Source organism: Miscanthus floridulus, chromosome 11 (genome assembly GCF_019320115.1).
Source record: "Miscanthus floridulus cultivar M001 chromosome 11, ASM1932011v1, whole genome shotgun sequence".
Taxonomy (NCBI): Eukaryota; Viridiplantae; Streptophyta; class Magnoliopsida; order Poales; family Poaceae; genus Miscanthus; species Miscanthus floridulus.
The window spans coordinates 418436-490524 of NC_089590.1; the positions used below are offsets into that span (position 1 = coordinate 418436).

A 72089-nucleotide genomic window follows, 5' to 3' on the forward strand; every position below is an offset into this window, starting at 1 on the left:
GGCCTGGTGGCTTGGATTTTTCCCGTCGGTGGGTTAGAATTTTTCCTGTTGACGCCAGTACCAACAGGGAAAATAGTGTACCGATGGTCGACCGACAGGAAAATTATATTTTTTCTGTCACTTAATTTCTGTCGGTGTTTTTTGTCGCTACACCGACAGAAAAATTAGAAAAAATTAATTTGCTATAATCCTGTCGTTTTTTCTCCGACAGGAAAATTCGAGTCTCCAATAGTGAGAGAGCCAATTTTTTTAGAGAACTTCTAAATCTTTGTTTCTGGAAATTTGTCTTACACAGTCTCTTGGAGATGCTCTTATAGACCCAACTAGTATTTGGGCTCGAGTGGTACGTTGCCGCTGCGGTTGGCCTGGTCCATAGCTCTGCTCGTAAGGATATTGCGGGGGCTGCTAGGGTCCGGTCAATCGGACCGGTACTCCGCGCCGGCCGACGCAGCACGCACGTGGGAAATTCTGGCGCACGCGCGGGAGGTTCTGTATGCCTGTTGGTTTGCGTAGGGTCCACCTCTCATGTATGACTTTCGATCAACTAAAAAAAGTCATAACTGTTAAACCAAACATCCAAATTAAGTTCTCATTACACCATCAAGTTTCTTGTAATAAATCCTTCAAAACAAGACCCTACATGGATATATTTGGATAAATTTGTATTAACGAGCATTTATCTTATGAAGATAGAACACTTTTTCTTTTATTGAGCAGAGACATGTTCTAGGTTTAGAGAACAATGTTCCGTCTTCGTAAGAACAATGTTCCCGGTTTAGAAGAACACTATTCTAATTTTAGGTTCATGATATTGATATTATAATATACATAAAAATAAATAAATAAATAATAAAAACATATCGTAAATAAAAAATAATAAAATCTAGAGATAAAAACACATAAGAGAGATTTTTTTTTAAATAACATCACATGGATACTTTTCAAACGTCCTAAAATTATACTATAGAATATTACATTATACTAAGTGAACATCACTATATACATTATAGAACATCACTAAATATATTATTGAACATCGCATATATATTATGTGAACATCACAAAAAACATCATAGAACATCACATGTATACTACGCGAACATCGCAGAAAACATCATAGAATATCACATGTATACCGCGTCAACATAAAAAACATCAGAACATCACATATATAACACGTGAACATAAAAAAACATAGAACATCATATGTATACTACAAAGAATTGAAAGCATCTAGGCCCCTAGTTGGGTTTCGGTGATTAATGACAATACATGATTACTATGACTAACGTATGTTTTACAGAAGCAATTAAGTTAGATCATGGTAATGGCAATTGATTGGGCAATCATGGTTGTCATGCTCCTACGATGGAAATCATTTTGGTTTTCAAAGGATGGACGACAAGGTTAAGGATGGACCAGTTCTAAGTGTCGTTTGGTGTTGAAGAGACACTTAGAGTAGTTTAGGACTTTATTTTTCCTTTGGTCGTACTATTAGTAGTTTAGGACTTTATTTTTCCTTTGGCCATACTATTAAGGGGGTATGGACAGGTAGCTTGACCTAGGTGAGTCTAGTGAGTTAGATGTGGTGCACACTTATCAAATCTAGCACTAGGTAGCTCCTAAATAGTTCTAAGATCAATTGGAGCAAACTTCATTCACATATGATTGCGAATTGGAAGTGAATGGAGGGTCAAATATTGACCGGATGCTGGTCCCGGTGTGACCGGACACTGGCGAAGAGTCCGGTCAGTTCATTTGATCAAGGTGAAGTCATCTGGTGCGACCGAACGCTGGGTGCCAGCGTCCGATCAACTCCAGTAAGATTCCAGAGAGCGGTTTTTGTGACCGGACGCTGGTTAGTGTTCGGTCACTGCATAACTGCTTGATTTCAGGGAGAACTGACTGGAGCGTCCGGTCACCTTGACCGGAGCATCCGGTCACCCCATAGAGGCACATCACGGTTTATTTTGAATGAGGGGTTATAAATACTTCCTCTATTCACTCAAGGAATCACTTTTGTTCATTCCAACTACTGAGAAACACCCTTAAGAGTGCCAAGAAGAGCAAGATCCTAGAGGCCTCATTAGTGAAAGCAAGAGTAGCAAAGTGTGCATCCACCCTTCTCATTAGGCTTGTCGTGGTCAAGTGAGAGTTCATGCTTGTTACTCTTGGTGATCGCCATCACCTAGACACCTTGGTGGTGATTGTGAGCTTGGTGATCATCCAGTGGAGCTTGTAGATGACCCAACTCAAGTTGTGAGTGGTTGTGGGTGATTCACCGTGACGGAGTGTCGAAGAATCAACCCGTAGAGAGCACTTGATCCTTGCATGGATCAAGGGGGAGCTACACCCTTGCGCGGGTGCTCCAACGAGGACTAGTGGGGAGTGACGACTCTCCGATACCTCGGCAAAACATCGTCGCGTTCCTCCTTCCCTCTTTACTTTAAGCATTTACTTTGAGCAATTCAATTCTTATCTTTACATTCATAGAATTGTCATGCTAGAGTAAGATTGGAACATAGGTTGCTAAACTTTTATGCGGTAGAACAATAGAAACACTTTCTAGGCACAAGGGGTGAAGTGGGCTAACCGTAGGGTTTAATTATTGCAAAAAAAATAGAATTAGCCCAATTCACCCCCTCTTGGGCATCTTAATTCTTTCAAGAACATAAAAAATACATCATAGAACATGACATTATATATCACGTAAACATCACAAAATAAATCATAGAACATCACATCTATAGTGTATGAATATAGCATCACAAGTAATATAGAAAATAAAAATTAAACATGAAAAAAAATAATTAAGTAAGGTAAAATACAAAAATAGAAAATCTATAGAAAACATAAAGAGAAAAAGAAAAAAAGAAAAAATACAAAAAAAGAATAAAATAATTAAATAAAATAACATAAACCAAACATAATGATTAATTATAATAATAGCAAAAAATAAATACAACAAATAAAAATATAAAAACTAAAAAGAATAATGAAAAATCACATGAAACAAAAAATAAAAAAATGAAGAAAGGAAATAAAAAATAATAAGAAAAGATAAGACACAAAGGAAACATAAAAATGAATTAAAAACAAAAATAAAAAATAAAAAGAGAAAAGAAACGAAAAGAAAAGAAAGAAAATAAAAATAAAAAGAAAAGAAAAAAAAGAAAATTAAAGAAAAAATGAGAAGAATAATAAAAAAAGAAAAAAAGAAAACGTACCTGGTGCTTCAGTTGAAAACAGAAAAGAAACAAAAAGAAAAGAAAGTAAAGTAAAAAAAGAAAAGAAATGAGAAGAAAATAAGAAAACAATAAAAGGAAACGTATTTGCTTTTGTTGTCGTGCGCTCTCGCGCCTCCCACGCACGCTCCGGCCCTTCCCACGCTTCCCACGTACGGCCCTTACCACGCGCGTCGTTAGGCCGAGTCATCATGTCGGGTATCGATATTAGGGATACCCAAAGCAAGGAAGTTAGCGCCCACGCTGACTTCCCCGGATGGCTCGAGACGTCTTAAAAGGTCTCGCCTGACCCCAAGGCCGTGGGCTCTGTCTCACCTGATCTCGAGGCCGTGGGCTACGTCTTGCCCGACCTTGAGGCCACAGACTCTATCTCGCCCGACCCCTTGGGTGCGAGCTCTATCACGCCTGACACCAAGGTCGCGGGCTCCGTCTCGCCTGACCTCGAGAACGTGGGTTCCATCTCGTCCGACGTCAACCACTTTAGGTCTAAGCGTATAGGCCTAGATCAAAACTCTAACGCTAGGGAAGAGACTGGCATGCCTCGATGTAACCCGTGGCCATGACGGCCATACCTGAGGATTCACATCAAGACAATGTCAGGCGTACTGGTGCTGTTCTACCTAATCCTCGTACGAACGCTAATGGACGCGTCAGTTCACCACGATGTCCGTCGTAACAGAGTGGAACATCATGACCGGCAGATGACGCCTGCGCATGGCGCCAGTGACGAACAGGGCCGTGACATGGAGCCATCTCTGTTGACATCTACATGATCGGTGGGACCCGCATGAAGGAGAAAAAGGACCTGGCAACCCTAGAAGCCTTCTTCTCTATCTTGTTCTTCTCCTTTTCCTCCTCTATAACCCGTGCTTTCCATTCGCCTATAAAAGGGGAAGCAGGGTGCCCCATGAAAGGAGGATCTGGACATAAGAGCACGACATGAGCACATGACTGAGCGGCAAGCGAGCTCTCAGCACCCGTTCACTCCTTCCACTAGAGACTTGGGATCCTCTCCCTCTCTCACCTGTTTGTTACCCTTACTACAAACTAAGTGCCGGTAACACGAGCAGCAGCAAACTGGATGTAGGGATGTTCTGCCCAAACCAGTATAAACCCTTGTGTCCCCCGAGCACACCATCCGAGCCAGACGTGCAAATATAAATTTACTCATTGGTGGTCCGAAAACACCAACAGTTGGCGTGCCTGGTAGGGGCTTTTTGCATGTGTCGATGTCCACATCGGGCCTCGGATGGCTAGTCACAGCGTCAGCTAGGTCCCAGGAGCGCACGTGCGCTTTGGGAACCTAGACTTCATCGTTACAATAGAGGGAGAGTTGGCACAGGTTCTCGCCACCGTCTAGCCTCTCCACTCCGCTGGCCTCGATGCGATCATCGAGACGCTTGAGGAGCTGCAGCTGCACACACCAGAGGCCTGTGCCCTTGGGAGCAACTAGCTCCTTGACTTTGATTATTGGAGGCTAGAGCGCCAGTTCGGCGCCTTCCTAGGACCCCTACCGTTCTGGGAGGACCTACGCCGCCTCACCTTCTCGTTCACCAATGTCATGATGCAGCTTGCTGGAGGAGAGCCGCTCTCCCCAAAATACCTCATCCGGAGCACCCCAACAGAGCTCCTGTTCGGTCTACATAATGCTGTAGAGACTGTTGACCACCTTGTGGTGCAGCGCACGCCCCCATCCCATACGAACAATGAGTTCATGGGGATGACCGAATATGTCATGGAATCTTTCCATGACTTTCTCGCGGGAGAATCAGAGTCGCCCTCTGACTCTGACTCCAGTAGGGGGAGCCATCACCCCTTGCGAGAATGTTTCATGGCAGGTACCCCCAAGGGATACATCGAAAGCATCCATGAGGGAGGGGCTACCCCAACAGACGACCTCGACGATGAGGTCGAGGGGGATGCAGGGGCCCCGCCTCGCCTGCGGGTAGAGCAACTAAGGACGTGACACAAAGAGCTTGAAGAAGCATGACTCTAGCTTTAGCAGGAATGCGGGGAGCTCGAGTGAGAGATCAAGCGCCACAGAGACGTTGGGCATGCGCATGCCGTGGCCTGCAACATGAACCGGAGGATCATCGAGGACGACGAAGCCCTCCCACACTTCACTCGGGCAAGCCACAACATCGCTGCTATGGCAGCCCACGACACCCAAGGATCGTCGAGCCCATCGTGAGATTCGCACGCTACTTGAGCGTGTGGCGGCACAGTAGGCCAAGAGCTCGCTGTCCCAACAATGCAAGCTCGATGCCAGCTAGCGCCCACCCTCAGAGTGACCTGATAGGGACATGTTAGTCCACCAAGCGCAGTGAGGTGGTAGGTCACATGTCGTGGCCCCGGTGCATGAGCATCTCGGCCTCCACCATGATGTGCGCAACACCCTCTATGCCCGTAGGCATGCCCACGGCGATGAGAGGGAGGAGGCTAGCCATGGCTACCACCCTTGTCATGGTGGATGGTATGACAACGGTGAGGACCGAAGCCTGAGCCCTAACTTACCAAGACCTCAGGCCTTTGGCCGACACATCCTCAACGCCGTCTTCCCACCATGGTACCGACCACCAACCAACATCCTAGAATAATCTAGGGAAACAAACCGTGGACTGTGGCTCAAGGATTATTGGCTTGCTTGCCAAGCCAGTGGAGCAGATAGTGACAATTTCATTATCTACAACTTTCCATTGTTCCTGGCCAATTCAGCATGAACGTGGTCGAAACACCTTCTGCCCAACCAAATCTAAAGTTGGGAGGACCTAAAATATATCTTTGTGGGAAACTTCTAGGGCACATATGCGCATCCTAGGAACCCATGGGATCTCAAAAACTACCAACATAAATCTAGGGAAACTTTTTGTGGGTACATCCGGTGCTTCTCCCGATAGTGCAACGAGCTGCCCGACGTCGCCGACGCCGATGTCATAGGAGCTTTCCTGTCCGGGACCACCTGCAAGTCCCTAGTTCACAAGCTAGGACATAAGGGCCCATGAACCACCAAGGAGCTCCTCAACATCGCCACCAGCTATGCCTCGGGCGAGGAGGTGGTTGGGGCGATTTTAGACCGCCCCAAGGGCAAGGCAAAGCAGGACAAGGACACCGGCAAAGGCGCCTCCAACCGCCCCAACAAGAAGAAGAACAAGCAGCGGCACGAGGGCTCGCTCATGGCCACTAGCGACTGCAAGGGGGGTCGGAAGCCCACCGAGGGTACCCTAGACCACTTCAAGAAGCTGCTCGAAGGGCCATGCCCGAACCATGCTTTCCCCATCAAGCACGTATATAAGGACTACATCCTCATAAAGTGGTTCTTGTCTAGAGGCTCCAACAAGGGGGCATAGGAAGGAGCCCAAGCCAGCCACAGACAATGCCGAGGGGAAGGATGGCGGATTTCTGATGCTAGATGGCTGCCTCATGATCTTTGGAGGGTCGGTAGCCTACGACTCCAAGCGCTTCTAGAAGCTTGCGCGCCATGAGGTCTATACGGCCAAGCCAGCCGCGCCTTCCTTCCTTCGATGGTTGGAGTCCGTCATAACCTTTGATTGGACTGACCACCCGGAAAGCGTCCCATAGCCGAGAAGATACCCACTCATGGTTGACCCGATCATTGGCCTAAAGCGGCTCACCAAGGTGCTGATGGATGGAGACAGCGGCCTCAACATCATATACGCTGAAATGCTCGACACCATGGGCATCGACTGATCGCGCATCTGGCCAACCAGGGCGCCTTTCTATGATATCATGCCTATAAAGCAGGCCGTGCCACTTGGGCAGATCGATCTGCCCGTCACCTTCGGGAATCCAACCAACTATAGGACGGAGACCCTTACCTTCGAGATGGTTGGGTTCTATGGGACCTACCATGCCATCCTAGGGCGTCCATGCTACGCGAAGTTCAAGGCCAACTACACCTATCTGAAGTTAAAGATGCTAGGTCCAAGTGGGGTCATCGCCATTGGCACCTCCTTCCAACACGCCTATGAGTGCGAGGTCAAGTGTTGTAAACACGCCGCGACAATTATCGCCTCCAAAGAGCTTGCAGCCATCAAGGAGGAGGTCGTTGAAGAAGCACCCGACCCCAAGCGGCCGGCCGAGTCTTTTGAGCCTATAGAGGGTGCCAAGGAGGTCCTCATAGACCCTAGCGGCTCTGAGGGCAAAGTGGTATGCATCGGCACCACACTTTCCTCTAAATAGGAAAGCACGCTCGCCGACTGCCTCCACGCCAATAGAGACATCTTTGTGTGGAGCCCCTCAGACATGCGAGGCATTCCAAGAGAAGTCATCGATCATGCCTTGAAGATCATGCCAGGCTCCAAGCTAGTGAAGCAGCGCCTATGTCGCTTTGATGAGGAGAAACGTAGGGCCATCAGCGAGGAGATTACGAAGCTTTTGGCGGTCGGGGTTCATGAAGGAAGTATACCACCTCGAGTGGTTAGCCAATCTCATTCTTATACGAAAAAAGAGTGGGAAATGGAGAATATGTGTTGACTACATGGGTCTCAACAAAGCATGTCCAAAGTCTCCGTTTCCTTTCCCACGAATAGACCAAGTAGTCGACTCGACCTCAGGATGTGAAACCTTTTGCTTCCTTGATGCGTACTCCGGGTACCATCAAATCATGATGAAAGAGTCCGACCAGCTCGTGACATCTTTCATCACCCCATTCAGATCATTTTGCTACATCATAATGTCATTTGGCCTGAAGAACGTGGGGGCTACGTACCAACGCTGCATGCTCAAGTGTTTCAGGGATCTCATCGAGTAGACCGTCGAGGCCTACATCGACAACATCGTGGTCAAATCCAAACCAACTGACCAGGTCATAGCCAACCTAGAGCAGACCTTCACAAAACTTGGAGCAAACGGTATCAAACTCAACCCCGAGAAGTGCATTTTTGGGGTCCCAAGGGGTATGCTGCTGTGTTTTATCGTCTCCAAGCGCGGCATCGAAACCAACCTAGAGAAGATCTCGGCCATCACAAGGATTTTGTTGCATTTCATATGCCCCTCGGATGTCCATCAAGTCCCAAGTGCTGGCTGATTTTGTTGCAGAGTGGACTGAGATCCAAATGCCGCCAGCAGTCATCGACCAAGAGTACTGGACGATGTGCTTCGATGGATCGCTGATGAAGAAAGGTGCCGGCATGGGGCTAGTCTTTGTTTCGCCCCTCAGGGTACGCATGAGGTACATGGTTCTGTTGATGCAAAAGTGGATCTGCAAACACAAAGGGCTAATACCCGAATCGATATCCAAAGCGTGCCAGTCGATTTGACCTGCTAATCGACAAGGATGAAGGTACGAACACTTTGGTCCTGACAACAGCGATGCGCCCGGAAGTCACGGCCAAGAGGTGTTCATGTGGAACTCAAGAATCGCCGAAGGTCGCACTGAAACGATGCAGCTCGCCGAATCAATGAGAACTCGTAAAAAAGGAAAAAATATGCGAATTGACGAAGTCGCCGAAAAATAAGTAGATGCAAATAAGAGTAAAAATTGGTTTTGATATTGATTGATGTTCTCTATTACATTGCCCCTTACTCCATATTTATACCCTGATCTAAAGAGACACAACCAAACACAACTAGGATACCAATCCCATATCTAAGGAACACGTGACTCTTACATGAATCATACCCTAACAAATATAGAAAAGGAAATCAACTCCTATCTATTTCCCTGTCCGCCTCAATTACGATGGAAACCTCACCGTCCTCTTTTCCATCGGCATACTCCCTATTTCATCGGTAGTAGTCTTCAAGTCTTCCTTCATCGGCATACTCCCTATTTCATCGGCAGTAGTCTTCAAGCCTCCCTTCATCGGCATACTCGATGTTTCATCGGCAATAGTCCTCAAGCCTCCCTTCATCGGCATCGACAATAATACCTCCAACCTCATCGGCAACGCCCGAGTCCAAATCAACCTTTCCATCGACCATCACCAGCTATCGGCAACCATCTTTTCAAACTGGCTTTCATCAGCTATCAAAGTATTCAATAACTTTCCCCTTGCCGATTAGTCCACTCCGATTATTTTGACACGTGCAAAAAACGGTGTCAACACATGCCCCCCAATTTCGGAGTATAAAACCATTAATGCTCCGAAATTTACTCCAGATAACGCTTGCCTTTGCCCGATTACCGTAACTCATTCTCCAAGCCAAAACTTGATTTGTTATCAAATCCAATCAAATCTAATCTTAATTCACGCACTTCAGTAAATATCGCACAATCGCCAACCACTCTTGCCTTGATTATGGTTAAGATACCAAAACAATAACCCATCGGCAAGATCTTAACATGATAATGCTGCCATTTTCAGAATTAAAATATCATGTATCGATATCCCTTCCAAGTCATGATTACTTGTTATCAACTCATTTGTACAATCCCCTGATTATCGCGCGAACAGTTACCATATCCCTCTGAACTGCCTTGACCTATATGCGCGCGACATAGAGATAAGTCCAAAATACCCTTATTCTGGGCGGCTTATAAATAGATTTCTCCGGAACCCTCATTTTCTATCTTCAGCCTCCAATCCTTGGCATTCTCTCTCTCCGGCGGCGACTCCGACGAACAACCGCGCGACCTCAACCAACAAGAACCCTTCTCCGGCGCTAACTTCAAGTTTCCGGCTCATACCTCCACCTTCCTCAAGACAATGGCCATCAACTTCGACGTCCCCGCGGTTTGCTCCACTTCCATTACCTTTTACTTTGATCTTTCTGCAAATTCATTCAGTTGGTGATTTTTCCTTTCTTCTGTCTTCTGGATTCCATAACCTTAGGAACTGCGCAACAAATTAATTATCCCAACCGATCAGCCGCACGTCCAATGCCTTGGACCAATGGGCAACCCAGATCCAACCGATCTGATCAATGCAGAGGTTAACAGAATCCCCTTTAGAGCCCAAAATTTCTCTCTGAACTTGTGGAAAGACACATTCCGATCTTGGCCCAAAACCACCAAAGGGTGGAAAGATTGGTACTTGAGGGTTAATAGATCGATGCAAGTATACTGGGCAGAACAAAGGCTAGACCAATGCATCAGGCTCTCTATTGCCGATATGCAGAAAAATGAATCAATGATAATTGCAGCTGCTTATTTCTGGTCAGACACGACCAATACTTTTATGTTTGGACATGGCCCAGCTACTCCTACTCTTGCCGATGTCCACATGCTTACTGGCTTGGACATCTCAACTGCCGATGAAGGCTCCATCTATGGTAGAAAGTCTGAATATAGGGTAAATACCCGCAACATCGGCGGTTGGATAGGATATATTCAAGAATACCAGAAAACCGGGACACTTAGCCAGAGGGAACATGCCACATTCCTGAATATGTGGTTAGAAAAATTTATCTTCTGTGGTCGATCAGTAGGACCAACCAACGCCTTCCTCCCTGCAGCTGAACTTTTGGCTAATGGCGTAAGGTTTCCTCTTGGCCGATACCTTCTGAGCTCCACTTATCATCTTCTTCATCAAGTGTCTCAGAAACTTTTGCTTGGCGAACCCATCGGCAACCTAGGAGGCCCGTGGTGGTTTATCAACATGTGGCTGAATGCCCATATGCACAAACGTTTGCAATGGGACTTTTTCGCTCAACAATTCCCACGAGAAATTGCTGAAGACTATGTGCTCGGGGATGATGAATCGGCAACACGCTCACCCCTCAATTTTGGTGAAGCCATAATTGTCCTTCCTGGAACAGAAGCCAACGAAGACCAAATCGGCAGATTCTTTCAAAGCTTCTACAATGGTCTTTCTCGTGATCATAGGGCCTGGGTGCCTTATATCGACGAAGAAAACAGATTCCCCCTTCTTTTCAACTTTGCCGATGACACTCTGAATCAAGATAATGAGCTCATGATGGCTATCATCACTCCCAGGGCAATTCCAGTAAACACATTCGGCAGCGGGAAAAACACCAACATTACATATGAATTTTACAACCCATCGGCAGTATCCCGCCAATTGGCTTTTGGGCAACTGCCAATCAAACTCTGCTTTGCCGATGTGATCAAACCCAGGGAAACAATCACCTGCGGAACAGACTGGAACAAGGTAGTACAACTCTCCCCCGATGCCGATACTACAGATGTTGATATATCCACCTGGACACCAATATCTTTCATCACCGAGTCATATAAGCAATGGTGGCGAGAGTGGAAAGAACAACTGTTCGCAACTTCTGCTCACACATATCGGCACATGATCGACCCTGAATATGCCATCCCTGACGACGCGATAAGTTTCCTTTAACTCCCTTCTGCTTTTCCCTTCATATATCAGTAACTGATTCTCTTGTAACAGGTTAACAACCTAGCACCATCGGTGAGCAAAAGTGGGAAACCCTTCAATCTCCGGCCTGTTTCCCCAACATCGCCGATCGGCTACAACGCTCCCACCTTAGCCGCTTTGACCCACCAGAAGATTCGTACCAAGACCATCACTTCTAAGTCCAAATTGGCTACATCCAGGGCTACTCCATCGGCCGCTGCTACAACCTTGGTCAAAGCCTTTAAGGTAACAACCTTGTTTATTTTCACTTATGCCGATCACAAACTGTATTAACCTTAATCATCAGGGGGTAAGAGCTGCTACTGGATCATCATCGGCAATTCCGCCGATATCAAGCACCACTCCTTCAGAGGTAGCTTCTTGACTTTACATTTTATCTGTTAAATATCATATCTTACACTTGTTTTGCAGCAACAATTGGGTACATCGGCAAACGTACCAGATGTCCAAGCTTCACAACCAACAAGTGTCGATGCCCCCTAGCCAATCGTTGCCGATGCTCAAGCAAAGCGCAAAGCTTCAACAGATACTGAAGCACAGCCAAAACGACAAAGGTCTATGCCGATCCCTACATCTGCCCCAATGTCATCGGTCATCATACCTCAAGAGCCCACCACCGATGAAGTCACAGAGGATATCCCATCGGCAAGCTCAGCCGATCCCCCACACGACATACTCCAGGTTGCCTCCTCCAGTCAAGCACAGGAAATTGCCTTGAAACAGGTAAACCAATCAGCCCATCTGATTTTACAATACTCATACTTACCCCTAACTGATCTCCTTTTCTCTCTTTCAGGAACAAGATTCCCCGAACAGCTTATTTTCCTTTGCCATTGACATTTCTGACGACGATGGAGAGGAGACAAGTTCTTCTCTTGCACTGGGAACAATATCGGCAGAGACTAAATCCAAATTGGAAACCCTCCTGAACTTGCTACAGCAAGGAACCGCCCAACTGGTAGATGATTCGGACCCCGCAAAGGCAATTTTCAAAACAATTCGTGGCCAGGTCCCTGCCGATGTTGAAGAAATACTCTTCCCAGCAGCTCACTTAGAAAGCCGCCAACTGCAATATCAACGGGCTGCTCAGCGCATTGCCGATAGAGCAGCTCAAGCTCAACTTAAAGAAGAGATGCTACAACTGAAACAAATCGCTGATGAGAAGCACAAAGGCATTGTCAACTTGCAGACTTCAGGTGCTGCACTTAAGCAGAAAATCTTGGATCTATCAGCAAGGAAGGTAGCTCTATTGGCTGAATTGAAAGAAATCGACGCAGCCTTAACTCATGCTCAACAAGAAGAAAGCCAGCTACCCAATGCCGTCAAAGCCCTTCAGCAAGAAAGAGATATCCAAGCTCGCAAAGCTTTAGCCATGAAGAAAAAACTCAAGCCTGTGGAGGGTGCTGCCGATGACGATATCAAAGAAATGGAGGAAGCCGACCAGATTCGCCTGCGTGCGATATTAGCTATCCAATCCTTGTTGAACGTGTAATCTTATTTATTGTATCGGCACTTTATGAGACATTGACACCCTTGCATAATTCTAGCCGATAGTACTGTTATCGGCACTTATACTTTTATGCATCTGTCCAGATACTAGGGTAATATCTCTTTAAATATTTTCCATTTAACGCTCTGGGAAACACAACCCCTTCGAGGGTTTCTAAAATATATGCATTACCAGGAATAGACTGATTTATCCGATATGGACCTTCCCAATTAGGAGACCACTTTCCAAACTTTGAACTTTTGGTCCCAATCGGTAAAATCAACTTCCAGACCAGATCTCCATCGGCAAACTCTTTTACTTTCACCGTCTTGTCATACCATCTAGCTACTCTTTTCTTATTTTCTTCGATACTAACTAAAGCCCTTAACCGATGACCCGCCACATCTTCCAACTCATCCTTCATAAGAGTATTATAATCATCGGCTGTCAGCTGATTTTGAGAACGTATTCGTCTAGAGCCAACCTTAATTTCCCAAGGCAATACTGCATCATGTCCATATACTAACTGATAAGGCGTTACTTTGGTTGCACCATGACATGACATCCGATATGACCACAAGGCTTCATTTAATACTGTATGCCACCTCCTAGGATTTTCTTCAATTTTGCGCTTAATGAGTTTGATGATCCCTTTGTTAGAAGCCTCAGCTTGACCATTAGCTTGAGCATAATATGGAGAAGAATTTAAAATTTTAATTCCCATACCTACAGCAAACTCATCAAATTCTCCTGATGTAAACATAGTACCCTGATCGGTAGTGATAGTCTGAGGAATACCAAATCGGTAAACAATATGCTCTTTCACAAAATCAATCATATTGACCGATGTCACCCTTTTTAAAGGAATTGCCTCAACCCACTTTGTGAAATAATCGGTAGCAACCAGAATAAATTTATGTCCCTTACTCGATGGCGGATAAATCTGACCAATGAGATCAATAGCCCATCCCCGGAACGGCCATGGTTTGATTATAGGATTCATAGCCGATGCAGGCGCTCTTTGAATATTACCAAACTTTTGACACCCCTGGCACCCCTTAAAATATTTAAAACAATCTTCAAGAATAGTCGGCCAATAGTACCCATTCCTTCTGATCATCCATTTCATCTTGAAAGCCGATTGATGTGCCCCACATACTCCTTCATGAATTTCACCCATCAAGCTTTTCGATTCATCATTGCTAACACATCTGAGTAAAACTCCATCTATAGTTCGATAATATAACTCATCATCGAGGAGCACATATTTGGTAGCTTGGAACCTTATACGTCTCTCAACCTTTCTATATGGATCTTTTAAATAATCGACAATCTCTTTCCTCCAGTCATCGGTATCAACTGCCGATGTTAGCACTTCCTGAATAGGCTGATACCCTGAAGCATGCTGAGCTAGTCGATTAGCTTCCTCATTATGCAATCGAGAGATATGTTCAAGACGAAAATCTCTAAATCCTTTCAATAATTGCAAACACCTTTCATAATACGAAATCAAAGCTTCACTTCGGCATTCATAAATTCCAGCCAATTGATTTATAACTAGCATAGAATCACCAAAGATTTCAACAACATCGGCATGTATCTCCTTCAGCAATTCTAACCCTTTTATCAAGGCTTGGTATTCAGCTTGATTGTTTGTCGCTGTAGCAACAATCGGCAATGAAAACTCATACTTCTTTCCTTGAGGTGAAATTAACACAATGCCGATACCTGCTCCTTCACCACATGTGGACCCATCGAAGAAAAGTGTCCAGGGAGCAATCCCCAGAGAGTCCACCGTATTACAATGCTGAGTGACAAAATCAGCCATCACTTGTCCTTTAACTGCCTTAGTTGATTTGTAGCGTAGTTCAAATTCTGATAATGCTAAAATCCATTTGCCGATTCTACCACTTAATATCGGCATCGACAGCATATACTTGACCACATCGTCTTTGCATATGACCGTACATTCGGCAGATAACAAATAATGTCTTAATTTGACACAAGAAAAATATAAGCACAGACACAATTTTTCGATAGCCGAATACCTCGTCTCAGCATCCACTAATCTTCTGCTCAAATAATAAATAACACGTTCTTTCCCTTCAAATTCTTGAATAAGAGCTGAACCGATAACTGTATCATCAGCTGACAAATATAACCTGAAAGGCTTCCCATGTTGAGGTGGAACTAGCACAGGAGGATTTGATAAATATTTCTTAATTTCATCAAGGGCTAATTGATGTTCAACTCCCCATACAAATTCCTGATCAGCTTTCAATTTAAGTAGTGGGCTGAAAGCCTTGATCTTACCCGACAGATTAGATATGAATCTTCTAATGAAATTAATCTTACCGATCAAAGATTGCAATTCAGTCTTATTGGCAGGAGCAATTACCTTGTTAATTGCATCAATAGACTTCCTACTGATTTCAATGCCCCGCTGATGCACCATAAAACCCAAGAATTGTCCTGCCGATACACCGAATGCACATTTATTAGGATTCATCTTCAATCCATGCTTCCTTGTGCACTCCAGTATTTTTCGCAGATCGGCTAAATGTGCTGTGATATCTCCAGACTTAATCACTACATCATCAATGTAGATCTCCACTAATGTGCCGATGTACTCATGAAAAATAAAGTTCATAGCCCTTTGATAAGTAGCACCGGCATTCTTCAAACCAAACGTCATGACTATCCACTCGAACAACCCCACATGACCCGGACATCTGAAAGCAGTCTTGGGAATATCTTCCTCAGCCATGAATATTTGATTGTAACCTGCATTACCATCCATGAAGCTGATAATTCAATGTCCAGCCGCAGCATCAATCAACAAATCAGCAATTGGCATTGGATAGCCATCCATCGGTGTGGCTTTATTGAGATTCCTGAAATCAATACAGACACGAAGTTTTCCATTTTTCTTATAAACAGGAACCACATTAGAGATCCACTCTGCGTATCGACATTGCCGAATAAACTTTGCTTCAATTAATTTAGTTATTTCGGCCTTAATGTCAGGAAGTACATTAGGGTTGCATCGGCGCGCTGGCTGCTGATGTGGCCGAAATCCAGATTTGATAGGTAACCGATGTTCAACTATCGATCGGTCTAATCCAGGCATCTCAGTATAATCCCAAGCAAAACAATCTTTATATTCTTTTAACAAATCTGTTATTCGCTGCTTACACTTGGAATCTAACTTAGCACTAATAAAAGTAGGTCTTGACCTATCACCACCACCGATATCTACTTCTACTAAATCATCTGCCGATGTGAACCCTTGACCTAATTTTCCATCATCGGCAAACCTATCCATTAAAACTCCTCTTTAGAACCGACTGCTTGGATCGGTGGAATTTCATAATCAGCAACTCTAAGGAACTCTTTTTCCCAAGCTTCTCCTGATATGCATTTAGTTCGCTCATAAGTATCTGATTCTGCCGATGCGATGATATAAGAAGAATCACCAGGGACGACCTCAATCTTATCCCCAATCCACTGTACGAGGCATTGATGCATTGTAGAAGGAACACAACAATTAGCATGAATCCAATCCCTCCCTAGAAGCAAATTATATGCACCCTTGCTGTTGATAACAAAGAACGTTGTTGGCAAGGTTTTGCTGCCGATGGTCAATTCAACGCACACTGCCCCTTTAGCCGGTGACACATTGCCTTCAAAATCTTTCAACATCATATCGGTTTTGGTCAAGTCTTGATCTCCTTTACCAAGTTTCCGATATATCACGTAAGGCATAATATTAATCGCAGCCCCTCCATCAATAAGTACCTTAGACACAGGCTGCCCATCAACTCTGCCCTTCACAAATAAAGCCTTAAGATGCTATCTCTCGTCATCGGTAGGTTTCTCAAAAATAGCCATCATTGGATCTAGTGTTAGCTGAGCTACTTGATCAGAGAGAACAACTTCTTCCTCATTATCGGATAGTGCCAGAAACTCCATCGGCAACATGAATACCATATTAACATCTGCCGATGGACCCTTATTTTTGTGTTTCACCTGCCACTGCTGATGACCAGACCTTTCATTGGAGGAATTTTCCTCTTGGTATAAATCCTCCTGACGCTCACGTTGCATCCTCCTTCTCTGCGTCTTTGTCAAACCCTCTGGGCACCATCGAGGAAACTTGGTTTTCCAAACCGGCTGATAACAAGTCCTAGTTGGTTCTACACGACGTATATTAGGGTCCCTGTAGAATATTTCCTCATCGGGAACTCTTGCGTTTGCCATCTCCTCAAGCTCCTCTTGATTCCTTGGAAAATATCCAGCGCGTTTACCAAGCCTCTCATGTACACTAAGTCTGCCTCCCAGCCGATCATGCACTGATGCTCTGCCTCTGATCGGCTCGTTGATAGACAAACCCTGACTACCACGTTGAAACCTCCTTTCTGAACGATTGACTCCGTAATAACCATTACACTCAGGGCAATTTTCAACAGTTGGCAATTTAATACCTTCTTCCCAGCAATGGATGAAAAACGGACATCTCCAATGATCTTTATGTCGATTCCATTCTTCCTGACGTCTCATTTCTTGCTGTTGTCGGTATCGGTCATTACGTTGACGCCAACCCTCCTGTTGCCTTCGATGAGTAATCACAATGCCAGGTCGAGGAGGATTTTTGGAACTACTGCTTTCTCCTAGCAAACCCTTACTCTTTGCATCATCGGTAGTCATCCGATGTTGGGGGTCCACTGACGCGTTTTTCGCAGCAGCCTCTAACGTCAATACCTTGGTCTTTCCTTTGGCATCCAACATATTTGCTGGAAAAGGGTGTTGATCAATTTTCATCGGCTTCTGGGCCTTGGAAGTACCAAACTTAATTCTCCCAGATTCAATAGCCGATTGTAACTGTTGCCTGAATACCTTGCACTCATTTGTACTGTGTGAAGTTGCATTGTGCCATTTGCAGTACAAAATCTTCTTCAACTCTTCTGCCGATGGGATCACATGATTAGGTGACAGCTTAATTTGGCCCTCTTGAAGCAGAAGATCAAATATTTTATCGGCCTTGGTGATATCAAAGGTAAACTTTTCTGGCTCTTTTTGACCAAAGGGACATGATATCGGCTTTTTATTCTTAACCCACTCAGCTAAGCCGATAACTGGTTCTTCATCAGAGTCAGAATCTCCTACTTCTTCAACAAATGATACCTTTTTACTCCAGTTCTTTTTAGGTTAAAAAACCCTAGTATCTTGATCAGAGATCCTTTGCACAAGATGACTGAGGCTTTCAAACTCCTGAGAAGCATATCTGTCTTTAAGATGTGGCAATAACCCTTGAAAAGCCAGATCGGCAAGCTGCCGATCATCCAGCACCAGGCTGTAGCACTTATTTTTTACATCTCGTAGCCTTTGTACAAAGTTCTCTACCGATTCATCATTACGATGTCTCAATTTTACTAAATCGGTAAGCTTCTTTTCATGGATTCCAGCAAAGAAATATTTATGGAATTGTTTTTCTAGATCAACCCAAGTAATAATAGAATTTGGTGGTAATGAAATGAACCATGTAAATGCTGATCCAGACAAAGATGATGAAAATAATCGAACTCTTAATTCATCTCTGTTAGCTGCCTCTCCACATTGAATAATGAAGCGATTGACATGTTCCATTGTTGATGTATCATCTTGCCCAGAGAATTTAGTGAAATCCGGTACCTTGTACCGATTTGGGAGAGGAATTAAATCGTATGCAGGAGGGTATGGAGTCCGATAAGAATAAGTATTGACCTTGGGCTTTATCCCAAATTGATCCTTCATAATTTCTGCTATCTTATCGGCCCAAAAAGCATCAGCCTCCTGCTGACGAACTGGTTGAATTTCTACAGGAGGTGCCTGCTGACATCCCTCCACATATCTTTGTAGCCCACGATCTCCAGCAATCGGCATATTTGCCGTTACTTGTGGCCCATTAGCCTGTTGGAAAGGATTCATCGGCTGGGCTGCCGATGCTTGATTCTGGAAACCAGCTTGCATATGACCTTGTTGAATCCCTGCAACCTGCTGATTTCGCTGAACTGTATGTTGAACAGGTAACTGTCCTGACTAATCATTATTAGAACTCATCGGTACAAAACTTACCGATGGCTGGTAATTTGCTGATATTGTTGGATAATTATAACTAGTTTGAGGCATGAACTGAACCCCAGTTTGACTCATAGCAGGGGCTTTCTGCTGCATCGGCAGTAAGCTCGCCGATGGACTTGAATTGAATGTTTGAACCATAGGCATCTGGAAACCTCCTGGAGTTGGTTGCACAGAAGTAGTTGCGGCATATTGAGGCACTTGAGCCATCGGCGAAACGGCCGATGGTATAGGCGCTCTTCCTACTGCATCAAACACTTGAGGTAATCTAGGATTGAAAGCAGATGACTCTGGAGGCATGCCATATCCCCACCAATTAGTAGGAATCTGGCTATTCTGAGACACAGGGCCTGACATAGCTGATGCCGATAGATCTGTATTAAGCTGAACTCGCCCTCCTGGTAGTACCTGATCTGATTGTATCGGTGTAGATTGAATATTAGGTGAGCCTGCCAATACTGGAGGGGAAGTAACTTCTGTACCCACAACGGCCGAAGGAGCCGATGGAGTTTTGACAGATGCTGGCTCTGGTTGATGATAGGCAGGCCCAACGTAATGTGGTGCCGCTTGTCCTTCTTTGAGAGTTTGAACCACAGCATTATGAACAGTATTGCCAAAAGATGTGTTGATGCAAAAGTGGATCTGCAAACACAAAGGGCTAATACCCGAATCGATATCCAAAGCGTGCCAGTCGATTTGACCTGCTAATCGACAAGGATGAAGGTACGAACACTTTGGTCCTGACAACAGCGATGCGCCCGGAAGTCACGGCCAAGAGGTGTTCACGCGGAACTCAAGAATCGCCGAAGGTCGCACTGAAACGATGCAGCTCGCCGAATCAATGAGAACTCGTAAAAAAGGAAAAAATATGCGAATTGACGAAGTCGCCGAAAAATAAGTAGATGCGAATAAGAGTAAAAATTGGTTTTGATATTGATTGATGTTCTCTATTACATTGCCCCTTACTCCATATTTATACCCTGATCTAAAGAGACACAACCAAACACAACTAGGACACCAATCCCATATCTAAGGAACACGTGACTCTTACATGAATCATACCCTAACAAATATAGAAAAGGAAATCAACTCCTATCTATTTCCCTGTCCGCCTCAATTACGATGGAAACCTCACCGTCCTCTTTTCCATCGGCATACTCCCTATTTCATCGGCAGTAGTCTTCAAGTCTTCCTTCATCGGCATACTCCCTGTTTCATCGGCAGTAGTCTTCAAGCCTCCCTTCATCGGCATACTCGATGTTTCATCGGCAGTAGTCCTCAAGCCTCCCTTCATCGGCATCGACAATAATACCTCCAACCTCATCGGCAACGCCCGAGTCCAAATCAACCTTTCCATCGACCATCACCAGCTATCGGCAACCATCTTTTCAAATTGGCTTTCATCAGCTATCAAAGTATTCAATAACTTTCCCCTTGCCGATTAGTCCACTCCGATTATTTTGACATGTGCAAAAAACGGTGTCAACAGGTTCACATCCATTTCCCCTCCTCCAATAATATGGCCGAGTATGAGGCACTCATCAATGGCCTACGCATCGCTATCAAGTTGGGTATCTGACGACTTGACGTCTGGGGTGACTCCTAGCTGGTCATCGATGAAGTCATGAAGGAATCAAGCTACCACAATGCCAAGATGGTTGCGTATTGCCAAGAAGTCCGCTAGCTGGAGGACAAGTTCGATGGCCACGAGCTCAATCACATCCCGAGGCGTCTCAACGAGGTGGCCAACACGCTGGCAAAAATGGTGTTCGGCCGAGAGCCGGTGTCGACGGGCGTCTTCACTAGTGACCAGTACAAGCCCTCGGTCTACTACAAGGAGCCGGAATAGACCGGTGATGGGCCGCCTGCCCTGGGCTAAGGGGCTAACTAGCCGGTGGCTCCATCCAACCCTGAAGCCATGGAGCTTGACGAGGATCCAACGATAGAGCCCGACCCTCTGGCCGACTGGAGGACATCTTACCTTGACTACCTCCTCCGTGAGGCACTATCGATAGACAAAACGAAGGCTCGGCGTCTCACGTGTTGCGCCAAGTCCTTTGTCATTATTGAGGGCGAGCTCTATAGGCGAAGCCACACTGGGATCCTACAGCGCTGCATCTCCATCAAACAAGGGAATCAGTTACTAAGTGATATCCATGGCGGGGGTCTGCGAACACCATGCCGTACCTAGGACCCTGGTCGGAAACAAGTTCTGACAAGGCTTCTACTGGTCAACTATAGTAGCCAACGCTTAATAGATTGTGCACACCTTTGAAGGGTGTCAATACTATGCTCGACAGACCCACCTGCCGGCTCAAGCACTCCAAACGATCCCCATCATGTGGTCGTTCGTGGTCTAGGGGCTCGATCTGGTCGGACCTCTCAAGAAGGCACCCGGGGGCTATACACACTTGCTTGTCACCATAGATAAGCTTATAAAGTGGATAGAGGCTCGACTGATCTCCGTGATCAGGTCCGACTAAGCCGTGCTGTTCTTCCTTGACATCGTCCATCGCTTTGGAGTCTCAAACTCCATTATCATGAACAACGGCACGTAGTTCACCAGGAAAAAGTTCCTCCGATTCTGTGATGAATACCACATCCGCGTCGATTGGGCTGCCGTGGCGCACCCCCGCACAAACAGGTAGGTTGAGCGCACGAATGGCATGGTCCTATAAGGCCTCAAGCCTAGGATCTTCAACCGGTTGAACAAGTTAGGCAGACAATGGGTCATGAAGCTTCCCATGGTGCTCTGGATCCTAAGGACGACCCCCAGCCAGGCCACTAGCTACACGCCATTCTTCATGGTCTACGGTTCTGAGGCTATCCTCCTGACCGACCTCGATTATGGAGCGCCGAGGGTCAGGGCGTATGACGAAAAGGGAGCTGAGGCATCCCTTGAGGATGCCATGGACCAGCTAGATGAAGCACGCGACATTGCCCTCCTTCTCTTGGCCAAGTACCAGCAAGCATTGCGCCGGTACCACATCCGTCGAGTGTGGGGTCGGGCCTTCAACGTCGGGGACCTGGTGCTCTGCCTCATCCAGAGCAACAAGAACCGCCACAAGCTCTCTCCATCATGAGAGGGACCATACTTTGTCATGGAGGTGCTCTAACTAGGAACCTATAAGCTCAAGACCATCGATGGTGAAGTCTTCATCAATGCCTAGAACATCAAACAACTACGTCACTTTTACCCTTAATCTACACACGCTTTCTCTTATCGATTTCGCTATCGTCTCCTCGATCTTTAGTGACACCCGACCCTAGCTACGGCAAGGTCAGGCCTCACTTAGGGGCTGATAAGAGCATATTTATCTAGTAGACATTCTCTATGCCCAACCCTTTCTCATGTTAAGATCTAGAAGCAAGGGTTAGAAACAAACGCTGAGTAAAATAGGTTCACAGCCACTCTAGGGTGCCCTTAGAGTTAGGGGTGGAAAGGGATGGGCGCACTAGCGCCCAGTACCCGGGCACACGAGCACCACGGGCATCCTGACCCATGTTCAAGTCTTGGTCGGTTCCCAGTCCATGGTTTTTCCTTGAAGAAAGGCAATGAGCCCTTGGGACCGGTCGAACGGACCCGAGAACTATATGGATTGGGCACTAAGAATCTAGAGTCGGTCACCAGCTGACCCATGTCGGACCCCCGCAAATGGGAAGCTAGGGCCCCACTCAGACTAGCCCATTAATAGCTCACCGAGCACCATGTTTTGTCCATCAAGGAAAAACGTGGCACGGCTCAGCCCCTCCATTTTATCGAAAAAAACGCTTGAGGGATGACAATCTTGAAGATGAGCTAACCCCTCGACTGGACCCCTGCAACACGTGGGGGCTTAAGGGAAATTAGACTCGCAAGGAGACCGAATGCGCAGTCATAGGACGATGGCTCAGATCCTAGGGAGGGGTATGTACAAAAACTAAGAATAACATTTCTGAAATAAAAAATGCTTTCTCTTACCAGTTTCGCTATCGTCTCCTTGATCTTTAGTGAAACTTGACCCTGGCAACGGCAAGGGGTCGGGCCTCACTCGAGGGCTAATAAGGGTATATATATATCCATTCTAAAATAGCTGTTGTACCCAACCCTTTCTCACGTTAAAAACCTAGAGGCAAGGTTTGTGAAAACGAACGCTGAGTAAAACTGGTCGGACTGTAAGAAACCTATGCCCCAGCGGCTACGACACTCTTGCTTACTAGCGTGATCAGAGTTTTTCGCCCACACCTCGAGCTCTACAATCTTAACAATAGGAAGAGTTGGAACGCATTAACCCTTTTTACACATAAAAAGGGAGAAAGAACAAATTTGTTCAACCAAAACAAAAGAACAAGCTTGTTTAATTGAAACAAAAGGGTTAGAACTTGTCCGCTTATTACAAATACGCCGTCTGACCTATCTGACTAAACTAACCCCTCAGGGGGATGATTTCATCTTCTATCTTGGTAGAAAGGTCATGTGCCAGGGGGCCACCTCCTTCTCATTATCGTCCAGCTTGGCGTCGGTATAGACGGGCGCAAAGCCTTGGCTCATCGTCGCCAGATCGATGTTCTCGTAATGAGAACGGGCGATCATGAACGATCGGTGAATGCTAAAGCGAAGTGTGCCCCTTGCCATATCACATGCCTAGTCCATGATCTGGGTGGCGCGCACCACAAGCGAGCTTGTCTCCTACTCCAGAGCCAGCTCGTGCTTGTCATAGACTAGCTGGACGGTGACACGTAGGTTGTCGTGTTTGTTGCGCTCCTTCTAGAGGGTGTCCTTCACCTCATTGAGCTCCTTCTCTAGGCCATGGATCTTCACCACCTCTACCCTGAGCTTGTTGTCGAGACTTGCCCAAGTCACATACCGACCATGTCAAAAGGCTTACCACAGATTCCAGGGAGAAAGACAACAAGAGAAACCAGAGACTTACCATTCACATTCGACCGAAGCCTACGCACCTCATTGCGCTGCCAGGTCACCTCGGCCTCCAGGCGCCGGACCTCTTCTTGGCACTGACCGACCTCCATGGTGAGCCTGGTGGACATGCCCTTGGCTACAACCTTCAGGTCCCTCTCCCCCTAAAGCTCATCCTTGAGGTGGTCGATCCGTTGCTGAGCGTCGATGCGCTCCTAGCAAGCTAGGTCAATCCCCGTGCGGAGCTCCTCTATGGCCTAGAGCAAATCATACCGCTCCTTCCGTAGCCGCTTGGCCTCCACGATGTCCGTGCGCACCCTCTCGATTAGGGCCGTGAGCTTCTCCTCGGCCTCACGGGTGTCATCGCGAGCGTCCTTCTCCCTAACTCAGAGGTCGGCCACCTCCTAGGTGCTAGGGGCAAGCTCAGCCACCTCCTAATGGGCGACAGCAAGCTATGTGGCTAGTCCCTCACTTCGCTGCATCTCCCAGCTGCGGGCCATCAGGATCTACGAAGAAGACAAGACTTAGAGGCGTGGAAAGAGAACATGAGGGTCGAAAGCACGGTCATATCATACCTAGCCAACTGGGGCGGGGCGGTTTGATTTCGCCTGCTCCGGGGGCATGTCCTCCCCCTCCTACCCCGTGGCATGCTGTAGGAAGGGCCCCACCTACGGCGAAGGCGAGTCCTCATCCGGAGCAATCCTCCTCCTCCTCCTCCTCTTCTTCCTCCTCTTCTCCCGACGAACCTTGATGCTGCTTCCCTCGCTATAGCTTTGCTCACTGCTTCAACTGTTGTTTCTTCTCCTCATCATCCTTCCTCTTCTTCCTATGTTCATCCATGACATGGTTCGCCACCCTCATGGCCATGTGCTCTGGCAACGGTGCGATAGAATCTTGGAAGACTAACCCTATCGGTAGCTCGATGAAGCCCGTGTCCGGCAGCATCACGGGATGCAATGAGATCAGGAACACGGCGTTGCCCTCCCCCATGGCCTCCTTGATGCGCTGTGTGACCTTGCTGTTGCGGAGTAGCCCTTGGGCGAGCATCATCCTGATGAGCTACGCACCGGGCGTGATCCCGTACAGTAGGAGGACGCGCGTCATCAACGGCGCCACCCTCCTTGCATAATACCCCCCAATGACACCGGCCCACGGAGGCTGTGGGTCTTCAAGAACGTGATGGCCTCAAGGAGGTCACGTATCCTCTTCTTCTCTTTGATGGGTGGCCCCCATGGCCATGACGGTAGTACCTCTTCGACTAGATGCCCGGAGAAGACTGGCAAGGGAGTGGCAGGGTCGTTCTTCATGTAGAGCCAATGCGAGTGTCTCCCATTGTTGGATCTAGAGAGCTGGCAGGGCATGTACTTGGCCGCCCGTTGCCCTTAGAGGTGGATGCCCGTGCATCCCATTTGCACTGGGGTCTCCCAGCCTCTCTCCTTCTTCTTGATCAAGGAGATGGAGAAGAAATATCTCCACGGCTCAAAGTGGGGCTAGATCCCATTGGGGTTTAAATGCTACAGCTCGATCTGATAGTGGTGCAGCAGACCCCGAAAGAATAGGTGGGGAGGAACCGCAAGTCCACGCTCGTGGAAGGGCACGAAGGAGACGATGTAGCCATCAGGCGGCGTCGGCGCATCCTCACGGCTGGGCACAAGCCACTCTACCGCATTGGTCCTCCCGCAGAGAAGACCATGCTTAACGAGGCCCTCCATGCACGCATGGGTAACATCGGAGCGGTACAACGAATCCATAGAGGATGAAGGCGGCTGTGGAGAAGCAAAGGTGGCGGCGGAGAAGCAGAAGCTATAGATCTAGGGCTCCGGCGGTGGATTAGCAAGCACAATAGATCCGAACGGCGGCGGCGGAGAAACGAAGAAGGTAAGGCTGTGGTTTTGGTGTGTAGAAACATGAAGGGGAGGCCGCTATTTATAGGACAGAGTGGGGCGAGAAGGCGAACCGTCCACCTAGGTTCACGCGCCTGCTGCGCCGTGTCATGTCACCTCCCTCCGAAGATCGTGCGCATGCTATCTCTGGCCGCGCCCTCGAAGGACACACTGGATGACGGTTCACCCAGTCGATGGCCTATGAACCATCGTAGGTAAGGAGGGATACAGAGCTAAAAACGCTCCTATGGCCCATTCAGGACCAGGAGTTCAAAGGTTGTCCCGCCGATGGGTTAACAGCCGCTCCGGGGCACCCTTAGAGCGAGGGGTGGGAAGGGATGGGCCTACTAGTGGCCAGTACCTAGGCACACGAGCGTTGAGGGCCTCTCGGCCCATGTTCGAGTCTTGGTTGGTTCCCAGTACATGGCACGGCTCAGCCCCTCTGTTTTATCAAAAAAACGCTTGAGGGATGACGATCACAAAGACGAGCCGACCCTCAACCGGACCCCTGCTATGCGCGGTGGCTCGAGGGAAGTTGGACTTGCAAGGAGACTGAACGCGCGATCATAGTACGACAGCAGACCGATCAGATCCTAGGGGACCAGAATCAAGGAAAATCTTTCTGACCCCCCGAATCCTACGGTTACATGCCCCCAAGAAGACCGATCGTGACAAAAGGGAATCGCTGTCCTACCAGGACACACCGAGGGCCCAAAAAAGAAGGCTAAGGCCCTCAGAGTCCTCCCATCTAGAAAAGCCTCCAAAGGAGTATTCTACTCCTCCGCAGGCTCGGGGGCTACTGTCGGGTATCGATATTAGGGATACCCAAAGGAAGGAAGTTAGCACCCACGCTGACTTCCCCGGATGGCTTGAGACGTATTAAAAGGTCTCACCCGACCCAAAGGCCACATGCTCCGTCTCGCCCGACCTCGAGGCCGCGGGCTCCGTCTTGCCCGACCCCAAGGATGTGGGTTCCATCTCGCCCGACCCCAAGGATGCGGGTTCCGTCTCGCCTAAGGCCGCGGGCTCCGTCTCGTCTGACCTCGAGGCCACGGGCTCCATCTTGCCCGACCTCGAGGTCGCGGGCTCCGTCTTGCCCGACCCCTTGGGTGCGGGCTCCGTCTCGCCGGACCCCAAGGATGCGGTTTTCGTCTCGCCTAAGGCCGTAGGCTCCGTCTCGCCTGACCTGGAGCCCGCGGCCTCTGTCTTTCCCGACCTCGAGGCTGCGGGCTCCGTCTCGCCTGACCCCTTAGGTGTGGGCTCCGCCTCGCCTGACCCCAAGGATATGGTTTTCGTCTCGCCCAAGGTCATGGGCTCTGTCTCGCTCGACCTCAAGGACGCGGGTTCCATCTCGTCCGACAGGGACCCATACCGCCGTCAACCACTCTAGGTCCAAGCGTATGGGCCTGGGTCAAAACTCTAACGCTAGGGAAGAGGCTGGCACGCCTCGATGTAATCCGTGGCCATGACGGGCCATACCTGGGGATTCACATCAAGAACAGTGTCGGACGTGCTGGTGCTGTTCTGCCTAATCCTCGTACGGACGCTGACAGGCGCGTCAGTTCACCACGACGTCCGCCGGGACAGAGTGAATGCCATGACCGGCAGATAACGCCTGCGCATGGCGTTAGTGACGAACAGGGCCGTGATATGGAGCCGTCCCTGTTGACATCTACAGGATCGGCGGGACCCGTATGAAGAAGAAGAAGGACCCGACAACCCTGGAAGCCTTCTTCTCTATCTCGTTCTTCTTCTTTTCCTCCTCTGTAACCCATGATTTCCCTTCGCCTATAAAAAGGGAAGCAGGGCGCCCCATGAAAAGGGATCTGGACACAAGAGCACGACATGAGCATACGGCTGAGCGCCAAGCGAGCTTTCAGCACCCGTTTACTCCTTCCATTAGAGATTTGGGATCTTCTCCCTCTCTCGCCTGTTTGTAACCCCTACTGCAAACCAAGTGCCGGTAACACGAGCAGCAGCGAACTGGACGTAGGGACATTCCGCCTGAACCAGTATAAATTCTTGTGTCCTCTGAGCACACTATCCGAGCCAGATGCATAAATACAAATTTACTCGTCGATGGTCCGAAAACACCGACACATTGGGTCTGAACGATGGGACCCGATGATTACCGGGATATCGCCAGCAGTACCCTTTAATAAATTACGTCCTTTACTTGGCTGGTAGTGAGTAGGGTCTTCACCTGTCTTCTAGGGCTACTATGTCTTCAACTTTCAACTGCAACGGTAGCTAGCGAACAATGTCATGCCAATTGGTTGGACTGAAGCTAAAGCCTAGAACATGTCATCTCATTTTTGGTTTTATTACGATGGGAACCAAACTATATTTATTTACTCGCTGATATATAATGTCAATCCTCTGGTAATCACGATGAACAGTCATGGTAGCTAGCGAACAATGTTGCAGCTGCAATCTTGCAAGTCAATAGGAGCTATTGCCAATTGGTATGTTTCCACATATATATATCAAGTAATTAAGTAAAAGATTCACACTGTGTTAATAGTTGATAGTCCAAGTCATGTATCTGAATGCATCAATTTGGCTGCCTCTTATATCTAGAAGCTTCGAAAAGTTAGATTTAGGTATAGAAAAAATTAGAAAATTCTCAAAACATCATAATCAACATCCAAACACATTTTAAACTTTACACAACAAGTAAATGAGACCCAACTATCATGAATGCAGCATGCACTAATGTTGAATGCATTCATGATTTGGGTCTTATGTTTTTGTAGTGGAAAGTTTTTAGGACACATTTAGACATTGATTTTGATTATAATGCTTTGGAAAAAAAAAATCAGATTTTTATGGATAATTTCCCCATTTTCTAGAGCTAAGTATAATCTTTTTGAAGCTTTTAGATATATTTTCACCAGCTCTAAATATTTTGTTTCGATTTATCGTGCACTAATCTGCATGTAGATTTTTTTTTACCTTTTGTAATCTTTAGAGATATTTTTTGTTGTTTAAAATATTTCAGATGTTTACTGATTTTTTAGTTAAAAACAAAAACCACCTTCAAAGCTACTTCTAATCGGAATAAGAATTAATAATTTAAATGATTTTAGAAAGAGACAATTTCCTGTGAGCCATTATAAAAGATACAACTTTCCTATAAGCCATTGAAAAAAGTTCATCTTCTCTCTCAACCACCGCTTCAACTTTTCACATCCTTACGTGCCACTACCGCCAGCTGGGGAGGAAATGGTAGCTAACAGAAGTGTGAAATGTCCCTTTTACCCCTCTTACAGGTGGGCCCCACGGGTCAGCCATCTTCTTCCTCTCTCTCCTTGCCATGGACGCTGAGGCCGAGCGTGCTAGGAGCTCAGCTGCTCCAGCGCCACCCCGGCCCTTGGCCTAGCGCCGCCACGGGCAGGCCCCACCCGCGCCCCACCCCCGCGCGACCCTCACTCGACGGCGAGGCCTAGGACGGCGAACTCGGATCTCTCGATCTGCTCAGTTCGTTGCCGCCATGGCCGGCCACCGAGCTCGGAGCTAGAGCCACGTGCGGGCGCACGGTGCTCTTCCGTTCGAGTAGTAGTCGCCGCGGGAGCATCCTCGCCGCTGCTAGTGGATGCGCCAGAGCCGGACCCGCTGGAGCTCAGTTCGTTGACGCCATGGCCGGAGGAGCATCCTCGGCGATTCGGCCGGCTTGTTCACCGGCGACGGTGAGGGAGTGGCTGGGCAGCCTCGCGGCAGCAGGCAGAGCTCCCAGGTGGTGTCAGCCCGGGTGTAGGCGGGCCGTGGCCTGCTGGCCACATGCACAGGCAGCAGCGCGCATGGCCGCACACCGACGAGTAGGCTACGGTGGCAGGCGAGGGTGGAGGGATGGCGCTGGAGAGTCGGCGTGGAACAGAAAGGAAGGTGGTGCGGTCAGCGGGGAGCGAGGAAGTGCCGAGGTGAAGGAACAACGACGGCGCTGTGAGCTCTGTGGCTATCCATGGTAGAAGCGGCCGCGCGCAACAGCAGCATGGTGAGGGCGAGAACGAGCGAGAAAGCGAGCAGAGAGGCGAGGCGAGGGGAGCTCGGCATCTCCACACTCAGCGCGAGGAAGGGGCAGGGCACACAGCAAGGAGGTGGAGCGCTCGGCCTCAGCGTCCATGGCCAAGGAGAGAGGAAGAAGAAGACTGATGCGTGGGCCCCACCTGTAAGAGGGGCGAAAGGGACATTTCATGCTTCGGTTAGCAGTCGTTACCTCAAAGCTGACGGCAATGGCATGTAAGGGTAAAGCTGACGGCAGTGGCATGTAAGGATGGGAAAAGTTGAAACGGTGGTTGAGAGGGAAGATGAACTTTTTTGGTGGCTTACAAAAGTTTATCTTTTATAATGATCTACAGGGAATTGTCTCCTTGCAGAAATGGAGAGAAGGTAGAGTATGGAGAGAAGGTAGAGTAGTTCACAAGACAAAAAGAACTTTTTTCGGACTTCCTATCTCAGGCGGTGGGCGGCTGCTGGGCTATGCGGCCCAGCCCATCCAAGGCCTCGTCGGCCTTTGCGTTGCCCGGCGGCGGAACCTGACAGTTTGGCTCCACACTCCCTTGGGCCCACCTACAGCAGAAGGAAATTCCGCTCCCGCGCCGTTCCAGTTTTCCTTTTCATTTCCCTCCCCCGCCTCCGCAGTCCGCACACTCCATTTCCAATTTCCCCTTCTCCCTCGTCTCCGTCGCCGCGGAGGCCCCGCCTGTGCGCCGCGGCCCAGGAACCATGCCGAGGAAGTGGCAGGTCTGGGGCCGGCCCGACGGCAGCATCGTCTGGGTCCCCGTCTCCGACGCGCCCCCAAACCCACCTCCGCCGGGTCCGCTTCGTCCCGCACCTCCTCATCCGCCGCCGCCCGACGATGCGCCAATCCGAGGTTCGATCTCCATCAACGTGTATACCCCTGCATTCGCGTTCATCTCAATCATGGATGGGTTGTTAATTCCTGACCTCCTTTCCTCCGCCGTCAGAAACCCTAGGCCCGGACACCGCCGGCGGATGCCGCATCCCCTCCATGGCCGACCTACTTCTCCAAGGTAGACGCCTCCTCTCCCTGCACCCGCGTGTGGCTTTGTGGCTGCGCTCGTTGCTGCACTGCGTCTCTCAGACTCTCTGCGTGCTTGTCTGCCCCTTGCCGCGATTGCGTTAGTGGCGTGGTGTCTAACTGGCCGCTGGCTGTTTGTTTCCGTTGGTGGGACCCCGCAGCGCGGGACAAGCTGATTGAAGGCGATGGGATGAATGGAGTGACTCAGGGTGTCAATGCGGCTGGACTGTTCTCCACCGGGTCTGGGAGGTCACTGGCTGTCAGCCAGAGAGCCGTAAGGAGGGCCAGGGAGTTGGTTGGGGAGGAGGTGGACGAGGCTACTAATAACAATTACAAGAAGAGAAGTAAGTCTTGATTGTTGTTTGGTTGAATTGCTGTGCATTGTTGGATGTTTGGTAGCTTGGCATCAGCGCTGTTTATTATGTTTATTTGTCTATGCCTCAACATTGGGCTGATGGGCTTGTCTATTGCAGAGCAACCATTTGGAGGTGATGCTGGTCTGGAGGGTGAACGGGCAAACTTACATGTTCCATTTGGAGGTTAGCCTTGTTTCTCCCTTCTCCGTGCTGGCTATTAGATTGGATCTTGCAACTAGAGATAAGGGGTCCAAGTTTTGATAATTTTGGTGGAATTCTGTGGTGCCATATTGACATACTATAATTTGAAAAATTTAGGTGGTGTGCATAAAGATAACTTCTTCCCAATGTTCCAAACTGGATTTGGTAAAGCAGTCTTGCTCAGCAAGGACTCAATTCAGAAGGCAAGAGCTGTTCTAGAAGGTAGGAAGTGATTTCATATTTCACTCGTGATGACATTTAGTTCTCTCTGTAGTTGTTGTTGTTTTTTTGTTTTTTTTTGCATGTTGTGTACTAGCCAAACATGTCATTAATTATGAAATATCTTGTTTCTAGAAAATGTTGAGAATCTAGCTGGTGCCAAGCAACCAATGTTCCATACCGGTATGGGTAGATCGGTCCTAGTCAGCAAGAACTCAATCGAGAAGGCGAGAACTGTTTTAGGGGGTCAAATGATCGCAAATGAAGGTTAATTCCATTCCAGTATTCATAAGTTTTGAGAATTTTGCCGAATGATTCTAGATATGCGTTATTTGTGATCCATGAGTCCTATTACAGGAGATGTGGATGGTATGGAACAGTTTCCTGTGTCTCAATCTGGTTCAGGTAGAGCTGCATCAATCAGTATGGCATCTGTACAGAAAGCTAATGATGTGCTAGAAAAAAATAATATAAAAATAGGTAACATTGATTCTTGTACCGTTTAAGTAACTATGAACTTTTTACCTATTTACTTGAGAATGGGCACCTTCTTAGTCTTAGTGTATGATGCAATACCTCTATTTTAGGAAGTGTGGAAGGTCCAGGTAGACCCAATCAGTCTCTGATATTTCAAACTGGCTCCGGAAGACCAGTTTTGATCAGCAAAAGATCCGTCGAGAGATCTAGGGCTCTGCTGATGGATGAAGATGCTGAAAATATTGGTAAGATACTAAGATTAGTCTATGTCTTTGGCTCTTTGCAGTTTTCTAAATTCAATCATGATAATAAGTGTTTACTTCTTTGTGTGAAGGACAACGGGATACTGGCTGCCAGCTCCCAATTTTCCAAACAGGACTTGGAAGGCCTGTTGCTGTGGAACAGAGTTCAATTGAAACGGCAAGTGCAGTTTTGGAGAATGGTGATATTAAAAGAAGTGGTAAAAACACTCATTCAAGCTTATTATTTACTTATTTATCTATTGCACAAGATTCATCAAATTTATTTCCCTTTGTGAGATTCAGGAAATGGAGATACCAATGTTTGTGCCACACCTTTCCAATTTGAAACCCCAAAATCCGTTTTGATGAGTAGCAGTTTGATTATGAATGACATGACTTTTACACCAGAGGAAAATACTTCAGTGCGAGGTATATATGCCTTACCTGATTTCACTGTGAAAACTTCTCCCTTTTGTGCCGTCTTGTGTGCCATCTATTCAATTTATTTACAGTACAAAAAATGTCACTATCAATACATCCTAGATGTTTCTCACTTGATAATCTTTGTTTTCCAGCAGAAAAATGTTTCAATGATGGTGGCCAATTGCCGTTGTTTCAGACTGGGTCAGGGAGGCCAGTCACAGTAAGTAAGGGTTCCATTAAAAGGGCAAGTGCTTTTCTGGAGCCAAGGAACATTGCAAAGGAATTGGAAGGTAAATCATGCTCAAAACATCAAATGTTGCCATTTTTTAATTGCTGTTCACGTCTTTCTTTTTCCTGACAAAGTGACAAACACGTTTCTTCTGCTCCGATGAAGCTTATCTCAATGATGGTTATGCCACCTCAATATTTAAAACTGGAACTGGAAAGTCTATCTTAGCAACTGAGAACTCAAGGGAAAGGGCACAATTTGTCTTAGAGGCTGTAAAACAAGGTGAATTTGTGTTCTAGATTAAGATTTCTTACACTCTGGGCATGGTGTCAAGTGAGCAAGAATCGTGTCGTCGCTTCCTTAGTGGCGCGCTACATCGGCGCCCGGGTGTAGTGAAAAATGAGCAAGGGTCTTCACATCTGAGTCGACGGGTGCGAAGGGTAAGGAAGCTAGTCGAATCAACTAGGATCCGTTTAGGTAGTTGGAATGTAGGGTCGCTTACAGGTAAGTTAAGAGAATTAGTTGATACCGCGACTAGGAGGCGTGTCAATATATTATGCGTAAAGAGACTAAATGGAAGGGTCAGAAGACGAAGGAGGTGGACAATACAGGTTTCAAGCTTTGGTACATAGGGACAGTCGCGAATAGAAATGGAGTAGGAGTTTTGATTGATAAGAGCCTCAAGAATGGTGTGGTGGGAGTGAGAAGGCAATGAGATAGGATTATCTTAGTCAAGTTTGTCGTTGGTGATATGGTCTTGAACGTAATTAGTGCGTATGCCCCCCAAGTAGGCCTCGACGAGAGTGCTAAGTGACAGTTCTGGGGAGACTTAGATGGCCTGATTAGAGCTGTACCTAGTAGTGAGAAGCTTTTTATAGGAGGAGATCTTAATGGGCATGTAGGTACTATAAGCGCAGGTTTCGAGGCAGTTCATGAAGGTTTTGGGTATGGTAGTAGAAATCAGGAGGGGGAGGAAGTTCTGGACTTCGCGGTAGCTTTTGACCTGATGATAGCCAACACTTTCTTTAGAAAGAGATAATCTCATCTAGTGACATTCAGTAGCGGACAACACTCTAGCCAGATTGACTTTGTTCTCGTAAGAAGAAATGACAAACGAGCATGCTTGGGTTGCAAGGTGATACCAGGGGAGTGTGTTGTTTCTCAACATAAGCTTTTGGTGGCAGACTTTCGTTGGTGTATAGGGAGACCATGGAAGCCATTTTCTTAATAAGACAAGTTATGGAGCGGTATAGGGAGAAGAAGAAAGACCTACACATGGTTTTTATTGACTTGGAGAAGGCTTATGATAAAATACCAAGGAATGCTATGTGGTGGGCTTTGGACAAACATAAAGTCCCAACGAAGTACGTCGGGCTCATTAAGGACATGTACAACAATGCTGTGACTAGTGTTCGAACAAGTGATGGAGACACGGATGACTTCCCGATTAGGATAGGACTACATCAAGGGTCAGCTTTGAACCCTTATCTGTTTGCCTTAGTGATGGATGAGGTCACAAGAGACATACAAAGGGACATCCCTTGGTGTATGCTTTTCGCGGACAATGTAGTGCTAGTTGATGAAAGCCGGACAGGAGTGAATCAAAAACTGGAGTTATGGCGGGAGACTTTGGAGTCCAAAGGTTTTAGACTTAGTAGAACTAAAACTGAGTATATGAGATGTGACTTCGGTACTACTACTCGGGAGGAGGAAGATATTAGTTTGGAAGGTAAGTAGTGCCTAGGAAGGATACCTTTCGATATTTAGGATCAATGCTACAGAGAGACGGGGATATTGATGAAGATGTTAGCCATATAATCAAAGCAGGGTGGATGAAGTGGCGTCAATCATCTGGTGTCCTATGTGACAAAAGGGTACCACAGAAGCTAAAAGGCAAGTTTTATAGGACGACGATTAGACCTGCTATGTTGTATAGTGCAGAATGTTGGCCTACGAAAAGACGACATGTTCAACAGATAAGTGTCGCGGAAATACGTATGTTGCGTTGGATTTGCGGTCATACAAGAAGAGATCGAGTTCGGAACGATGATATACGTGATAGATTAGGGGTAGCACTAATTGAAGAAAAGCTTGTCCAACACCGGTTGAGATGGTTTGGACATGTCCAACGGAGACCTCCAGATGCACCGGTGCGTAGTGGAATCCTAAGCCAGGATAGTAACGTGAAGAGAGGCAGAGGAAGACCGAAGTTGACTTGGGTAAAGGCAATAAAATGAGACTTAAAATGATGGAATATACCCAAAGACTTAGCCTTAGATAGGAGTGCATGGAAAACAGCTATTCACGTGCTTGAACCTTGATTGCTTCTGCTGGGTTTCAACTCTAGCCTACCCCAACTTGTTTGGGATTTAAAGGCTTTGTTGTTGTTGTTAGGTTCCACAGTTGGTAAAGATAGCTTTTCTATTGCATTGCTAAATACTGATGTGTCATGTGCACAGCAGTAATTAGTGATGGATCTGGCTTTGGTGAAAATCCAATGTTCCATTCTGGAAAACAACAGTTTTTGCCTGAGAACGATAGTTCAAGACCTAGGGCCAGTACCCCCATGGAGCAAGGCAAATTTGCAACAAAAGCTATCCCTTGAAATAGTGGATTACACTATAGGGATTTTTACACAGCTGATCTTAGATTTTTAGTATAGGATTTCACAAAATAAATCATACATGATACATGTTTGATTCTTTTATTGAGTTGTAAAATATTATTTACAACATTATTTTTGAAAGGATATGAAGACTGTGGAAGTCCATTGCCAATGTTTCAAACTGGATCTGGAAAATCTGTATTGGTCAGTGAAAGTTCGGTGCAAAAGGCAAGAGCCGTTCTCAAGGAAGAAGGTGATGTAAACACTAAACAGAGCTATTTACTGTATAGCATGCATATGAAACTTTATTCTGTGGATATTTTGCTGATGCAACAACTGATACTTCATAGTCAGTAACCTCCATTCTCTGTTTACTTTATGACTTCGACTTTTCAGGGTCCATGAAAGCTACTTTATTTTCAGTAGCTCTACATAAATCCCTCAAAGTTACTGTTTTATATGCTTGGTCTTCAAAGTTAGATTTTGACCAAGATTTTCTCACAAAATCACTTATTTTTTCCTTGAACGATGCAGGAGAGCTGCATACCGCTATAAAACCTATATATTGTGAAAGCATTTTGAAATGTGAATCATTGTAGATTTTTTACACTAAGCATGCTTATGATTTTTATTAATTGTTGGTCAAAGCATCCAAAATTTGACTTACTCCAAATTAAAATATGTCTTGTATTTTTGAATGGAGGTCAGGGAGTACAATTTAACAAAATAATGTTATAGTGGCAGTTTTGGTGACAACCATAGCTGTGTAGTCAGTGTCTAAATGCACTTATTCTGAAATATCAAACAAAAAAAGAACAGACGGAGTATAAAACTAGATTGTATTGAATAAAAGTACTTTCAAAAGGCACACCACCATTATGTGAAGATATCGTCTAATTAATTATGAGGTTTTATTATTCCTTTTTAGATGTGAATATGAAGATCTCGAACACAGTTTACAAACTGCTAGTAGTTAACCACATTTTTTCTAACTACCATAAAAGAAAGAAAACATTGCTGCATTGACATGATCTATTTCTTCGTTTATGCAAACTAATCATTCTTTACCATGCTCATTTAGAGCAGTGTGCACTTCACTGTTCAGACAGTTGCATCGGCCTTATGTGTAAATAAACGAATACTGTGCAGAAGCGTACCAAATTGAAATGTATGACCAAGTTTCAAGAACATGACATGAACAATGGCTAGTTAAATCAAGTGCTGATGTGGCGTAATGGAGAATGCTTGACCTTTAAATTTAATCTTCATTTTCCCTTTATTTATTGCTGATCTGAGTTTTTCTTTGTCAGAGCACTTCAAATTGGTTAAGATGGACAAAAAAATTGCAGCCTTTGCTTCACCTCTCAAGACAAGCCGTGCAAGAATAGTAAACATATCTTCAACTGGTGTTTCTCGAGCTGCTACCTTATTGGGCTTGGAGGAGAATACCCTTTCAACACAATTTTTTGGACATGTGAGTGATAAGTTAGGTACGAAGATAACTGTTAAGCGGGGAAATCCAGAACACAGGCTTGATGTTGCATCTACAAGTGCAATTTCTAGTGGCACTCATAAGGGTACTTATCCAACAGAAAACCCCACACATATGGATAAACATCAGCAGTTTGGATTTTCTAAAAGTACTACCTCTGATGCTGGTGAGCATTCCATCAGGTTCAGCACTGCAGGTGGCCGATCAATGGCTATCTCTGCTGATGCACTACAACGTGCGAAAAGCCTTTTGGGTGATTCAGACTTAGTGGTTTCTCCAAATGATTCAATAGGTCACTCTTTGGCATCAGCTACAGAGAAGCTACCAAAATCAACTATTTCTCCGAAAGGAGATGTATCTAACCTATTGCATGGAACTATAGCAATAGGATATGCTGTACCTGACGCCCCTTTGACTAAAAAAAGTGCTAATCAGTTTCATATGGGAAGGGAATATCGTCCAATCAATGAAATTCCAAAGGTCCCCAAGCCTCCCTCCAGATGTTTATCTGAAGGCAACAATGTGAGTAACGCTAAAGACAAGACCCAGTGGCATCATATGCCAACTGGACCATTGGTTGACATCACTAACTACATGGCTACATGTTCTGGAAATGCGGACCACTTAGCAAATGGAAAGAGAATAATCGGGGGAAGAAACTCCATATCTCCATTCAAACGGCCCCGTTCTTCCAGGTCCTTTTGATATACTCTCTGTCTAGCAAGTTTTAAACTTTTCTATGTCATGCTTCTGATACATCCTTGGTAAAACTGGCTAGGTTCGTCACGCCAATAAAAAACAACAAACTATCTTCTGCTGGTAAGCTGATGGTGATACATAGTTAGCACATTCTCCAGATTCATTCCTACTTGATAGGCTGGACTATTTTTGACAGGAGAATCCATAGTGCCTCCAATGCAGATCAGTCCCTGTAGGACAATGCTATCTGCACGTTATCCTTTCCAACATCAAAGGAAAAATTACAAAGAATATTTTGGTGGTCCTCCTTGCTTCAAATATTTGGTACAGTGTTGCTCCCTTGCATTTAATTTCTGCTGATGTGTTATTTCCTAAGTTTGTTAATTATGGATCTTTTCTTGTCAGCAGACTGAACATGCAACTGATGATGTAAAGCTCATGGATGCAAGAAGAGCTGAGAAGTTTAGGTTTCAGCATACGGATACTGGTGCAGAAGAGTTTCAGAAAATACTGCTCACATGTGGTGCTTCATTGTCATGTGCAACTAAAGAGTAAACATCATTCTTGAATGCCATGTTCCACTATTTCATGCTGATGATACAAGATTGACCTTTATGGTTGTTTGGATTGTGGGATCAGAGAAGTGGGATTGGAATTAGGATGTGGGGTGATATAATGTTAACCTTTAATAAAAAAGAGTGAAGGCTTCTGCTCAATAACCCACTAGAAAAGAAAATTCATAACTTAAAATAAGCAAGTACGATGTTAGGTAACTTGATGTGGTGCTTTTGAGTGACAGGTGATTAAAAAAATGTTTGATCGTTACCTTTCCAGTTTCATGTGTGTACTTAAGACTTTATTTGACTTGATGGTGATAAAATTTCTTCAGACATTCTGCTATCAAGTCACTTTAGTTTTCCTGTTTTAGATGGGTCAGTAATCACTATAAATGGATCGTGTGGAAGCTTGCTTCACTCGAGAGATGCTACCCAACTAGAGCTGCTGGTAAATTCTTGACAGTTGACAATGTTCTTGAGGAGCTTAAGTACCGGTGAGATGAAAGTCATGTCTTCTATTTTTCCATTTCAGTTGTATGGATGCATATGATTTTATTCATGAAATTTCATGGATTTTAGCTATGACAGAGAAGTGAATCATGGTCATCGGTCAGCAATAAAGAAAATTTTAGAAGGGAGTGCTTCACCATCTTTGATGATGGTCTTGTGCATTTCAGCTATTTACTCTTGTCCTGACCAAAATAACAATAAGTTGGAGGTTAACAAGGTAGATACTAATGAAGACAACAACGACAACCAAAGCTTGTCAGCCACTAATAGAAACATGTCTGCAAATATTGAATTAACTGATGGATGGTATGTGGTTGTGTTCACCTTATTGCATTGCGTAGCATTGAAACTGAATGACTCCAACAAGTTCCATTGTCTGCTTCTTCACAGGTATTCACTTGATGCATCGTTGGATATGGCACTTTTGGAACAACTAGAGAAAAGAAAGCTTTTCGTAGGGCAGAAGCTTCGGGTAATATGATATTTTCATTTTTCAAGGGACATGGCTGTAGTTATTACAAACTTCTAACATGTTTAACCTAATATGTGTTCCATCTTGGCAGATATGGGGAGCTTCTTTATGTGGTTGGTCTGGGCCTATGTCATTTCATGAGGTTTGCCTGATGCCTGTTCCATCAATTCCCTCTAAATAAGGAATACCATGTAATTAAATATCTGTTGATGACATCATATTTTCAGGCGCCTGGTACTGTCAAATTAGCTGTTCACATAAATGGCACCTATCGTGCTAGATGGAATGACGCCTTAGGATTCTGTATGTGCCTGTTGTACTTAATTTTTCTTAAAGAACAATATCATCTTGTCTTGCCTGTTCTGATAGCAAAACATGTGTTCAGCTGGGGTTACCCATGAACATTTATGAGCAATTGTAACTAAATCTGCACTTCACATTCTGCTTATTTCTTATCAAAATGGTGTTCTCTTTGATCTCAGGCAAGCATGTTGGACTCCCACTGGCATTCAGGTGCATAAAAGCTTCTGGTGGTAGAGTTCCTAGGACACTGGTTGGAATCACAAGGATATATCCTGTTCTCTACCGGGAAAGGTATATGACTGGATGTAAACTAAATTCATCACATCTGTCAGAAAGAAAAAAGATCTAGGATCAGATACACACATACTTGTGGAATCTCTAGGGCCTGTTTGGATCCTTTTATTTTAGAGGAACTGAGTCTACTTTATGGACTAGGCTATTTAGCTTGGAATTTGATATTCCACAACTTTCCAAAGTTTAGATATAAGCCTGCCTTAAATCATGGGGTGAGAGATAGAAATTGATTCCATAGATCCCCATGCTATGTTTCTTCTCTGCAACTTATAGCACGCTTTTCGGCTCACTCCCTTGTAGTAGAAGTGCAGCACATAAGTATCTCCCCCATGTGGCCAACAGTAGTATACAAGTATATTCCGTATGTGACCATATTAATTTAATTGATCTGTGCCTAAATTGTGATTATTAGAATGGATTTCAATACCAAGGATTCAAACAGGGCTAATGGTTAATTGTGTATGTCAGGTTGCCTGATGGTCGTTCTGTCGTGAGATCTGAAAGGATGGAAAGAAAGGCGCTGGAACTATACCACCAGAGGTACTTAGTTATGTGACTAGTGAACAATACAAATGAATGCACTGAACAGTCACAACTCCTCTAGCAGAAGTAGATAAACTATTAAACTATTGAAGCACCATTGCAATCTCTGATACATGTGCAGAATGTGAATTAATAAATCTGACATGACTATTTTTGCTTGGCATGTTTTGCTGTATGGGCCTTATGATGTTTATATTATCTATATGTACTAATGTGAATCCATTACCTCTGCTCCTCATCGTGGCAGCTCAGAATTGGGTTCTCTCCTATCATTGCCTTTCTGTGCAATTAAGATTGCAGTCGTCCTCTTGAATATTTAATTAATTGTCTGTTAGATTTGTTCAAGTGTGCACTGCTGATATTCATGAACACTATTAGATTAGTATCTGCACAGATGTTTTCCCTGATTATCAGTAGGCAAGACTGTTGGAGAAACCATGTTGCGAAAAGCACTTGCAAACATATTTGCTTCCCAATAAGTGGCACCATGAAAATATATGCGGGTTCCATGCACTGGTGAATTGTGATAGGCTGATAGCTGTGGGTTGACTATTGGCACAACTGATTTTTTGTGCGACATTCCCTACTGTAAAGAAGCTCGCTTTATTAAATCTATAGACCTCTACATATTGTTAAGGTATAATAGTCACGGGTACCAAAGATCAAGGTTTAGATCCATCCACTACCCTTCCCAATAAGTGGCACCATGAAAATATATGCGGGTTCCATGCACTGGTGAACTGTGATAGGCTGATAGCTGTGGGTTGACTATTGGCACAACTGATTTTTTGTGCGACATTCCCTACTGTAAAGAAGCTCGCTTTATTAAATCTATAGACCTCTACATATTGTTAAGGTATAATAGTCACGGGTACCAAAGATCTAGGTTTAGATCCATCCACTTCCCTTCCCTCTGTGCATTTGCCTGTGTGCATTGTCCGCACGGCATCTATGACGTCTGCACGGGCGCTCTCCATCTGTCCTTGCGGGCTCTTTCCACTGGGCGGGACTTGTCGGTCCCTAATGGCCCACTGCCCATCGCGGGTTCGTCTGTTGCCCAGCGAGGAGGATATGTTCGTGCTGTCAGATTGATTCCGTCCGTCATGGACCTGATTCCTCCATGCTTGTCGATGATTCTGCCCCACCTTTTGATTCTTCTTTATCTATTTCTGTCCACCGAAGTCATTTTCCTAAATTCTTGTTGCTTGCTGCTCCTATAGTGTGTTTGAGGCCTATTTTCTAAATTCCTTTTTTTTTCTCAATTGCATGTGTGAAGGGCGGGCCTGGTGCAAGCGGTAGAGTCTTACCGCCTGTGACCGGCAGGTCCCGGGTTCGAGTTGCGGTCTCCTCGCATTGCACAGGCGAGGGTAAGGCTTGCCACTAACACCCTTCCCCAGACCCCGCACAGAGTAGGAGCTCTCTGCACTGGGTACGCCCTTTTTTTTCTCAATTGCATGTGTGTCCATCCAAGTCCAGTTGCACATCTCCAGTTCATTCAAGCCGTGCATGTCCACAAATTTTGTTAGATCAGCAAATCTTTTTTTTTCTTTGGTTAGCTGAGTCCCGTCGATTTAGCTAATCATCATCATTATTGATGCGACTATGCCCTCTTGGTTTCTTTGGTAGCCCATTTTGCTACACTTCATGATCAATGGACGTTTATTTGTCGCCATCACCATTCTATCCTACTATGTGCCGTCTTGGAACAGTGATCTCTCTATGCTTCCTTTGGCTTGATTTGACACATATCTATATTATCGTTGAGTTCAAAGTCTTGAAGAGTCGAAGTAGGCTTGTACATGGTCTGGTTTAAGCAGTTTTTGAGCAAAAACCAGCCCAAACCGCAAGCCATCACTGTCCTACGGTTTGGAACCCGCGGGTTATATGGGTAACACAGTCTGGGCGTCCGCCGTATGACGTCACATCGGTACCAGAGGTTGAGGGTTCTTGTGCTCCTCCGACTCTGCTGTGTTCCTGCCGGTGGTGGCACCATCGGGCACATTGTCGACGAGGTTCAAAGAACAGTCATGCGAGAATCCCATCCGCCGCAAGCAAAAGAAGCGCCGCCGAGCAGAACACAACAGGGTTTCAGTTTCAGGCATCCAAACAAGCAGATTAGGCACAAATTGCAACTTCCCGATCTATCCAAGAGGAGATCCCACAAATTAAAGAAGCACCTTGAAAGGAAGCTTTAATTTCTCGCCTATTGCTACATGAAAAGTAGTGCTTATTGGTTGGATCGAGCTGGAGACGGCGGCACGCCGGCAGCAGCAACTTGGCCACTGATGAGAATCACCTCCGGCGGGCGCATCTCCTTGCCTGGTTCGTACCCTCCTTGAAGTCCTCGACGCGGCGCTTGCAATCCTCACAAATCTTGGACATGGAGAAGAAGGACAGCAGCAGTTCCCTGTACCCGTAATTGCAGGCGATGGCCGATGTGGACTGTCATAACGCGGCAGCCCCGCCTGAGGCGTCCAGGGAGCGACGGTGGATCGCGCGTATAGTGATGGCGCCACCAGCACATGGATAACCGGAGCACGAGGGGAGAAGCCGTGGCGGGCCCACGCCGCTCGGTTGAGAAGCCGGTGCCTTTGTTGTTCGGGTCCGACGGTTTAGCGGTCTGAGACCGTACTCAAACCAACCCAGGCATAGCTTCCAAATCGATTTTGAATGGGCTGGTTTTACGGGTTGAACAGGTTTTAACCAGCCCATGTACAAGGCTAGAGGAGATCATTGCATTTGAGAGGGGGTGTTAAGGTATAACAGTCAGGGGTATTAGTGTAATCTCCTAGTCTGGAGTTTCCCTCTTGTGTCTTCAATGTATTCTATCCCATTGGGCCTCAATACTATCATCTAGTTAAGTCTCTCTATTCGTCGTAACACATGCAATCAGTGAAAGTGCATTTAGAGTAGAGCCCTGAAGTTCTCGGATCAAAGTTGAAAGTTAGTTCTAGTTTTATTGATTCACTTTGTTTAATATTATCCCCCTTTTATGTGATCAGTAACATTACTGTTTCTTGTAGAGTATCTAAGATCACAGAAGATATTATGTTTGAACAACAAGAAAACTGTGACAGTACTGATGATAACGAGGAAGGGGCTAAAATTCTCAAAATGCTAGAGGATGCTGCTGAGCCTGAATTTATACTTGCGGACATGACTCCGGAGCAGTTGAAGCTTTTCTCATCTTACATAGAAAAGCGAAATGTAAGTAGCTCTGACATCTGTTGGTTCATATTTACATGGAAAGTTGCACATGCTGAATCAATATACTGCAGATTGTTAAGCAAAATGAAGTATCTAAGAATGTTGAGAAGGCCCTTGAAGTTGCTGGCCTTAGTTCAAGGGATGTTACACCATTTTTGAAAGTGAGAGTGATTGGCCTTGCCAATAAACATTCAGCTTCCACATCCAGTAACAAGGAAGGGCTAATAACAATATGGAATGCTACTGAGATGCAGGTATGTCACAATCATCCTGCAGTCTAGATGTGTTGCATACATGTTTAGGGTTTAGGGTTTAATGGTTCAGGGTTAGGTTCTGGATGAAAGGATTTTTGGTGTAAACCATTAAAGCTTCACCATTGCTATTGACAGAAACATAATCTTGTGGAGGGACAAGCTTATTCTGTTACGGGATTGGTGCCTTCGAACTATGGCACTGAAATCCTGTACTTGCATGCTAGAGGATCATCTACAACGTGGAAGCCTTTAGCATCAGCTCAGACTACAGATTTTAAGTAAGCGGCATGGCTGCCCTCCACAGTTACATTTCATCATTCAACCTTTGCCCTATTCGCTTGGCTAATAAGCCATGGCTGAAAGTACTGTTGGCTAAATTATTGTGAGAGAAAAATACTGTTCGTTGGCTGAAAAAGTACGGCTTGACCATGTTTCTTTTTCCAGACCATTCTTTACCCCTCGTAAAGCAATTGAACTCTTGAAATTTGGTGAGGTGCTGATTTCAAGGTCAGTCTGATCTCATATTTAACCTTCCCAATCTTCTCTCATTGTATTAACGAACCTATTGAATAATTCGTATTGGTTGCAGTGAATTTGATATTGCAGGTCTTATTTTATATGTTGGCAATACTTATTTATGTAGCAACAAGAAAAAGCAGTGGCTCTTTTTAACAGATGGATCTAAATTTATCTCTGGACAAGGGTGTGAAGAGCAAGATTGTCTTCTAGCTGTTAGCATTTCGTCCGCAACCACTGACGAAGACTCTGCATTATTTAGTTATACTCTCTCTGGGAACACAGTACGTGATATTTTGATATTGTATATATGTTGAGTTTCTGTTTCTTATTTTGATTTGAAACCTCTACATTGAACACCAGTCTGGGAAATCTGTTGCTAGACATTTGAAGACCATTTGAAGTTATTACATTTGTTCAGCTTTAACCCTTTCAAAGCAAGTGCAGCTTTAGCTTATTGCTAAATTTCTTGCTCAGGTTGGTTTTAGTAATCTGGTCAAACGACAGAAAGACGAGACAAGGCAAATATGGGTAGCTGAGGCAACAGAGAGCTCAAGCTACACTCTTTCCAATGAGATTCCTAGAAAATCTCACCTAAAAGAAGCTGCAGCTTCGGCTGAGAGATGGGCTTCAAGATCTTATCATGTAAGTTTTCCACTCGTTAGGACAACCACAGTTAGGTGTGAGTGCTATATTTTTTATGATGATTGTAGTGTCACTCACTGTTTTACTGCAATACGAATGGCCCTTGCAGAAAATTCAAGAGCTAAAAGAAAGGATTTTATGTATAGTTGGCAACGCTGGTGTCTAAATTATAATAAACGGTGCTGCCTGCTGTTTTTCGAAATGGTGCAAGATTTTGCTTGGGATTTTTGTTGTAACTACATCAATATTTCTCATTGATGTTGGCTGGTTCAGGTTGGAGCCTTTTACCGCAATACGAATGGCCCTTGCAAAAACTTCAAGAGCTAAAAGAAAGGCTTTTTTATGTATAGTTGGCAACCCTGGTGTCTGAATTATAATAAACGGTGCTGCCTGCTGTTTTTGGAGATGATGCAAGATTTTGCTTGGGGGTTCTTGCTGTAACTGCACCAATATTTCTCAGTGATGTTGGTTGGCTCTGGTTGGAGGCAATGTGTTCTAGTACAGTACTACTGAAGCATTATGCTAGTGGGATGTTCATGATCATGAACTGATGGGCAGAGAATAAACAACTATGATGCATACTTCACAGGATGCAAAGGACAAGGAGATAAATATTCTTCAGAAGGTATCGCAACTTAACCATAATGCCTATAGACATTTAGAAGCCATGTTATGTGTTGTGATGTACAATTACAAGATCAGCAACCCCATTGCATGCACAAATTTCAGAACTTGCCTAGCTGTAACCACTACCATTGCTATATTTTTGCACTTACAGGGCTTGCTATTTTGGGATGGACAGACCAGAGTTCAACTCTACTCACATGGTAACTCAAGCCTCAACGTGTACCCCCTTTCTGGTTTATAACAGGGAGCCTTATGCTGCCCTGTCCAGTTCAATGCTGGGATTTTGGGGCTGCCAAGTCTTTGTACTGTCCAGGCTTACATGAGCAAGTTGCCTATCCACTCGCTTATAATTATAAAATGGTCTACGGACTACTATTTATTAATCTGATAAAGTTATATAGCAGCATTACCTATGTGATACTATTGGGCTGTTTTTTTTATTGTTACTATTGGAGTGTTGGTCGCTTTCCTCTGTATGCCTTATGTAGCTGGTATTGTTGCCTGGTCTGGCTTGGTCGAAAGTACTCTGGCCGTTCCAAATTATAAGACGTTTTGTCTTTTTAGATACATTGCTTTTACTATGTATCTAGACGTGTAGCAAGAGTATCTAGAAAAAAAGTCAAACGTGTTATAATTTGGAATGGAGTACTATTTTCTACCCATGATTGGAATGGGGTTGTTTTAACCTGCCAATTTCTTCCAAAATACATGTCATTCTGGAACTTCGTTCAAATCACCCAGGCCCCCACCTTTTAATTTTATAGATGCTGTTAAGGACCATCCGAAAGGGATGCCAAGGCCCTTGTTCGGCATATATATTATGGGACCTGGTTTTGAGTTCGAGTGAATTTGTATTTGTGTTCGGACTATAAATGTCCATGTAGCTCGAGGCCTGGCGGCCCAGCACGAAGCCCACATTTTTGGCCTGGCCCAAGCATGGCACGACCCGATGGTCAGTGGGCCCGGGCCGGCTCGGCTCGGGGGTACAGGCCGTGCCTGGGCCGTCGCTCAAGCCCGTGGGCTGGCATGGCACGGCCCAGCCTACAAGGGTTGGCCCGGTAGCGGCCCGGCACCCCCCCCCCACGCCTAGTCTCCCGTGGCCTGCCAGCCGGCCCAACCCCAATGGCTCCGCCTGCCTCTCCCCCCTCATATATAAGCGCGTAGACGCGGTGCCCTCTCCCTCACCCCGAACCCTAAGGGTCCGTTTGGATGTAGATATTGGATGTCTGGAATTGAATTGAGTATCAATACCAAATCGGACTAGCTTTGGAAATGGACTACAATACCAAATAACATGTTTGGATGTACATGAAATTGCTATTAGGAATCCCGTGACAGGGCAAATACCAAATCATGTTTGGATGTCCATTCTGTGAAATTGGAAATCGGCAGCGCGTCCACCTCGCCCTGCCTCGTCCGATCAAGCGTCGCCGTCTACCCACACGTCTCGTCCAAGCTCGCACCACGCAGATCGGAGAGCGGCGCTCTGGCAGAGCGTGGCCACTCAGGGCTGCGGGGTGGCGAGGTGTCGCTTGCTGCTCGGTGAGGCGGCAGGGATGGGGCGGGCGACCGGTGGCCGGCGGGAGACCTCCGTCGCTCGGGCGGCGGTCCCTCGCAGTTTGCTACAGGGGCTCGACGCCGGTGAGGACAATGGCGCCGGCCGCGATGCCGGGCATGGCGAACAGATCTAGGCAGCCATGGAGGAGTCACGCGCCGGCCTCGGGGAAGAGGGAGAGGAGCTCACCGGCCTCAGGGAAGAGGAAGAGGAGCTCACCGGTCTTGGGGAGGAGCTCGCGCGGTCGCGTCGCCACCTGCCTCACGCGTGCTTGCGACGTTGCTCGCCCGCTCGCGGACAGGGTGTCGAGGATGGACGGATGAGGGGAATTCCACCCAATACAGAGGGGGAGAGCTCCGTATTGGAGTTGGGGGAGCCTAGGCTTGGTGAATGCCGATTGGCATTGAAGATGAATACTAATTCCAAATTCCAAACCATCCAAACAACTATATTTGGAGATAGCCAATGCCAATGCCAATTCTAAGCCCTGAATATCTACATCCAAACGGGCTGTAAATCATTTCCACTCCCCCCGTCGTGCCGCTCTTGCCTCGCCGTCTCGTCTGCTGGTGGCGTCCGACCTCTCCGACTCCGGTGACCTCGATCCGCTTGCTGTCAGTGAGCCGCTCCCTACTCCTCGTCTCCTCCTACCTGATTCCCTCCCTCTCTGCCTCTCCCTTCTCCCTCTCCCTATCTCCCCTCTTGATCTCGGTGATATGTGAGTTCGTGTCCTCGACTCCCCGTCTGTCCCTTCTCCGCCGCTCACCGTCCTTCTAACCGGTGTGTCGTCTTCTCTGGGTGGCCCTCGTCTTCTCCGGAATCGGACTCCGATTGCGCAAGTACAACCCTAACCCTAACCTTAACCCTCCTCTTCTTTCATTGATGATTGATCTATTCTGATCTGTTCTTTTCCTCCATCTCTTTGCGCAGGTTGGTGGCCGATGCGTCGTCCTCTAGCTGTGGCATAGAGCGACCAAGGCTGCCTTGCACACTGTTGAGGGAACGGTGCTGAAGAGCCCTCCGCGGTCGAGGGCGCCATGGCTGGTGCTGATGACGAGATCGTCTGGCCGCTCATCGGCAACGACGATCTGATCACGGTAGGCCTGGCCCCTGAGGACGACGACGACACCCATGAGGACGCTGTTGCCTTGTTCAGTATCGATGTCGGTGGCTGCTCTGCTGCTCCGATCGATTTGGACGGCGGTGGTGGTGAAGGGGCGACGGTGACTGGGACCCTGGCCTGCTCCAACGGCTCAGCTCCATCTGTTGGTGGTAACTCTTCTGGTGTTGGTACTGGTAAGCGTAAATCTGCTGTGTGGGCTGATTTTGATGAGATCTATGAGACTGTGAATGGTAGGAAAATCTGCACTAAAGCTACCTGTAAAATGTGTAAGCATACTTTGTCTGCTAGATCTAATGCTGGCACTGGCCACTCGAAGAGGCACCAGAAATTTTGTAGACAGAAAACTGATCAAGCTGCTAGGGTTCAGTCTAGGCTTACTTACAATCCTGATGGTTCTGTGCATAACTGGGACTATAAACCTGATGTTGCTAGATCTGAATTATCGCTTGATTGCTAGGCTTGATTTACCGTTGGGTATTGTTGAGACAGATGCATGGGAGGAGTACATTGTTTGTGCTCATAACCCTAGGTTTACTAAGGTTTCTAGACAGACCACCACTAGAGATCTTAGTAAGCTATTAATTGAACGTCGTAATATGCTTAAGAATTCTGTGTTGTCTGGTGCTTCATCTGTTGCTTTGCCATCACACATTTGGTCTGGTAATGCTAAGGAGGACTACATTAGTATTGTTGCTCATTATGTGAGTGTTGATTGGGAGTTACAAAAAAAGGTTATTGGTCTGAGGTTGATTGAGGTGAAGCATACTGGTGAAAAAATTGCTGAAAAAATTGCTTGTGTGGTTGAGGAATTTGGTTTGATTGACAAGGTTTTCTCTGTAACTCTAGACAATGCTTCTTCTAATGCTAAGACTATGGATACTTTGACACCTATGTTTGTTGGTTATTTGGGTTGTGATCCTTCACCTGAGCCTGTAAATCCTAATCCGCGTAAGTATAGTCTTGTGCATCAATGTTGTGCTTGTCATCATTAATCTGATTGTAAAATCTGGTTTAAAGAGGTTCAAACTTTATATAGAAGATTTAAGAACTGCTATTAATTTCTTAAATTCTTCTAATCAAAGAATTGCTATGTTTAAGAACTACTGTACTGCTTAGGGTGTTAGACCTAAAAAGTTTGGCTTAGATATGGATGTTAGATGGAATGCTACATACCTTATGCTTAAACATTTGGTTCCATATAAGGATGTTTTTTCTGTGTCCATTAATGCAAATTATGGCTCAACATCGTTGACTGCAAGGCATTGGTATATAGTTGAAAAGATATTGGAGTTCCTAGAAATATTTTATGAATCCACAGTTGTTCTTTTTTGTGTTTACTATCCAACTAGTCCACTTATTCTGCACCATTTGCTAGACATTGCTTCTCATTTGCATGCAAGTAAAAAAGATCAAAATCTAATAGCTGTTGTCTATCCTATGAAGCTTAAATTTCTTGAATACTGGCATGATATACCTCTGTTATATTCATTTGCTTTCATTCTTGATCCCAGAGCTAAGTTGAGAGATTTATTTAATGTTCTGCAAATATTTAAAGAGAACACTGGTGTTGATTACAATTTATATTATGCTGATGTGAAAATTGAAATTTACAAGTTGTTTAACAAATATGAGAGAAAGTTTGGTGTAGCTTGGTCTCAGAGGCCTGCACAGTTTGCAAGCCATACAGGTAAAAAAAACAGGCATGGGGAAGAATCTTCGGAGGCCTTGGATCATCTGGTGTTGTTGGTCCTTCCCCTATCTTTGCCCGCACTTCATCTCAATCTGCTTCTGTTGTTGGTTGTGAGCTCACATCTTATCTGGACAGTGACAATGTCACTGCATATGAGGACGACTTCAACTTCTCTGGTGGCGTGATCACAAACTAACCTATCCTATCCTATTTATAATGGCTAGAGATATTATGTCTGTTCCTATTTCTACTGTCTCTTCAGAATCATATTTCAGCTTGACAGGAAGGATAATTGAAGAGCGGTGACGATACTTGTTGCCTGAAATCGTGGAGATGCTGGCTTGCATAAAGGATGGGAGTTAGGAGAAAGAAGGTTACAACGTGTTGTTGACAACCAAGGGTTGGAAGACTCCTTCAAGAATCTTTATCTTGATGAAGATGCATCTAGGGCTGTTGCTGGCACATCTAGGGCTAGCATATCTGGATCTGCATCTTTGGCATCTGTTGGTACTTAGTGTGTGAGACTTGAGAGTGATCTGTTATCTTTGTATCTGTGATGTGTGACTGATACTGGTGAACAATGGTTTAAGACTTAATTAAGAGCTGTGTTGCACTTTTTTTTTCCTTTCTAGGGTTTCTCACAAGGGTGAGTTTTACCTAGAAAGGTTTTTAATGAGGCAGCATTGCACAAACAGCTTAGTTATCTTAATTCTCCTGGCTCCTTTGGTGGCTTTTGTTAGAATTTAGAATCTGTGATCAGTTTATTACTTGTGAATGTGAAATACTGAAATGTGAATGAATTATGAAAATGGAGAAGTGTTGGATGAGAGAAACAGTTTGAGGTGTTTTAAGGGCACCGGGCTGTAGGCTGGCACGGCAGGCCAGGCACGAGACCTGGAGGGGCACGGCCCGGGAGACGCGCGCGCCGTGCCGGCCTGACCCCCTGCGGGCCGTGCCTGGCCCATGCCCGGGCCGAGCTGGCCCGTTGGCCAACTATATTAGGATGAAACACAAATACTCTCTCTGTTCTAAAATAAGTGAGCTTCTAAGATTCTTGGAGAAGATCAATGTTACATAGAAATTACATATTTATCCCTATCTATATTTATATCAAAAGCTGTAATGTTGTGAATTCTTGATGATGATTCTCTGAGTTGTAAAAAGTGGATGTTTTGTATGACTTGTAAAAGATGGATGATGACAAACTCTAGGTTGGTATAATTTAGGTGGTTTTGCCGTAGATATACCTTCAGGCGAGACCAATATTGGAAGTATCAGTGGCATCGATTGCACTGGTCCATGACTGATATAGGGCAATGTATGCAGTGTCGTCCTACGAATGACCACCAGGAACTACTCGCACCTGTATTGAAACGTCTCGTTGCCAAGTAGTCGAACAGTGAGCAGTTGTGTCGAAGATGTGGACTCCCAAAAACCTGATTGCCCACCACACTAGAGCAAATGTTGTAGATGGACGGCGGTTCTCGAGGCTTTGCTCTTCCAACAGCGGCTGGAGTGGGTAGCCCGGGCACGGCAAGCATCTGGAGTGCTCTAGAGGCGTCAGTGCGTGGCACCAAGCTTGTGTGAGTGTGCCATGAGGTTCGTTAAGGCTAAGCAGTGAAATGTAGTGTGGCTATTAAGACTTGACACCTGTACATAAACTTCGCAGCACGAGGGTTTACTACTGTGTATATTTGTACATAAATAAACTTGGTCACTAAGTTCACCATAAAAAGACTTGTTCAAGGTGTATATGCCCAAATGATGTGAAGTCAAAATGGTATCAACAGCAAAACAATCATTGATCTTGTGTGGGAAACTTTTACCTCTTGCTACTGGTCACTGCATGAATTCAATAACATTCCCACAAATCTGTCACAACGTTGGTAATGGGTTAAAAAATGGCGTCCTCATGGTTCTGATTTCTGAAGTACAGACGATTGGTGTGGGGTTACTGCAGTTTGTTGGGCCATTTGGAAAACACAGAATAAGGCTTGTGTATCAAGAATCTATCTGAGATTATCTATTATCTATATGCTTGTGCTCTTATGCTGTTATACAACACTGAACAGATCTTCACTCTGGGGAGATTCTAGAGATGTTGCTGGAAGGTGTCTGTCTGTATCATGTTGCAGGTGGCGAGGAACATCTTGGCAGGCATGGAGCGAACCTGGAGGATGGAGATTGAGCTGCAGTCTGTGCTGGTTGTCTCTGGGTTGCGGGTGTAAGACAATAATCGTCTAATTAGAGTCTGTGGGTGTTATGGTTGATCTTTAGCCTCGTGTATGTAACAATGACGTTTGGCAGCTTGCCTTCTGCTTTCTTCTGGTGATTGTTATTTCTGAGTCAGGGGGCTGTTGTCATGGAGATAGTTAGGCCTTTCGTCTTTCGTTGTTGTGTTCTGTCTTCTGTACTGTCTAACACTCATGTATTTCAGATTTTTAGTTGCTTGTTAATGGAAGTGGGGAATAGCCATTCGAAAACTGCATGAACTGTCAACATTCTCTGTATAGGCAGTGCATTGTAATGTTGAAAAGAACTAATTAATTCCATTCCTTTGTCATAACTAGGTGTTGTTGCAACTTATGATTTTGGTTAACACCAGATTACTGAGAACATGACTTGCCACGAATCAAAACCATGCTATTGATAGTTCTCCAGAGTATCACTCAGACATGGTGATGGCATCTGGAGGTAAAGCCTGCTTCAGAATCAACAACAACAACAACGACATAGCCTTTCAATCTCAAGCAAGTTAGGGTAGGTTAGAGTTGAAACCCACCAAGAGCCTCAAGTCACGGTTCAGACACTTCAATAGCTGCTTTCCAAGTACTTCTATTCAAACATAGATCTCTAGGTATATCCCAAGCTTTCAAATCTCTTTTTATTGCCTCCTCCATGTCAATTTCGGTCTTCGTATATCATCGTTCCGAATTCGGTCTATTCTTGTGTGACTGCAAATCCATCGCAACATACGCATTTCTGCAACACTCAGAATACAAAGTGAAAAAACATGAGTAGCAGCCCTGCCCTCAGATATGGGCTGATCTCGACCATCATAGTATAAAGGAAAAATCATCAACTTCACTTAATCTGCTCTGAGAATCAACATGCATTTAAACTTCCCATCACTTCATTGTTACATGAACGCCATCAGTTTGGTGTTTCATGAACAAAATAAAGCCCTTTTACAGGCAATCTTGCAAAATATAAACTACAGCTTACTATATATACATCTATATATGTGGGGCTACGTAGAGGCCAATCTAGTCTCACGACAGCCACAACTACCAGAGCTATTCAGCCTGATTCAACTGAGATTGCTGCGGCTGAAGATGCACGACTTAGCTACAGTAGATTCATGTTGTTGAGCTGCATCGGTAGCCCAAATAAGCTGCAGTGAGCACAACAATTCTCTACATTGACTGCACGTACAACATGGACCAAAATGAGGCACAACATCAAGGCATTATTGGCACTTGGCAGCATAGGATTCACATTCTAAGCAAAATCTACAGCGCAAAAGAGCCCAGGTGCAATTGTTTTGACATCTGACACCAAAACATCACACAACCTTTGCAGCTTCCTTCATTCCTGTAACAAGAGGCAAGTCAATTCAGAACATTTCTTCACTACACCAGGCCGTTCACTAAGCTCTATACTTGCAATAAATAAGAATGTTCATGCATAAAAATTAAATTGGTGGTTGAAGCCTCATCTTAATGAAAAAAAACTACCTAACATTTTGGGTCTAAGCGGTAGAGTCTTACTGCCTGTGGCCGGAAGGTCCCGGATTCGAGTCGCGGTCTCCTCACATTGCACAGGCGAAGGTAAGGCTTACCACTGACACCCTTCCCCAGACCCCGTACAGAGCAGGAGCTCTCTGCACTGGGTACGCCCTTTTTTAACATTTTGGGTCCAAGGGAGTAGTAAGCTTCTGAATACTTGATTGCAAGTTCCAATTAAATTTGTAACATATAACACACAAGATGTTCATGCGCATTCACTGTCATGTAATCAGATTGGTTATTATTTGCCTGGTGCTCTCCCAACATATGAAAGCTCATTAATTTAAAACATTTGAGTTTAACCTACTAGCCATCAAATAGTCAACAAATCTTAAATTGTGTATCAAAACTCAATGCTGTAGCCCTACCAACATATGAAAGTTCATTAATCTGAAACATTCGAGTTTAACCTCTCTAGCCAGGGTCAACCAATCTTAAAGTCATGCGTTAAAACTCTATGAAGTATCTCCATCTTGTACATGAGTGAAATGATTGATGATATAATAACAAAACGAGGATATTACATCACATATAAGCATCTGAAGTGTAAATCAGAATGGAACCCAAAAAAAAGGTATGACTACATTATGTAATTAAGGTCGTTCACTTTAAGGGACGCGATCATTTATAATGATGAGCCATTGTCGAAACTATTTTCCTTTACATTTCTGTTAGCAAGTACCACCAAGAAACTAACTACTCAGGCAGATCAGCAAACAATTATTGTTGTAAACAATTACTGAATTGAAAACCAAAATACTAGCTGTCAATTCATGCTAAGAACGAGAGTGAATCAACCTGTGAGATCACTTGATCAAGTCGGACAGAGTCCTGATGACCTCTCTCTTGAAGTCACATCTCTTGCGAAACAATTTGGCATCAGCCATCCTTTGCTTCTTGATCTTGCATTGAGCACGACGGCCTTGTCATCAGCAATATTGAGGAATGCGGCATTGTACATGCCTGGAGTATTGTGTTCTCTGTCTATCGCGTTCACAGCCTGCGCGAGGTACCAGTAGGTCTCACTCTTCTCCTGCAAATGCTTCTCTGCATTGGAAGCAACCTCCTTCCTAGCTCCTTGCCTGGCCACAGCCTTAGAAGTCGGGGGCTGCTTGGCGACCTTCTTCCTGGCCACTGAAGCTGCAGCCTTCTTCAGTGGACGTGGCATGGCGACCTTATTGGCTGCCACTGCCTTCCTCGGCAACTTAGCGGCCTTCTTAGCTGCCACTGCCTTCTCCGGCAACTCAGCAACCTCCTTCGCTGGTGTTGCCATATGTGGCGACTCGGTGTTGTGGTCCTCCGCGGCGGCTGCAAGCTTCTCCGGTGGCGACTTTGAGGGGACATCCGTTGGAGCCTTCTTATTCGACGGGGACGGCTGGGCGAGTTCGGCCACGGCCGCCGTTCGCTTCATTGGGGACGGCTTGGTGAGCTTGGGAGAAGGCACATTCCCCTCGGGTGGGGTTTGTGGCTCCGGCACACCTTGGAGTTGCGGCGGCGGGGGTGGTCCCTGCTTGGCGGCCACATTGGACGATCCGACCGGCTCACCTTCCTCATATTCGTCCTCCTCGTCGTCATCACTCTCGTAGCTGTCGCCTTCTTGGCCCGCTGGTGGCGGTGACGGCGACAGCGCCAGGATAGGAGGGTTTGGGGGTGAGGTGTCATCGGCATGCTCTTGATTTGAAACCTCCTTCTCTTGCTGCTCCTGTCCATGGGCGATGTGCATGTCCTTGTCATGTGGGGGTGAAGTGTCACTGGCATGCTCTTGCTCTGTGATCTTCTTCTCCGGCTGCTCCTCTTCACGGGCTCTATGCTCGACCTGTGGGGGTGAGGTGTTGCTCTGCTCTTGCTCTACCATCTCCCAGCCATGGTGCTCGTCTTCTTGGACGATGTCAGGGGAGGAGGGTGCGTCCTCTCTGTTGTCGTTGAACTCTAATTCCAGCAATTGGGGCGGTGAATTCGGCTTGGTCAAGGCCTTTCTAAGCTGCTTCTTTGTCTTCTTCTTGCGCCTGTTCTTCTCGGCGGACCTCTTACTTTTCTTCTTCTTCCGCTGTGGGGCTAACGCGACGATGGTCTCGCCATCAGGTCCCGCAGCACGCTTCTCCGGGCATTCATCTCCCTGCTTCTCGCCCCACTTCGGAGTCTGAAGGTGCAATCAAGCCATAATTATGGGTTTTGGTGATAATGACCACGCAGTTAGAGAACTAATGAGATTTATCAAGATGATAAGTAGGGAATCCACGTTCGAGGATGCTACACGAAACGGAGGAGCCCCAAATTACAAATGTAGATGGCTTCAAACTCAAAGGAGGTTTAAATTCTTTTATATTTTGAATTTGAGTATAGGAAAAAGCTATACTATAAAGGGGGACACAATGCTTAAGCTAATATGTGCTACTAAGTGCTTAAACACACACATGCATACTCAGATTCATATCCAAGACAGTCTACACTTCACTCTTACCCTTGCTGTCTTACGTGGTGCGGCACTGCCGCATTTGAAGAGAGGCACTGCCGTGCCTTAAGTGACCGTTAGGGCTGAGGGGGTATTTATACCCATCCTCTTCCTTCCCAATGTCTCTTTTCTTGCTCCTGCTCATTCCAGCATGCCCAAACAGAAAAAAGAGCTCTCTCTCTTCCTTCATTGTTGACATTGAGCCCTCAAGCAAATTCATTGATTTCCCCATCAATCATTGAGAGAAAATGGTCCAAAACTTGATTAGAGAGCAACTTCATTGATTCTCCAACTCAAAAGAGCACTTGGTTCACATTTTGGCCAGTGGTTGTATTTGTTACTCTTGGAGCTTGGCTCCTAGCCAGCTAGAGCGTCGCCCATGGAGCTTACCAACTTGTGTGGCAGTCCCGAGAGGTTTGTAACCATCTCTTGAAGCTAGTATACTCACCCCTTATCTCAAGAGTTAAGTCTCTTGACTTGAGAACGAGGAAGGGTTGGAAAGCCCTAAGCCTTAGTGGCTAACCTCAACAACATGGAGGTAGGCAAGCCTTGATGGTGAGCCAAACCACAGGATAAATCATTGTGTCACTTGTGCTTGATTTACATTACTTGCATTTCATATTGTTGGTTGAGGTGATTTCTAGGGTTTCTAGTCGATCTATGTGTGTGGTGTTCCTACTCATTCTAACTCTTGATCTGTGACTATAATACTTGCAGTAAGCTAAGAAATTTCTCCGATCTAAGTTTCCATTCACTGATTTTGAACTGTGATTCGAAGTTGTCTGTAGGTGCGGCAATGCCGCTGTTCTGGTCTGGTAGTGTCACAGTCCGGTAGTGCCGCCCTCCAGAGCGGTAGTGCCACAGGGTGAATTTAATAAAAGTTTGAGTGTTTGTTTTGACAGGCCTATTCACCCCCCTCTAGGCCAACCAGAGATCCTTCAAGTGGTATCGGAGTAGGTTACCTCATATACGCTTCATCGCGTGAGGTATGGAGGCCGAAGGAGGAACTAGTAGCGTGAAGCGGATGGATGTCGACATGAACAGCAGCGAGCTGAGCGCGTCGACAGCAAGCAACACCACACTACAACATCTTGAGGCTACCGATGCCAAAAGAGCTCTCAATGATAATGAGAGAAGAAGAAAGGAGGCAAGAAAGCTAAAAAGAGAAGCAAGAGAGAAGAAGGAGGAGGCACAGCGGTTAGAGGAGAAGAAGCAAAGGAAAGAAGAAAGAAAGCTTAAGAGAGAAGCAAGAAGAAAAAGAAGAGAAGATAGGAAGAAGAAGGAAGAAGAAGAGAAGGCAACAAGTGCATCATCAAGCATATCAAGTAGTTCTGAAGATGAAGATGATGATGAGTCATACCAAGTATCGGAGGGGAACAAGAAGGATAAGAAAGGAAAGGGCAAGGCCAACAATAATAAATATGTCGCCGTATCCTTTAACTACTTTTCTATTCCTATGACTAACCATGATCGGAGGTCTTTCATCAATGTGCCCGTGGGCAAGTTACTTCATTTCAATGGGACTAACTTTGCCAAGTGGAAGCACTTGATGAGAGCCTATCTTATAGGTCTTCACCCCGGCATTTGGGAGATTGTTTGCAATGGATTTGAGCCACCGGTTGATCCCAAGAACCCAACACTAGGAGAGATGAGAATCATTCACATCAATGGTCAAGCCACAAGTGTGTTGCTTAGTGCCTTGGATGGTGATGAGTACAATAGAATGATTGGAGTTGATGTTGCCAAGCAAATATGGGACACTTTGCACCTAGCACATGAAGGGGTTGATAAAGTGAGAAAGGCAAGAATTGACTTGTTGATGTCAAAGCTCAACCGGTTTGTAATCTTGGATGGAGAGGGGCCACAAGAGATGTTTGATTGGTTGATGATGATGGTGGGTAAGATTAGAGGTTATGGTTGTGATGAGCTAGATGATCACAAAATTGTCAAGATTATGTTGGAAGCTTATTCACCTAGAAATGAGACCGTAGTCACTCTAATTAGAGACAAGAAGTAGTTTGAGTACTTCACACCAAATGATGTACTTGTGAGGATCTTGACCTTTGACATGCAAAGAGAAGAAGCAAATGAGAGGAAGAAACTTGGAGAATTACAAGCAAAGTTGGAGGGCATCAAGATCAAAGATGTAGCTCTCAAGATCAACAAATCAAGCAAGCAAGGCTCTACAAGCAAGTCCAAGATCAACCAACAAGCTTCAACTAGCAAGCCCAAAGCAAGCAAGCAAGTTCAAGAAAGAATAGAGACCACATCATCTTCAAGTGAAAGTGAAAATGATGATGATCAATATGAGAAAGTTGATGATGTTGCTCTCTTTATGAAGATGTATCACAAGGGGCTAAAGAAGCAAGGCTACAAGGTAGTGAAGAGAAGCTTTCCAAACAAGAAAAAGAGGACATGCTACAATTGTGGAAGCACCGATCATTTCATTGCCAAGTGTCCATATGAGATCAAGGACAACAAATACAAGAAGGACAAGAAAGAGGAGAGGGCCAACCGTAAAAAGAGTAAGAAGTACATGGGAGAGGCTCACATTGGGCATGAATGAGATTCAACTAAAGAGAGCACAAGTGAAGAGAATGAGAAGGTTGCAACTATTGCTATTCACAAGTCATCCCCTACATCAAAACTCTTCAATGACATGTCCGATGATGACTACTACTCCCCTCATATTTGTCTCATGGCAAAGGGTGAGAAGATAAAATCCAAATCAAAGGCAAATCTCCTCCATCTCCTAGTGATATCTCTAGTAGTGATATTAGTGATAGCTCTAGTGATGATGAATCTAATGATAAAGAAATAAACATGATAACTAAAAATTTAGATGGAAAGACCAAATTATTCATCACTAAGCTAATGGAGGATTTAGAGTGTCCAAGCCGAACTAGAATCTAGAGAAGAGACTCTTATCCAACAAGAGGATCTCTACATTGCTAGCAAAGAAGCTCTTGCATTAGAGAGAAGTGAGGTGGAATCCTTGCGCAAGGCTTTGGCCAAAGAGCAAGAGGACCATGCTATTACAAAGAAAGCAAATAAAGCTCTCAAGAAAAAGTATTGTGACTTGGATGAAAAGCACAAAGAACTTGAGATGCAATGTAGCACTCTTTGGGATAGCAACTCATATCTCCCTAAGGCAAAGGAAACCTCTACTCCCTCCAATAGTCAAGGTTATGGAAAATATTTTAATCTTGATTTGAATGCCTATTCCACTAACCTTGCAAACATGGAGGCTATGAGAAAGGAAATTGCTAGGCTCAATGAAGTCATTGGAAAAGGGTGGATAGGTAAGACCCAATCCAATGACAAGAAGAATGTTGAATCAAAAGGGCCACAATTCAAGCAAGGAAGGCATCCCTCAATCAAGCATGGGCTTGGACACACAAAAGGAGCCAAGACAAATGGAAGAAGGATAGTGAATGGCTATGAGTGTGTGTAGTTTGAAAGAAAGGGCAAAATTGGTACAAATCAGCCTGCACAGATCGTGGCAATGGCGCGGTGAAGGGCGGCAGTGCCACGCCCCACAAAAATGAGAAGGCTACCAATTCTGCTCCTGATCAAACTAAGTCCAAGAAGAAGGTGTACCAGTAGAAATAGGTTTTCTAGAAGCCTAAGGAATCAGTGTGGGCCACCAAAAATAAGTATGCCTATCAACCGAAGACCTATGCACCTCGATAAAGCTTGACATCATGCTTTGTTTTGAGGAACAACAGCAGGGGGAAAGTGGTTGCAAAATATGTTGGAAAGGAAACCAACATATATAGGAATACTTCTATTTGGGTTCCTAAGATTCTTGTGACTAACATGCAAGGCCCCAAGTCAAATTGAGGACCTAAATCTAGTAACTAAACTTGTTTTGTAGGCATACTCCTCCGGTGGATCAAGTTGGGTGCTTGATAGTGGATGTACAAATCATATGAACGGAGAAAGGAGTATGTTCTCATCATATTCCCCAATGATGCACTCAAATGAAAATATTATCTTTGGAGATAATTCAAAAGGGGATGTGATTGGTCTCGGTAAAGTTGTTATAACCCTTGAGCATTCAATTACAAATGTATTACATGTTGATTCATTGAGTTATAATTTGTTGTCCGTTTCTCAATTGTGTGATATGGGCCATAATTGTCTCTTTCGGATAAGGGTGTGGAAGTCTTTAGAATGGAGGATTCCTCTATTATCTTTACAGGTCAATTAAAGAACAAGCTCTACTTAGTTGATTTCAACAAAAGTAAAGCTAAGCTTGAGACTTGTTTAGTGGCAAAATCTAGCATGGGTTGGCTTTGGCATCACCGACTAGCCCATGTTGGGACGAGGAACTTGGCCAAACTTCTAAAAGATGAACACATCCTTGGACTAACAATTGTTCACTTTGAGAAAGATATGATTTGTAGCGCTTATCAAGTCGGAAAGCAAGTTGGCGTACCTCACCCACCAAAGAGCATCATGACCACCAAGCAACCATTGGAGCTAATACATATGGATCTCTTTGGACTGGTCGCCTACCTAAGTATCGGGGGTAACAAATATGGTCTTGTTATTGTTGATGACTATTCCTGTTTCACTTGGGTATTTTTCTTGCATGACACGTGCCAAGTTCAAGAGAAGGTGAAGATATTTGTTAGAAGAGCTCAAAAGGAGTTTGGTCTTCCCATCAAGAAAGTGAGAAGCGATAATGGGACCGAATTCAAGAATACTCTAGTTGAGGAGTTTCTTGATGAAGAGGGCATCAAGCATGAGTTTTTAACTCCATACACCCCTAAAAAAATGGTGTTGTAGAGAGGAAGAACCGTGCACTCATTGACATGGCAAGAACAATGCTAGATGAGTATAAGATGTTGGGCATCTTTTGGTGTGACGTCGTCAACACCGCTTGCCATGCCATCAACCGCCTCTACCTACACAAGAAGTTGAAGAAAACTTCATATGAGCTTCTAACCGGTAACAACCCTAAGGTGCCTTACTTTAGAGTGTTTGGGCGCAAGTGTTTCATACTTTACAAGAAACCCAAAATCTCTAAGTTTGCACCTAAAGTTGATGAAGGTTTTCTTCTTGGTTATGGATCAAATGAGCATGCCTAGCCAAAGGGCGCCTAGCTCAAACGGTTAGGTGACCTAGCAGCACTCCTCAGGTCCTGGGTTTGACTCCCCGTGGGAGCGAATTTTAGGCTGAGGTTAAAAAAATGCCCTCGCCCGTCCCCATGTGCCAAAGCGCAGTGAAAGGCCCTGACCCAGTTCTCACAGGGTGACAGCACCTCCTGTGTCAGGATGGGGGCGGGGGTTCAGGGGTTTTCTCGATCTGTGTGAGAAGATCCTTCTTCTTAATGGAAAACCCGGGGGCCGTCATAACCCCCCGTAGGTTGAGTTTTTTTCAAATGAGCATGCCTACCGTGCCTTCAACAAAACCTCCAGAAGAGTTGAGATTGCGGTAGACGTGACATTTGATGAATCTAATGGCTCTCAAGTGGAGCAAGTTGATTCAAGTGTTGTAGGAAAGGAGGATCCACCATGTGAAGAAATCAAGCAATTGGCTATTGGTGATATTAGACCACAAGAAGAAGAAATCACTGAAGTGGAGGTTCCTCAAGTTGCTGTTGCACCTATTTCCACTGACGTACCTGATACTACACTATAGCAAGCATCTGCTGCAACTCCAGAGCGTGGCAGTGCCACACTTGAGGGCGGCAGTGCCGCACCTACACAGTTAGCAGCAGCTAATTCAACTCTAGCTCGAGGACAAAACTTACAACCCATATTTGAGCAAGATGATGATGAAGATCCAGATGATGAACAAGAGGCCATTGAGCATCCAAGGCTGAGGCAAATAATTCAACGGGATCATCCCGTTGACAATATCCTTGGGAGTCTTCGAAAGGGGGTAACAACTCGTTCACATTTAGCAAATTTTTGCCAATTTTACTCGTTTGTTTCCTCTTTGGACCCTCTTAAGGTAGAACAAGCACTTGGAGACCTAGATTGGGTGATGGCCATGCAAGAAGAGCTAAACAACTTTGAAAGAAACCAAGTGTGGACTTTGGTGGAATGACCTAATACCAATGTCATTGGCAACAAGTGGGTCTTCCACAACAAGCAAGATGAGAATGGAGTTGTGACAAGGAACAAGGCAAGGTTGGTTGCTCAAGGTTTCACTCAAGTAGAGGGCTTGGACTTTGAAGAAACATATGCACCGGTGGCAAGACTTGAAGCAATTCGAATGGTTCTAGCCTATGCCGCTCATCACAACTTCAAGCTATATCAAATGTATGTGAAGAGTGCATTTCTCAACGGCCCTATTCAAGAACTTGTCTATGTTGAGCAACCACCAGGCTTTGAAGATCATAAGTTTCCCAACCATGTCTACAAACTCCAAAAGGCGCTCTATGGGCTTAAGCAAGCACCAAAGCATGGTATGAATGCCTCAAGGAATTCTTGCTTAAACAAGGCTTTGAAATAGGCAAAGCCGATCTTACCCTTTTCACTCACAAAGTTGGCAAATATATATTTGTATGCCAAATATATGTCGATGACATAATATTTGGTAGTACTAATCATTCTTTTTGTGAGGAATTTAGTAGGATCATGACCAAGAGATTTGAGATGTCCATGATGGGTGAATTGAAGTTCTTCCTTGGATTTTAAATCAAGCAAGGGAAGGATGGAACTTTTATTAGCCAAACAAAGTGTAAGGAAAATGGACCCTAGGCCCATTTACTTTGGATTTTGGTGTTTGATGACCAACACAACTAAATTGGACTAATGAATTTGCAAGTGATTGTTTTGTAGTTCAATAGGGTGCAAGACGTGACATTGGACGAAGGCGATGTGATGATCCCACGATCAACACTTTAAGCAAAACCTTAGAAGCATAAGAGAAGACCCAAGATATTAAGCAAAGTTCAAGCACGAAGATAGAAACCAAGCCAAACACAAGATCTCATAGATGTGACCGGACGCTGGACTGGACGCTAGCTTATAGCGACCAGACGCTCCGATCAAGAGGCTCGACAATAGAAGGCGTCAGCAGTAGCGACCGGACACTGAATAGTAAAGTGACCAGATGCACCAATGGTACTGTTCATCATCACCGGCAACATATTCAATACTGACCGGACGGTGGTGGCAAATCGACCGGACGCAAGACTACAATGTCCGATCAAGTATAGAAAGGTTCTAGAGCGGCGAAATTACGACCAGACGCGTCTAGTGGCATGTGACCGGACGCTGGCAGCGTCTGATCAGCTGATTGTGGCTCTAGCGGTCGGGACGACTGGACGCGTCTGGTTAGGACGTGATCAGCGTCCGATCAGTAGTAGAAAAGTGGGATTTCGTCCCTAATGGCTACTTTCTCAGTGGGGCTTATAAATAGACCCCCCAATCGGCCATTTGAGTTAAGTGGAGCTGAGGAAACATATCAAGGGTGTTGATACACTATTTTAGTGATCTCCACTTGCATAGTGCTTAGTGATTCATTAGGTGATTAGCGTAGGTACTTTGCGAAGTGCTTAGGTTGATTAGACCACCGCTTATGCGCTTGCTTTAGGTTTAGGCCTACCATTTAGTGAGGTTTACACACCTCTTACCACTCGATGCTTGCGCGCACCATTGTTGTACATCGAAGGGGCTTGTAGTCTTGTGAGATCACACCAGCCACGGTTGTGGTGTGGTCGCCACCGTGTACCGGAGGGAACAAGGCCCGCGGCGTTTTGGCCGGAAGCTTGATAGTGAAGACGGTGGGGAGCATCCGAGAGAGGCTTGCCGAAAGGCACGTCAGAGACCCACTTGCGCGTGGGGAAGACCCGAGGCTATCCACAGAGTTACCTGACCGGGAGCTTGGCCCTTGCGAGGGATTCCTTGCTAGGGGCTCCAACGAGGACTAGGGGGAAGCTTGTGCGCATCTCGATACCTCGATAAAATTACTAGAGTCGTCGATGGGAGTTTGCATATCTCTACCTTGCTCTTTAGCTTCCGCATTTACATTGATTGTATTACTCCTTTTGCGGTAGAGATAGCAACACACTAGCAAAACCATTGTATCACTCATGACGGGATGAAACCCATTAAGAATCCCGATAAACCCACAGAGTGAAGAAAAGGAAATGCATTTCAATGCTAGAGCTAAGAATTGCTTGTTTGAATCATTTAGCATGGATGTGTTTAACCAAGTGTTCACTTTAAATATGGCACATGAAATTTGGTTAAAACTTCAAGAGCTCCATGACGGCATATCTAATGTTCGTGAGCAAAAACATTGTCTAGCTAAACAAAATTATGATTCCTTTACAATGAATAATGATGAGCTTGTTCGTGATATGTATTCTCGTTTGAATCTAATTATCAATGAGCTCCATTCAATCGGATTAACAAAGCTAGATGATGCGGACATCGTGAGGAAGATCATCTCCGTGCTTCCATAAAAGAAATATGCAAGCATCATCACCATCCTTCACAACATGGAGGACTTGAGCACCATGACCCCCGCCATAATCATTGGCAAGATAGTGGCATTTGAAATGTCATACAAGATGGGTCAAGAAGAAGCCTCCTCATCAAGCAAAGGCAAAGCTCTCGTATGTAGCGAGAAAAAGAAGATGAAGGGCAAGCAAGTTGAGACAAGCTCAAGCTCAAGCTCCTCAAGTGAAGATGAAGAAGAAGATGATGGTGATGATGATGATGATGAAGATTCAAGTGATGATGATCAATCTTCCTCCTCCACCTCCGACCTTGATGAAGAATCAATCAAACTTATCAATAAGGTGGAGAAGATGATCCAAAGGCTCAATGTCAAGGGTGTGCCCATCTAGATTCAAGATATCATCTTCACCAATCAAAGAAATGAGCAAAGAAAGAGAGGATGCTATGGATGCGGCGAGTTGGGGCACTTTGTGGAAGTTTGTCCAAACAAGCCCACATCCAAGACAAAGAAGAAGGCGTGCAAGAACCAAGCCCTCACATCAATAAGGTCATAGGATGATTCTTCAAGTGAAGAACACCATCACAAGAGGCGAGGCCGCAAGCACTCATCATCAAGCTCTTCCCATGTGTGCCTTATGGCATGAGGTAACGAAAGCTCATCCTCTAGTGAGAGTGAGAGTGATGATGAAATGCCTTCTTATAATGAAATTGTGTAATAAAATCTTAATTATACTAAAGTTTGCACTAGTCAACAAAAGAAGCTCGAAAAATTAAAAGAAAAGCTAGATAGTTCACAAGAAGCATATAAAACTTTGCTTGAACAATATGAGACATTTGCTAATCTCAATATTGAACTATCTACTAAAATTGAGCAACTTGAGGCTAGTGCAACAACAAATGCATGCACAATCAATGATGAGCAACTTGTAAAGAAAAATAAAAAATTAAAATAAAAGTTAGCTAGCTCACAAGATGCTTATAAAAGTTTGCTTGCTAAAATAGAAACCATATGCAAACATTGTGATAAGCTAACTAATAAAGTTGCTAATCTTAAAGCCGTTGGCACAACCCCCACCAAGGCATCTAAAAAGAAAAGTTCTATCTTTAACATGTCTAAAAAGGATGCCTCTATTTCTTGTAATGATTTATGTTTAGACTCACCCTTGTGCAACCAAGTTTGTGTTGAGAAAGTTGTTGTAGATACATGCACACAAGAGGTTGCAAAGGAGAATGAGCAACTCAAGCAAAAAGTAGCTCGCCTCACCAAGGACTTGACTCAAGAGAAAGGCAAGGCGAAGAAAGCCCAACTTCATCAAGATAACACCATCAAGGGAGTGAAGAAGCTTGATGAAGGACAAACCATGGTTTGCTACGTGTGCCACAAGAAAGGTCATAAGTCCTATGAGTGCAAGGTGAAGAATGGAGGAGGAGCTAAGAAGAAAAAGAAAAAGGAAACAAGCAAGCTCTCCAACACCTACACCAACAAGGTGGATAAGAAGGCCTCCACACCTTATCTCTTGAAGAAGAAGAAAAATGACAAGGTGGTGGCCATCAAGGTGAACAAGCAAGCCAACAATGGGGTCAAATGCTTTTGGGTGCCAAAGGAGATCATTTCCAACATGAAGAGCACCAAGAAGGTTTGGTTCCCGAAAGGGAAGTGAGAAGTCTGATGGACTTTGGGGAATTTGGAGACTTGGCAAAGTATGGGTGCATTTCATGGGGTGCATCATGATGGACAAAGTCATTGCCAAGTGGGTTAGTGAATACTATGACCCAAATTCCCCTTCCCATGTTAGGTAACTAGATTTAATTTTCTTCAAGTGGTATGAGTTTTAATTTCCTACAAGTCGTATCTTTTAGCATCTAGTTACTTTTCATGCCTAGGTTTGCATTTGCATGCATATCTTTTGTTATGCATACACTAGGTAAATCATATGGTAGGCTTGCTTGGCTTCACTCTTGACCCTTAGAGCAAACCTACATGGTTTAAATTGTTTAGGAGCATGGCACATAGCTTATTTTATAATTGTTCATCTAATATGTGTCAAAGTCTAAATTATAGATAATTTCTCCCGAATATCACCTTCGAAAATGATTCTCACATTCATGTGATGTCATCTTTCAAGTGGTATCTTTTGATTCTAAAATCAATGTGCATATCTCCTACAAGTATTCTATATGCGTGTGCATAAATTTAAGGGGAGGTTACTATACAAGTTGGATGCTTTGAGACTAACACCTTTTCAAGCTTATCATGTGTATAGTAGTCTCATTGCAAGGAAAATGGAGTCCCCGGAGTTAAGCATCATACTTCAAATATTCACCACCTATTGCGAGTGGTAGAAATCAAATTGGTTTCCACATGTGGTATTTCTAAACCAATATCATCATGTTGATTTCACTTTGGTATTTAGATGCTTTCTCCATGCATTATATAGATTAAACTCCCTTGAGCATTAATTTGCCAATTATACATAAACTTTATTCTCCATCATTTGTATGCATATATTTAGGGGGGAGCTTAGTCTATGTAATGTGATATTCAAATTTTGTGACCTGTTCCACTCTACATACAAAAGATCACAAAGTTTGACCCTCCCTTGTGCTACTAATGTCTTCCTTTTTGGTGTTTGATTCCAAAGGGGGAGAATTTAGAGGACCAAAAGCAAGCATTAATTTGTAGGACCAAAAGCAAGATCATAATAATTTACAAGTGGTAATGGTCTACAAGTGGTAATGGTCCGAGAAAGGGAGGATAGTGGATTAGAGATTAGTCTATGTAATGGGGAGAATTTGTAGGAAGCAAGGCTTGAATTCATAATGCCACATGGGAACATTTGCAAGGGCAAGATAAGTTTTCAAGTGGTATCTTTTAGTCTTACAAGTAGTATCTTTGAGCATCATATAACCTTGCCCCTTTGAAAGGTCCTAATGGCTAGAGGGGAGGTGAATAGCCAAATAAAATTTCTACAACAACACTTAACAAAAGGTTAGACAACTATGAGGCGAAGCAAGTGTTGCGCTAGCCTACTTAAAATGCAAGCCACCTACCACAATTCTAGTTTAGATAGTGTCAATTCACACAAGAGGTATGACACTACCCTATGTTAGTGTGCTCTCAAAGACTAACTAAAGAGCCACACCAACCAAGCAAGCAAGCTCTCACAACTAGTTACACTAAAGAGCTTGTCAACTAGTTTGCGATAATTGTAAAGAGAGTGATCAAGGTAGTTATACCGCCGTGTAGATGAAGAACCAATTAATCACAAAGATGAATAACAATGAAGACCAATCACCTCGGAATCAATGATGAACACAATGATTTTTACCAAGGTTCACTTGCTTGCCGTCAAGCTAGTCCTCGTTGTGGCGATTCACTCACTTGGAGGTTCACACGCTAATTGGCTTCACACGCTAAACCCTCAATAGGGTGCCGCACAACCAACATAAGATGAGGATCACATAAGCCACGAGCAATTCACTAGAGTACCTTTTGGCGCTTCGCCGGGGAAAGGTCAAGAACCCCTCACAATCACCACGATCGGAGCCGGAGACAATCACCACCTCCGCTCGACGATCCTCGCTGCTCCAAGCCGTTTAGGTGGCAGCAACCACCAAGAGTAACAAGCAAAATCTGCTATGAAACACGAACACCAAGTGCCTCTAGATGCAATCACTCAAGCAATGCACTTGGATCACTCCCAATCTCACTATGATGATGAATCAATGATGGAGATGAGTGGGAGGACTTTGGCTAGGCTCACAAGGTTGCTATGTCAATGAAAATGGCCAAAGATATGAGCTACAATCGACCATTGGGGCTTAAATAGAAGCCCCCATGAAATAGAGTCGTTGTACCCCTTCACTGGGCACACTACGCTCTGACTGGACGCTTTGGTCTTTCTAACCGAACCCTAGACTCAGTGTCTGGTCCACAGATGGATGCCACGCGTCACCAGCTTCAAACGTTGTTCGTCAGATTCCAACGGCTATGAGGTTGACCGGACACTCTGGTAAAACTGACCGAATGCTGGAGCCTCAGCGTCCGGTTGAGTACAGTAAGGGTCGAAACCTGGTTTTCCTCGACCGGACACGTCCGGTCCACCTTGACCGGACACAGCCCAGCGTCTAGTGGTAAACCCTAGCCTCTGTACGCCAGTCAACGCGACCGGACACAGGCGTCAGCGTCCGGTGCTTTTGGATCCAGCGTCCGGTCACTTGACCGACGCTGGCATCTCCTCTATTTTCACTTCTAACTTCTCCATCCTTGCCCCAATGTGCCAACCACCAAGTGTATCACCTTGAGCACATAGCATATTTTCACAAACATTTTCAAGGGCGTTGGCATTCCACTAGATCCTAAATGCATATGCAATGAGTTAGAGCATCTAGTGGCACTTTGATAACCGTATTCCGATATGAGTTTCACCCCTCTTAATAGTACGGCTATCAAACCTAAATGTGATCACACTCTCTAAGTGTTTTGATCACCAAAACAACATAGCTCCTACAAGTTATACCTTTGCCTTGAGCCTTTTTGTTTTTCTCTTTCTTCTTTTCAAGTTTAAGCCCTTGATCATCTCCATGCTATCACCATTGTCATGCTATGATCTTCATTAGCTTCTCTTCTTGAAGTGTGCTACCTATCTCATGATCACTTGATAAACTAGGTTAGCACTTAGGGTTTCATCAATTCACCAAAACCAAACTAGAGCTTTCAATCTCCCCCTTTTTGGTAATTGATGACAACCCTTATACAAAGATATGAATTGAAATTAAATTGAATCCATGTTGCTTGCCCAAGCATATTTGCCATTTGTAAAAGGATATGGACAAGTTTCATGAACCCTAAGTGGTAGCAATTTCTCCCCCTACATATGTGCTAAGAATTTGGATTGTAGCTTGCACATATGCTTAGATAGGAAATGTAGGAGTCAATGTCTACCATATGATGTTAAGGTATAAAAGATAGACCTTCGAAGCGTGATACCAATCGGAGTGCACCAATATACCATCCTTAGCACCATGGTTAGTTCTATATCACTTGGAAACATACTTTGAAAAGATATCACTTGTAAAGACTTACTTGGAAATGAAAGTTATCTAGTGATTTCATTTCATCATTCAATGTTACAACTAACATTCATCACACAAGCATGGATGTGTAAGTTTAATACTTGTGCCATGCAAGCAAACATATGAAATGCACATTCAAATGCACCATACAAGTTCATGAGCTTGCTCCCCCTACTTGTGTGCTCAAAATTTTAGTTGATCTCTTTCCTTTTTCATATCTCTCCCCCTATGTCATATGTCAAGATATCTTTATGTTTGTTTCTCTCCTCTTTATCTTCCCTTATCTTTGTTTCTCTCCCCCTTTGTCATCAATGACCACAAAGGTCTAAATTTAGATGGAATTACTTGTAGGGTCGAGATTATCAATGTCAATCAATAGGGTGAGGGTCATTTTCCCAAATTTGGTTTAATTCTAGATTATTTCCCAAAGATATTTAACTCGGTTTGATCCAAGGACAAGCTTTTTCACACCTCCAAATAAGGGTTATCTTGTACCATGTTGAGTTAAACACTTATAGTTCATTTTCTAGATTAAACACTAGGTTTACAAGCTCATAAACATGTCATATGCCATCACTAGATCAAGTCAAACATAGAAGCAATAGTGATACCATATAGACATTTAAAATCATTTGATTTTCATGAATGAGCCTAATAAGATAGAACCACTTGCAAGGTCCTAATAAGATTGAAAATATGACTAGATGCACTAAACATGTCCTTAGCAAGGATGTATGTCATGCCAATCAACTTTTACCTTGGATTGCTCGAAGGAGAGGCATGTCATATGAATGGGGGTGCATCAACACATATTTGAGAAATCCAATATGTTCAACTCATTCCTTAGCTTGCAAAACCTTTTCTCATCCAATGGCTTGGTGAATATATTGGCAAGTTGATCTTCGGTGCCTACACTCTTAATGCAAATGTCCCCTTTTTGTTGGTGATCTCTTATGAAATGGTGGCGGGCATCAATATGCTTTGTTCTTGCATGTTGAACCGGATTATTGGTTAACTTGATTGCACTCTCATTGTCACATAGCAATGACACTTTCTTGAACTTGATTCCAAAATCACTCAAAGTGGCCTTCATCCAAAGTATTTGTGCACAACAACTACCGGCGGATATGTATTCGGCTTCGATGGTTGATAATGCAACACTATTTTGCTTCTTTGATGACCATGAAACAAGTGATCTTCCCAACAATTGACATGTGCCCGAGGTGCTCTTCCTTTCAACCTTGCATCCCGCATAATCTGAGTCAGAATAACCAACTAGCTCAAACTTTGCTCCTTTGGGATACCATAAACCAACATTTGGTGTATGCTTCAAGTACCTCAAAATTCTCTTTGTAGCCTTCAAATGACTTTCTCTTGGTGAGGCTTGAAATCTTGCACACATGCATACACTAAACATGACATCCGGCCTTGATGCGATCACATAGAGTAGGCTTCCAATCATAGACCGATACAACTTTTGATCTACCATATTTCCACTTGCATCACTATCCAAGTTGCCATTGGTTCCCATTGGTGTGCTAATGACTTTGCTATCAATCATGCCAAACTTCTTGATCATGTCCTTGATGTACTTGCCTTGACTCATAAATGTACCATTCTTCAATTGCTTGATTTGAAGACCAAGGAAGTAACTCAACTCTCCAATCATGGACATCTCAAACTCATTAGCCATCATCTTTCCAAACTCATCACAAAATTCTTGATTGGTTGATCCAAATATGATGTCATCAACATAGATTTGCAATACAAATAGATCTTTTCCAATCTTTTTGATGAAAAGAGTGGTGTCAACCTTGCCCATTGTGAACCCTTTAGAGAGAAGAAAGTCTCTCAATCTCTCATACCATGCTCTAGGTGCTTGCTTCAAGCCATACAATGCCTTCTTCAACTTGTATACATGGTTGGGCTTCTTGTCATCTTCAAAACCGGGAGGTTGCTTAACATATACTTCTTCATTGATGTAGCCATTGAGAAATGCACTCTTAACATCCATTTGATAGAGCTTGATGTTGTGAGCACAAGCATAGGCTAGCAAGATTCTAATTGCTTCCAATCTAGCAACTAGGGCATATGTTTCTCTAAAGTCAAGACCTTCAACTTGTGTAT

At 44.9% G+C, this 72089-nt stretch overlaps 3 protein-coding genes across 3 annotated transcripts; 2 read left to right on the forward strand and 1 right to left on the reverse strand.

The window, feature by feature from the left end:
* The first annotated feature begins 6992 nt into the window (after nt 1–6992).
* LOC136493895 (uncharacterized) lies at nt 6993–7445 on the forward strand. Its single transcript, XM_066490022.1, has one exon. It carries the CDS (start codon nt 6993–6995, stop codon nt 7443–7445), a length of 453 nt encoding a protein of 150 aa, XP_066346119.1.
* A 22456-nt stretch (nt 7446–29901) lies between these two features.
* On the forward strand, nt 29902–46255 carry LOC136493901 (protein BREAST CANCER SUSCEPTIBILITY 2 homolog A-like). The gene is made up of 33 exons (XM_066490027.1): nt 29902–30141; nt 30516–30813; nt 30908–30973; nt 31143–31325; nt 31455–31520; nt 31656–31760; nt 31893–32024; nt 32115–32237; nt 32345–32479; nt 32569–32694; nt 32780–32905; nt 33052–33189; nt 33294–33410; nt 35876–35986; nt 37044–37920; nt 38004–38044; nt 38121–38248; nt 38333–38475; nt 38853–38975; nt 39061–39297; nt 39382–39463; nt 39555–39605; nt 39691–39766; nt 39946–40057; nt 40529–40600; nt 43627–43810; nt 43882–44064; nt 44200–44342; nt 44509–44571; nt 44654–44864; nt 45058–45225; nt 45499–45850; nt 46004–46255. Exons 1-32 carry the CDS (start codon nt 29902–29904, stop codon nt 45550–45552), a joined length of 4914 nt encoding a protein of 1637 aa, XP_066346124.1. The 3' UTR covers nt 45553–45850; nt 46004–46255.
* Nucleotides 46256–54822: 8567 nt separating this feature from the next.
* Nucleotides 54823–57041, reverse strand: LOC136493904 (uncharacterized). Its single transcript, XM_066490030.1, has 2 exons — nt 57027–57041; nt 54823–56148 (listed from the first exon to the last, which is right to left on the reverse strand). The coding sequence occupies exons 1-2, from the start codon at nt 57039–57041 to the stop codon at nt 54823–54825; spliced, it is 1341 nt and encodes a 446-aa protein (XP_066346127.1).
* Nucleotides 57042–72089: the final 15048 nt, after the last annotated feature.

Bases quoted from the DNA above. Each gene is read 5' to 3' on its own strand.
- LOC136493895 (XM_066490022.1), top strand. From the start codon at position 6,993: ATGCCTATAAAGCAGGCCGTGCCACTTGGGCAGATCGATCTGCCCGTC.
- LOC136493901 (XM_066490027.1), top strand. From the start codon at position 29,902: ATGGTAGAAGCGGCCGCGCGCAACAGCAGCATGGTGAGGGCGAGAACG. The intron at 30,142-30,515 runs GTTAGCAGTCGT...GCCCACCTACAG, and splicing joins AAGGGACATTTCATGCTTCG to CAGAAGGAAATTCCGCTCCC. The intron at 44,065-44,199 runs GTATGTCACAAT...TGCTATTGACAG, and splicing joins GGAATGCTACTGAGATGCAG to AAACATAATCTTGTGGAGGG.